The following is a 72,089-nucleotide window of genomic DNA, read 5'->3' on the forward strand; positions in this document are numbered from 1 at the left end:
CCTGATACCAAAACTAGATGAAGACACTACAAAAAAGAGAACTACAGGCCAACCTCTCTGATGAACGTAGATGCTAAAATCCTCAAGAGAATATTAACCAATTGAATTCAAAAACTAAAACTTTTTTAGTTTAAAAAGTTTAATTTTTAGTTTAAAACTAAAAGTTTAATTTTTAGTTTTAAAACTAAAAATTTTTTAGTTTTAAAACTAAAAAGAAAATCATTCACCATGATCAAGTGGAATTTATTCCTGAGGTGCAAGTGTGGTTCAAGATTTGCAAATCAATCAAATCCTACATCACATCAATTAGAGAAAGGATAAAAGCCATATGATCATTTCAACAGATGCATAAAAAGCATTGGACAAACTGCAACATCCATTCATGGTAAGAATGAAGTCAGTTTAGAGGGAACATACTTCAACATAATAAAGGCCATATATGAAAAACCCACAGGTAATATCATCATCCATTTTGAAAAACTGAGAGGTTTTTTTTTTTTTTTAAGATTTATTTATTTTAGAGAAAGGGGGGGGTGGGGAGAGAGAGAGAGATGGGGAGGGGCAGAGGGAGAAGGAGAGAAATCTTAAGCAGAATACACTAAGCATGAAGTCTGACACAAGGCTCAATCTCACGACCCTTAGATTATGACCTGAGCTGAAACCAAGAATTGGATGCTTAACCAACTGTACCACTCAGGTGCCCCCAAGAGCTTTTCTCCTAAGATCAAGAATAAGACAAGGATATCCACTCTTACTATTTTTATTCAACATAGTACTGGAAGTCCTAGCCATAGCAATCAGACAAGAAAAAGAAATAAAAGACATCTAGATTAGTAAGGAAGAAGTAAAGCTTTTACTATGGGCAGATGACAGGATACTATATATAGAAAATCCTAAAGATTCCACCGAAACACTATTAGAACTTATAAATTCACTAAGGTTATGGGATACAAAATCAATATACAGAAATCCATTGCATTTCTATACATTAATAAAGAAATAGCAGAAAGCAATACTCTGCATAGATCTACATATATTGTGATAAATAAAATTAAGAAAATTCATCCCACTTATTGTACCAAAAAGAATAAAATACCTAAGAATAAACTTAACCACAGAAGTGAAAGGCCTGTAATCTGGAAAATATAAAGCATTGATGAAAGAAATTGAAGATGACATAAACAAATGGAAAGATATTCCATGCTCATGGAATTGGGAGAACAAATACTGTTAAACTGTCTGTACTACCCAAACTACCCTATTTACCCATCTGTAAAATAGATACATAGATCAATGGAACAGAATAGAGAGCCCAGAAATGGACCCATGATTATGTGGTCAATTAATCTATGATGAAGGAGTCAAGAATATGCAATGGGAAAAAGACAATCTCTTCAGGTATTGGGAAAACTAGATGGGTACATGCAAAAGAATGAAACTGGACCACTTTCTTACACCATACACAAAAATAAACTTGAATTGGATAAAATACCTAAATGTGAGACCTAACCATAAAAATCCTAGATGAGAGCACAAGCAATAATGTTTCTGACATTGTCCGTAACAACATTTTTCTAGACGTCTCCTGATGCAAGGGAAATAAAAGCAAAGATAAGCTATTGTGATGACTTCAAAATAAAAACTTTCTGCATAGCACAGGAAGCAATCAACAAAACTAAAAGACAACCTACTGAATGGGATGGGAGAATTTATTTGGATATATCTGATAAAGGGTTAGAATCCAAAATATGTAAAGTACTTATATAACTCAAAGCAAAACAAAAACAAAACCCCAAATAATCCAATATAAAAATGAGCAGATGACATGAACAGACATTTCTCTAAAGAAGACATGAAAGGATGCTCAACATCAGGAAAATGCAAATCAAAACCACAGTGACATATCACCTCACACCTCACACCTGTCAGAAATAAAAAAAAAAAAAACACACACACACAAGAAACAAGTGTGGTGAGGATGTGGGACAAAAGGAACCCTTGTGCACTGTTGGTAGGAATCAAAATGATGCAGCCACTGTGGAAAATGGTGTGGAAGTTCCTCAAAAATTTAAAAACAGAATATCCATATGATCCAGTAATTCTGCTTCTTGCCATTTACCCTAAAAATATAGAAATACTCATTCTAAAAGTTGTATGCACCTTATTGTAGCGTTATTAACAATAGCCAAATTGTGGAAGCAACACAAGTGTTCATTGATAGATAAAGAAGTGATATATATAAAATGGAACATTATTCAGCCATAAAAAGAGCACAATCTTGCCATTTGCAACAATATGGCAAGATGGAGGATGGAGCTAAGGATCTAATAGTAAGTGACATAAGACCATGAGACACACCAAAAAATGGACTCTTAACTATAAAGAACAAGCTGATGGTTACTAGAGAGGAGATGGGTGGAGGGAATGTGTGGCATAGGTGAAGGGGATTAAGAATACACTTATCATGATAAGCACTGAATAATTTATGGAATTGTCAAATCATGATATTTCACACCTGAAAGTCATATAACACTGTTAATTATACTGGAATTGAAAACAGGAAAATACTAGTAAAAAGACTAAACATAAAAAAATCATTTGACCACATATTAGAAAGTTTATTTCTGGGCTCTATTCTATGTTATCCGTGTATATGTCTGTCTTTACATCAGTACCACACTGTTTTGATTCTCTCAGCTTTGGGTTAAGTTTTGAAATTAGGAAGAGTGAGCTTTCCAGCTTTGTTCTTTTTCAATATCCTTTTGGCTACTTGGTGCCACTTGAGATTCTGTATGAATTTTAGGATGGGTTTTCCTATTACTGCAAAAAACATCCCTGGGATTTTGATAGAGATTGTACTGAATCTGTAAATTGTATTGTGTAGTATTGATATCTTATCAATTTTAGATCTTTCAATCTATAAACGTGAGATGTGTTTCCATTTATTTATATTTTAATTTCCTTCAGCAATGCTTTATAGTTTTCACTGCACAAGTTGTTTGGTCAAGTTCAGCTGTCAGCATTTTATGCCTTGTAATGCAATTATAAATTGTTTTTATAATTTTCTTTTCAGATTGTTCATTGATAGTGTAAGGAATTGTCACTGATTTTTGTGTGTGACTCTGTATTCTGCTATTTTTCTAAATTCATTTACTAGTTCTAACAGGTTTTGAGTGAAATCTTTAGGATTTTCTGGATATAAGATCATACCTGTAAAGACAATTTTACTTCTTTTTCAGTATGTGTGCTTTTTATTTCTTCTTCTTGCCTTATTTCTTTGGCTAGAACTTCTAGTACTATGTTGAATAGAATGGCAAAAGCAGGCATCCTTGTAACTTTTTTTCCATCCTTGTCTTATATGATGTTCATTATGGGTTTTTCATTTATGGCTTTTATTATGTTGAGGTATTTTCCTTCTATTCCAGTTTGTTGAGTGTTTTGTCATGTAAGGTTGTTGAATTGTATCAAAGGTGTTTTCATCATCAGTTGAGAATATCCTTTTCCCCCTGTCATTCTGTTAATGTAGTGAATTGCATTGATTTTCATATGTGGAATCATCCTTGGATTCCAGCAATAAATCCCACTTGGCTATAGTGAATAACGCTTTAGATATTTTGCTGAATTTGGTTTGGTAATATGTTGTTAAGGATTTTTGCATCAATATTCATAAGGGATATTGATCCATAGTTTTTTCGTGGTGTCTTTGATTTTGGTGTCAGGGCAATGTTGGTCGCATAGGATGAGTTAGAAAGTATTTCCTCCTCCTCCTCTAAGATTTTGAAAAAGTTTGGTAATAATTGGCATTAGTACTTCCTTAAATGTTGTATAGAGTTCACCAGTGAAACCGTTAGGTCCAGGGTTTTGATTTGTTGGGAGAGTTTACTGAGTCAACCCTCTTACTAGTTGTAAGTCCATTTGGATTTTTTAATTTTTGTGATTTAGTCCTGGCAGTTTTTATATGTCTAGGAATTTCTCCATTTCATCTGGGTTTTCCAATTTTTTTGTATTCAATTATTCATAGTACTCTCTTACAATCTTTTTATTTATACACAGTTCATAACAATGCCCTCACTTTTATTTCTGATTTTTGTAATTTGAATCTTCTTTTCATAGTCTATCTAGTTAAAGGTTGTCAATTTTGTTGATCTCTCTGAAGAACCAACTTCTTGTTTTAATTGATTCTCTCTCTCTCTCTCTCTCTCCTTTTGTACTGTTTTGTTTCCTTCCTTGTGCTATCTTTGGGCTCAGTTTGCTCTTTTTAATTTTTTTCCTAGTTCCTTAAGTTGTAAAGTTAGGTTGTTGTTTTAATACCTTCTTTGTTTTATAACATAGGCATTTACAGCTAGAAATTATACCCTGAGCACTGCTTTCACTATATCCCATAAGTTTTAGTGCATGTGTTTTTGTTTTTATTCATCTCTAAGTATTTCTAATTTCTTCTTTGATTGTTTAAGTATGTGTTCCTTAATTTCCACATTTTTGTGAATTTTTCAGTTTTCCTTCTGTTATTGATTTCTGACTTCATCCCTTTGTGGGCAGAGAAAATACTTTGTATAACATGTATCTTTTAAAATCTATTAAGACTGTTTTCTTGTTGTTGTTTTTGGTTTCGGTTTTTTTTTGGGGGGTCTAAATATAGTTTATTCAGGAGAATATACACATATGTCCTTGAGAAGTATGTGTATTCTGTGGTTGTTGGGCCGGGTGTTCTGTATAGGTATGTTTGGTCTAGTTGGCTTATTGCGGTTTTCTTTTTTCTTTTTTTTTTTAAAGAAAAACACATTAAAAAATTATTTATTTGAGAAAGAGAACGAGACAGAGAGAGCGTGAGCAGGGTGAGGGGCAGAGGGAGAAGCAAATTCCCCACTGAGCAGGGAGCCCGTTGTGGGACCAGATCCCAGACTCCAGGGTCATACCTGAGCGAAAGGCAGGTACTTAAGTAACTGACCCACCCAACTGCCCCCTTATTGTGGTTTTCAAAGCCCCTATTTCCTTACTTATTTTCTGTCTGGTTGATCTATCCACTATTGAAAGTGGAATATTAAAGTCTTTAACTATTATTATACAAGTATTACTCCCTTTAACTCTGTCAATCTTTGCTTTGTGTATTCTGATGTTTATTAAGTAATTGTTATATCTTGTGTTAAAAATTTCATTAATATATAATGTTCTTTTTGTTTTGTAACTTTTTAAAATTTAAAGTCTAATTTGTCTGATATTAGCATAGCCATCTCAACACTCTTTACTATTTGTATTGAATATTTTCCATTCTTTTATATTGTGCCTTTGGATCTAAAACAAGTTTCTTATAGATAGCATTTAAGGTGAATCATATTTTTTAAATCCATTCTGCCAATATGTCTTTTGAATGCAGAGTTTAATCAATTACATTTAAAGTAATTACTAATAAAAGGGACTTACTTCTGCCATTTTGCTAGTTGTTTTCTATATGCCATATAGCTTTTTTGTCCATCATTTCCTCTGTTACTGATTTCTTTTGTGTTTGATTTTTTTGTGCCAAAATATTTTGATTCCCTTTCCTTTGTGTATATTTTAAAAATATTTTCTTTTTAGTTATCATGAAGATTACATTTAATATCCTAAAGTTATAACAATGTCCTTTGAATTCATACCAACTTAACTTCAAGGGCATATAAAAACTCTGTTTCTATATAGTTCCATGTTTTCCCTTTTTAAAAAATTTTTGATGTCACAGAATTCATCCTTATATATTTTGTGCCCCAAAACATTGACTCATAACTTCTTTACTCATGAATTTGTCTTTTAATACATGTCAAAAATTAAAACTAGAGTTACAAAATAGTATCTCAATAACATTAGCTTTTATGATTGCCCATGTATTTATCCTAACTGAAAGTCTTTATTTCTTTACACAGTTTTGAGTTATTGACTACTTTCCTTTCATTTCAATGTGATGTCATTTCTTTAACATTTTCTTTGGGGTTAGGTCTAGTGGTAACAAACTCCCTCAGCTTTTGTTGATCTGAGAATGCCTTAATTTCTCCTGCATTTGCAAGAACAGTTTTGCTTCAGAGTTGATTTTCTTTCAATACATTGAATATATCAACCCACTGCTGGCTAGCCTCTAAGGTTTTTGATGAGAAATATGTTGATAATCTTATTGAGGATTCCTTATATGTGATATATTGCTTCTCTCTAGCCAATTTCAAAATATTCTGTTTTTTTTTTCATTTTTGACAGTTTGATTATAATGTGTCAGTGTGAGTAAAGTATTTCGCTTATAGTTTAGCTTGTTTTCATGACGCTACCAGCTTCATGAAGCTACCAGTTTCATGAAGTTACCAGCTTTCTAAAAATTGCTCATCACCAAAGTCACCATTGTTTTGAGAGTGCCATTAAGCTTGAACTTCTTTACGCAGTTTCGAATAAAGTTAGTTCTTTGGGTAGATCTTTAGAGCTCTCTGTTCTTATGGACTGCCTCCATAATTTTGCCAGGCAAAATTTCTGTACAATACTCGGAGCTAGGGGAGGAGATACTCGCACCAACATGCTTTAAGAGCAGAGTGCTGGGAAAGAGTGGTAGCTTCTGATTTTCTGGTCTTGCCCCTGCTGGCATGGAACCTCGATCTGGATGAAAGCTATTGAAACCTATTATTAGTCTGCCATGTGTGGAGTGGAATCCCCACCCTATGAATTGGAGTTGGGTGGAAAACAGGAGTTCTTGTCTTTTCAGCTGCATCTGCTTGGCAGTTAGTCTCTGCAACATGGAAGTTGGAGATTGAAAAATGTAGGTGGCCTACCTTTCCCAGGGAGATAGTGTAGAATGAAAAGAAAGACAGTGCACTACAAGTTATAACCCACTGGTTCTGAGTATGATATAGTATTATTGGGAAAAAGTAACTATAAATGAAAGGTGTTACCATTTTTTTAAAAAGGATGTTGAAATCCAAGCAGAAATGACATTAATGTTATTGAGATGAAATATGTGTGAGGACATCCTGATAATTCATCTAAAGAGAAAAAAAAAAAGGTCATTCATCAATTATCTTAATGTTTCAGGTAAAATACTTTGTGTTTGAAATTTTAATTTAATTAATTCTTCTCAACATTATGCAAATGAAGATAGATTATGGCTTGGCCCAATAATGACCATCTTAATAGTCATGTGCACTAAAATTGCTTAATAGCTCAATAAAGATTCAGTGGCTATCAACTTGTATTTTTCCTTTGGATAATTATGCAGCTAAGATAACCATCTATTCAATTAGTATCAGATAACACAGATTGTTTATTTTCTTCTGGATGAAACCATAATGCTATGAAGTCATACTCTAGAGAAGTGATTTTTCTGCTGTTTAACTCCAAAGGCTATGTTCAGATCCAAATTCTATGGTTAAAAATTAGGATCTTGGCTGTCTTTTTTGATTCTAAAATTAAAATGTGCTGAATTTGCAAAATCTAAGACTTTTTGAGGTTTTTCCATGGCTACTATTACTAAACACATTAGACACAGGAGTAATTGCTATATTAAAAATATTTTGGAATGCTAACAAATATATTATGAAAAAATTATTCTTACCTACTTCCCAATAAGGGATATTTTTTATATGTAGATGGATTACAGAATGTGGAAAATAAAATGACATATATATAGGCTTTTGTGTGTGTAATTGCTTTTTTTAAAATTTAGTAATAACAACTTGGTAACTGAATTGGGGGTTGCTATTGCACTTCAAAAATATAACCACTATTTGAAAGTTGGCTTCCAAAGTGATAAGGTTTTTTTTTTTTTCTTGTGATAAGGTTTTAATGTGAATGGATTGAGGAACCATAGCAATGGAAAAAGATGCCAGAGCCTTATCACCCTACCTAAGTCACCCACAGACAGCTGATTCTATTTATCCTAGTCCTTACTAGAAAATACTTAAAAACGTTTATATTATCTTTTTTCTAATTTCTAATCATTTTGTAGTCCATATTTATTTTTAATATGTAAAATAACTTTTTTTTTCTTAAAATATACTTTTCTTATTGTGCTATTTTTTCCTGATGGAGATGAAACATACTGGTTATCATCCTTTGTTTACTATATGAAAACAGTCATCCAGGATACTCTAAAGGTTCCTAACAGGTCTTTAGTAATTCTCTTTGCTCCAAAAATAAAAATATTTTAATCTATTACACAATAAACTCACTTCTTCTACAACTATATAATTATCTCCAATTTATGATCTGAAGGAGAGTGCCATAAACTAGCCTAAAAAACATTTTCCAGTACTTTATAGGGTAAAAAAATGGGATGACAGTAATTATATCTGAGGGCCTTTGCTTAATTTATCCTTTTTGTGCTCTCTCCTCCTTCCATCTTGTTCTATCTGTATGATATCTACATTCTTCTATTAGTGCTAAATGTAGATCAACAAAGTTGTTCTTCTACAATGTAACAATGAATAAAGAAAAGTGCATTTAATTTTGAATAGCAAAAACAAAAAGTACTAAGCATACATATTAATCATAAAGATTGTCTCTCGTACTGACAAATTATTTCCCCAAATAACCAGCTAGGATTTTGATGGGGATTATAATGAGGCTTGTGGAAGTTAAGCAAAATGCCCACATTCACAGACTTCATAAGTGAAGTTCCTAGGTTGAAAAATTGGTTTGTCTATCTCCAAACTTTGGGCTTTTAACTACCAAAAGCACAACCAATTAAAAAAAAAAAGAATGAAGGGCACCTGAGTGGCACGGCCAGTTAAACATCTCATTCCTGATTGTAGCTCAGGTCATGATCTCAGGGTTTTGGGATCAAGTCCCGCTTCAGGCTCCATGCTCAGTGAGGAGTCAGCTTGAGATTCTCCCTCTCCCACTTGTGCTCTCTCTCTTTCTCTCTAAAATAAATAAATAAATAAATAAATAAATAAATAAATAAATAAATAAATAAATCTTTAAAAAATAGATGAACTGGACATCATCAAAATAAAAATATTTATGCCTCAAGAGACACCATCAAGAAAGTGAAAGGACAACCTTCAGAATGGGAAAAAAATATTTGCAAATCATATATCTGAAATGGGCTTTTATCAAGAATGTATAAAGAACACCTACAATTTAATAATATAAAGATGAATAGCCCAAGTAAACAGTGGGCAAAGGATCTGAATTGACATTTCTGTAAAGAAGATACAAAAATGACCTAGAAGCTATGAAAAGATGCTCAACATGTTAGCCCCTGGGGAAATGCAAATGAAGAGTAAATGGAATAACACTTTATACCCATTAAGATGACTAAAATAAAAAAGATAATGTCAAGAATTGGGGAGGATGTGAGGAAAGTAATGCTCTCATATATTGTTGATGGGAATGTAAAATGGTACATTTACTTTGAAAAATTACTAGTTTTTGGAAATATTAAAGAGTTGTCATGTGACCATCATTTTGGTCAAGATAAATAGAAGTATATGTTCAAACAATACTTATACATGACTGTTCATAGTGGTATTATTTATAATAGCCAAAATTGGAAACATAAATGTCCATACAACAACTGATGAATTAATAAAATGCAGTATGTCATACTAAAAGAAAATATCCTTATACCATGGAGTATTTTCAGCTAAATAGTTTTATCTTTTCCAGTAAAAGATAAATCTAATAAAAATAAATAAAAATAAAAATATCAGTGTTTGTCAGAGGCTTGTGAGAAGAAAGAATGAACTAGTATAGTGTGGAATTTTTAGGGCAATGAAACTATTCTATATTATAATGGAATGGTGGATATATGTCATTATACATCTGTCAAGACCCATAGAATGTACAATACAAAATGTGAACCCTAGTGTAATTTATGAACTTTAGTTAATAAAAATGTATTAAAATGATTTATCAATTTTAACAAATGTGCCACACTAACACAAGTTGTTAATAATAGGGAAAATTGTGTGCTGGGAATGAGAGACACTATATGAGAACTCACTGTACTTTCCACTCAGTTTTTTTATGAGACTAAAATCCCTATAAAAATGTAAAGTTTTTTTACTTCTAAGAAAAGGAATGAAGTAATGATACATGCTATAACACGAATGAGACTTGAAAACATTATTCTTAGTTAAAGTAGCTGGTCATGAAGGTCCTTGCATATTGAATGGATATCACTTGTATGAAATTTCCAGAATAGGCAAATGTAGAGGGCCAGAAACGAGATTGGTGCTTGCCACGGCTTGGAGGAGGGGTGAGTGGCTGGGAGGAAATAGGAAGTGATTGTTAATGAGCATAGGGTTTCTTTTTGGAGTGATGAAAATGTTCTAAAATTGATTGTGGTGATGATTGTACAATTCTGTATGTACTAAAAAATAAGACACATTGTTACACTTTAAATGGTTAAATTTTATGGTATATGAATTATATCTCAATAAATCCATTAAAAAATGTAACAGAAGGTAAGTAGTTAACTGCCTGCAGTATTTTTTTTTTTTTTGTCTGTATTGTATCCAAAAAAGCTAAAGATTTCTTTCAGACACTTTTAGTTCTTACCACTATCTGGAAATCCAGAATAAATTCCAGCAAAACCTATGTATACTCCACTCTTTCCCACTTTACTTTCTTTTAAAACCAATCCAATTTATCACATCCACTTGCAAGTGAAAAATCCCTCTGTATGATTTGAAAGCATTTTGAATGTAAAAGTTATCAAATAATGTGCCAGGAAGTTTCTCAATCATAAGAGAATGACTGTGATAGTTTAAGTCATTAGTTGACCATTCTTTGAAATAAATGAATCAACTTCACAGTGAAAATTGATTGCGGGGAGATTTGAAGGGGAACATCTCTTGGGATTATCCAGACAAATCAGCTGTAGCATTAGCCTGCTGAGTTCTTGAAATTTGCAACCTGAGAAGAAAACAATGATCTATACACTAGTACTGTGTTTTTGTTTGTTTTGGTAAATGCTTTATTGAGATATAGCTAGTATTAACGAGAGACAGAGAGAGAGAGAGAGAGAGAGAGAGAGAGGAGCCAGGCTTAGTTCATAGGTTCAGTGAGTAGAAAGAGGGAAAACATCCTTATATGAAGCCAGAGTGATGAAGATTGGAGGAATCATGAGAGTAAAAGGTTAGGAGAGGGTGGGTGGCAGATGCTGTTTGAAGTACTTATCTGAGTCAATAGGAACCAAAAGAGGTGCTACATGGGACTGATACAGGATGACTATGCCCTGGGCTTACAGGAGTTATTGGAGTTAATGAATTTGAACAGATTTTGGGAAAATCTGGTGCAAAATATCTTCTCTTTGTTTTTTATTTATGATTTGTATTTAGTTGAACTATAAGAAGTAGGAAAAAAAGGAAAAATAACTGGATCCTGGCCATAGATGAGTTTACAAAATTTGAAATAATAGAGATGATAAATCAGAATTAGTATTGATAGTCATTGATTGAAATTTGTGTTTCACAATCTTATTTCTTTTTAAATACAGTTATAACTTATGATTATGTCCTCCAAGTATGTTGTTGCTATTGATCCTATGGTTAAGTCCAAAGACTTCCAAAGGAATTGATTATACTGAGGCTTTTGGAACAGAATAAAGTTTCTAATAATATTTAAGGTTGATAAGTTCCTGAAAAGCGTTTTTTATGTTCCATTTTAATATCTCATTCACAGTCTAATTAAGGCTAGTTTTTTTGTTTCTTTGTAATCCTTCCTTGACCAGGATTTTGAAGGTTATAAACATTGCATATAGACAAGACTGAGGTCAGTTACTGACAATAAGATTTTGATTAGAAATAAGAGGAATCTATGAGAACAGAACTGGTAAAAATCTAGTTGGAAAAAGATAACCTTTAAAGTTGGAGTCCACTCCAAATCAGCCTCTTAACTCTAACCCATCAGCCCAAGCTCTGGATACATATGATCCAGGGGAAATTATGTAAATGGGTAAGAAAACTTGGAAATGTTTTTGACATGGTCTAATGAATCCCTCTCATGAAAGTTCATAAATGGTACATTAGTCTATAAGTCTCTTAGTCTAAACGTAGAAGCGAAATTATCCCTTTACATAGATGCTGAAACTTACAAATGTTAAAATCTTTTAAAATCAGTATTTCCAGAAGTTTTCACATACAGATACATCCTTATAATAATCATCTGTAGCAAAAGAACTTTTTAATCCCAAATAAACCCTGGATAAATTGATGGCAGTTCCACCACACTCCATAGCTCTAAAAGTAATTATGTCAATTCTTTGGTTAATAGATTACATGGAGATCTGGAGACTCGGATTAAAAACCAACAGCACATGCATGGCAAAGGGTTACAAATACCAAGGCAAGATGACATTCTTTTTATAAGGAAGGTGAGTCAGAATGAAAAGGAACATATTCTTAACATAGGAAACTCTTAGGTATCAGTCCTCCAATATTCAGATTAGAATGGCTAATGGATTTTTATCTCTGCCAAACATTTTTTTCCCTTTCACAGTTAGAAAGCATAAAATTTTTGTGTCTAGAGAAAGAATAAAAGTTTTTGGTAGACAAAATACAAATTTCATGTACCAAAAAGCAATTATTCACTCAATTCAATTTTAATGAGTGCTTCCTACGTTCTAGGCACTGCTCTCAGATGTGGAATAAATATAAAAAACAAAGCTCTTGGGGCACCTGGATGGCTCGGTGGGTTAAGTGTCTGCCCCTGGCTCAGGTCATGATCTCAGTGTCCTAGGATTAATTCCAGCATCTGGCTCCCTGCTTAGGGGGGAATCTGCTTCTCCATCTCCCTCTGCCCATCACCCTGGTGTGCTTTCTCTCTCTCTGTCTCAATTCAATAAGTAAAATCTTGGAAAAAAAAAAACAACAAAACAAAAGAAAAACCAAGGCTCTTGTTATAGAGTTTTAAAGGAAGACAGGTGTTAAAAAATAAATGAATAAAACAAGAAAAATGTCATATAGGGTATTAGTTTTTCTAGTGCCAGTATAAGAAATTACCTTAAACCTAGTGACTTAAAATAGCACAAACTTACTGTCTTGTAGTTGTGTAAGTCAGAAATCTGAAATGGATTTCATTGAAATCTGAAACGGATTTCATTGGGCTGAGATCACGGTATCAGCTGAGTTTTGTTTCCTCTGGGGTAACTAGGAGAGTACCCAGCTCCTACCTATCTTCATTCTTTGACCTGTGACACCTTCTCCATCTTCACAATGTAAACTTCTACTCTTATCATAATGTCTCCTTTCTCTGACCCTAAACCTTCTGCTTCTTTCTGGTAGGATCCTTGTGATTTTATTGGGCCCAACTGTTTAGTCCAGGCTAGTCTCCCCATCTCAAGATTCTTCACTTAATCACATGTAAAGACTCACTTGCCTTGTAAGGTAACATGTTCACAGATATGGGGATGAGGATGTTGACTTCTTTGAAGGGCCATTATTCCACCTACCACAGGTGGTGATAAATGAGATGCAAAGAGCTACATGGTACTATAAAGAGTGGTGACTTGCTTGTTTAGGTGGTCAGGAAAGTCTCTGAACAGGGATATTTCCATTAAGGTCCTCATAATAAGGAGGAACCAAACCTGGGAGGATAAGGTGGGTAGAGCACTCCAGGTAAAATAAATTAGAAACAAGTGTGGCTGCTAAGGAAACTAAAGGTCAGTGTGCTGAGCTGTAGTTACCTACTCGGAAAGTGCTATGAGTAGACATGGGAGAGGTAGGTAAAAGCAGATTATGTAGGGTTCCATAAAGTAGGGTAAGCAAAGAGATATGTGCCTTTACGTCTGGTACTTTCACCACATTTCAAGGGAGAAATGATAGTTACTGAAAATAAGCTTTATATAATTAGAGTTAAAAGGATGTGTTAGGTAAACAATATAGCATTAGCGAATGAAAATAAAAACTGTTGATTGTGGTAGAGTTGCAAAAGCAAGACCAAATCATTTACAAAGATTCATTGAAGAGTCAGTTGAGAAGAAAGAGATTGACGTTAGAAATAGTGACACTGGAAATCTAGTTCCTCATTAGGAAGAAGCATTGAAGGAAGGTTTCACTTCAAGGCCTAACTGGGAAGTATGATTATTTCCACTTGAAGGAAAGAACATCCAGTCAAATAGGTCCTAAAATGGTAAATATGTTTAATTGATGAAAATTCCATTACAGTAGGGACACATCACCATCGCTGAAGCCCAGGTGCATTTTTTTTTTTCCAGTCTTAAACCTTTCTAAAATGGCCGACTGCTCTGTTTCTTAAGAAAATGGGAAATTAGGAATTTATCATTAGCTGCTTCCAAGTATCCAGAGGGCTTCTTGGCAGGGGATTGAATGCAATTAGGATTGAGATAGTAATCATTCTTTATTTATATAATAAACATTTAGTGGATATATGTTTAAAAGAGAATTGGGGAGGGAAGTGGAATCTACTTCCAAATACTGAGAGATTGGGAAGAAAATATGTATTCTTAGCTGCTTGTTGCTCTGTCATCCCATAAAAGTTTATGTTCTTGAAATTTATATAATCTAGCTATACTGCTCTCTACTTTCCACATTGTCATCTATTGATAACATTTACAGATTTCATTAAACCTTTCAGCATAAAGCTTGTAATCTTCCTTTTTATCTCATATCCTGCCATATTTCCTGCCTATCATCATTGTCTATGTGGATGACACTCTCCTTGATCTCAATGCTATCTTTAATTTCTTCACTTTGACCACTCTTACTAATGGCCATATCATGAAAATTGTTGCTCTCTGGAACTATTTCATTGTGAAATATTTTTTTTTCAAGTTCAATTATAATTAATGTACAGTGTTTTATATTAGTTTCTATTTCACCCATATTTCTTTTTAATTTTCCTAATTAAACTAGGCCTTCCTTATACACTTTCCCTTCTATTTGGATCCTTTCCCACAAACTGGCAACCACCAGTTTGCTCTCTGTATTTATGAGTCTGTTTTTTTTATTTATCGCTCCCTTTTCCTCCATTGTTCATTTGTTTTGTTTCTTAAATTACACATATGAGTGATTTCCATTATAGTATGAGTAAAATCCATTATAAAATCTTAAACTCCAATATATCATTCTGATCACACTTTTGTTTTTCTGGTCATTTCATTTACTTATTTGCTCCACATCCATTCCCCATCTTTTTAAAGACCTCCTTTTTCCTTTAAATTTTCCCAATTAAACTAGGCCTTCCTTATACACTTTCCCTTCTATTTCTGTATACTACATAATTTAGATTGAACTTCTACTTGTCTCTGGTCAATTAATTCAACATATTTATTCTTAGTCTTCCTACAATATAATGCCTACTAAAATTTCAGTCTTGGGTAAATCTGTTGGCATCAAAGTTGGCATCACTGTCAGTCAAAGATTGCAGTTGAGTGCATGGCACAGAAACTCAAGTACAATGGCTTAACCAAATAAGACAATTATTCTTTTAATAAGAGTAATAAATCCAGAGGTTGACAGTCCAGGGCTGATACAATAGTTCTGCTATGCCATTAGTATTCTGAACTCCTTTCTGTCCTGCTCTCCTTATCATTTGGTTTTAATTCCCATAGTAATCTCATGATTTCTTCAAGGCCAAAAGCAGTGTGTCATCTTCAGCCTCACATCCAAAGAACAGGCAGGAGAAAAGAAAGGAAGTACCAGAAAAAGTGTCTGTACCTATGTATGTATGAATCCAACAATATGTATCCAGCATATGCTTTAACCAGCACACTGCTGCTCTGAATGAAATCACATTTCCTAGTGAGGAAGAGGAGAATACATATTGAGGTCACTTCATTATCTGCCATAGTATTATTGAAAATTATGTTTTCTAATGTTAACTCCACAGGTAATCATTCTATTTTCACCTAATTATATACCTCTTTGTATTAGTCTTCTGGGGCTACTGTACCAAAATACCAAACTGGGCGGCTTAAACAATAGAAATTTGTTTTCTCACAGTCTGAAGACTAGAAATCCAAGATCAAGGTGTTGGCAAATTTGGTTTCTCTTGAGATCTCTCTCCTTGGTTTGCTGATGGCCACCTCCTCACTGTGTCCTTATATGCTCTTTTCTCTGTGCACACATGTCCTTGGTTGTTTCTCCATCTTCTTGTAAGGACACTAGTCCTAATGGGTTAGGGCCCCACCCATATAACCTCATTTATCCTTATTTACCTCTCCAAAGACCCCATCTCCAAATACAGTCACACTAGGGGTTAGGGCTTCAACATATGAATTTTAGGAAGCGTATTACATGTAACATAGTCCATAATCCTCTTCTATTACCTACAGAAGATACATCAAACCTTCACCTCTCTTTGTTAATCAGTTATACACCATTTCTTCCTTCACTTTTAAAAAATGTACCCTGTCTTCACTGTAACTCATAGAGACTATGAGATAAGAACCTCTTTATCTTTCTCCCTTTTCTTCTTCACTTGAATTTACCTTCAACTTTCACACATCCATTTTTCCTTCCATTTAAAGTCAGGAAAGTAATAGCAGTAGCAGCTGAAAATTTCAGAATTAAAACATACATGTAGAATGAACAGCATCTCCTGAAGTAATAAAACAAGAATGATGTCAAATAAACCATTAATTGTTTTCCCAAGGTTTGGAGAATTCTTTTCAGCAGATAATAGGACCTTTAGCTTTTCCCTGATGGTTTTGTCACTATTTTCAAGATAATGACAACATTTCATGTTTTCTTCAGAAAAAAATATGAATCTTTCTTTTTAAGTTTATCAGAGTATGTTGTCTATCAATATTTGAATGACATCACAATGACATCTAGTGGCTATAGAAATTTCTTTCATCTCTAAGTACATTTTTAAGTATATAAAGATCTTTCTAGGCTGGAAATTCTAAGCTGAAAATAATGGAAAATGAGTCATTGTAATGTAGTTGTTGTCTTAACAATCTTTTTTGTTTTTGAAACTGATTCTCCCACCCTTCTACTTTTATTCCATTCTCTACAGAAATGGAAAGTATATGGAAAAAATTGATTCCTGATCAAAAGCGCCATGCTGGTGCCCATGGTGACACTTCATAGAATCCTTCTTGAGTGCAGAAATGAGCAGCTAGACACAAAAGTGTTGTTAAATGTCCTGTAGAACGACGTTCAGGTAAGACACTAAGATCCACGTCCATGTGTTCTAGATAATTTTAATAAGAAAACCATATCAAAGTCATCTTTGTTTTACATAGTTTTTGCTTGAAATAAAAGGTAAACAATAGGAAAATGTCTATAATGGTGGAGGATGGATGAGTGGTGGGTGGTGGTGTTGTGTAACGTGAAATATTATCTTTTAGGAAATAGCAATTTCCAAGTAATGAAACATGGCGAATACTGATAAAATGTTGGTATCAGTAAAAGACAAATGTATTTTTTATGGCCTTGAAGAAATATTATTAAAATGTATTTAAAAGTTGTTAACCTTGAATAACTAATAAATTAGGTTCTATAAAAGATTACATCAAAGTTTTTGTTTAACTTTTGGAAGAAATTACATAGTGAGAAAATTCCTTTGGACTTTATGTTTTTTTAAACTTTTTATAGCATGGTGAATAATATGCAGAACCTAGATTGTTAGTCTACCAACATCTATTCAGTCTCAAAAACTTTCAGTGAAAGGCTATGAAAAATATTCTCCAACGTCTGATGTCCTTTCAAAATACTCTATTTTGTGAGATTCATCTTGAGGACCTCACAGAGATAAATTGAGTTTCATTTAATTAATAATTTTTGAAGAGCAAGGGGCTGAGTCAATCATGACATGTTTGAATATGTGGCTCTAAAAGTCTATATAATGTTTTGGACGACTTAGACTTTTTATTTAGCTAGTATAGTATACCAGATTACCTCTCATTTTTTCCCTCTTGACCTAGGTACTTAGAGCTTCATAGAACAAGTATTAGATCCTTTCCTACAATCCCAAAACATGTTTGAAGGATTTACTAGGACACGTGAGTGTCTGTACCTATGAGAACATAAATAATTTGTGGGATGGGAACTAAGACCACACAGGTAGACTCAATTCTTAGTTCTTCACTTTGTGGTAATTTTTCAACTTGAGCTGGAAGATATAGACCACTGCCATCTGGAGACATGGCTGATCCAGATCTGTAATACTGTTTGAGGTGTTGGCTTATGTATTGCATTTTGGAGGAGTCATTTTCCTATTATTTTGTTGAATCACTTGACTGGATGGTGGCTATACAGCAATATTTATGACTCTAAAGTTTATTTGAACTCTGTAACAAAAGCAAATACTTAGAGAAAGATCATTAGGGTTGTAGGCCTCTTTTAAGCCAGGATCCTAGAACTCTGATTACATGAAGAGAACACATCTCATTCCCAATCCCTATGGACCACACAGCACTTGATATAGGGGAATGGAAAAAAATGCTTAATTTAATATTTTCTTTATTTATTTCCTGGGTCTGTTTAGTTATATTAAAGATCCCAGAGAGATTTGTAGGGATATGACAATATATGTTGACCCTTGAGTCATCAGTATTACATTTAACAGGGCTGTATTTTGAATTACTGCTTGTTCGACTTCATGAACAACTTGGGCAAAAGGTTTTATGACTTATAAATATTGTATAGGTGTCCTGCAATTCTAATCGCATGTGGGATTCTCCTCATTCTTGGAGTCTTCCATAGTGAATAAAAATGAGAGGTTTGGGACAGAAGAGAACAGTCCAAATTCCTCTTCAGGGGTGACATTTTTTGGATTCCAATCCAGACATAATTTTTTTCCCTTCTACAGTTAAATTTTCCAAAGTTCTCTTTCTCCGTTTTCTCTTTTCCTTTCTTTTGTCTGTCTTTCTCTTTCCTGAGAAGACCCAAGAGCTGAAATGAGCTTAATCCTGAAGTCATCAGTTTATTGATACAACAAATCCTTATCTTACTGAAGAGCAGTAGCCGATAGGCTTTTGGCTGGATATTTTATATCACTGGTCATTAAAGACCATGATCCCTTTTTAACCAAAATACCCTTGTGAAATTTTCAAAGAGTAGTGTAATGTTTTATTACCACATAATAAAAATAGTACTGTACCAGACAATCCCTTTTTTAGTATAGAGATTATCAAGTAGATGTAAAGCAAAAGAGCTTGATGTTGAGTCTAAGTAGTGATCCTTATTTGTAAGGTCTGTGAAAGTGAGATAGCCACCACATATGCACCCAATATTCCTTAGTTATTTCCTAGTCTTATTTCTGTGAGACTTTGGTTACCAAAGTAAAAAAAAAATCCTCAAATTTAATTGGTGAAGAAGCTCCTTCATATCAAGGTATAACATGAAAGAGAGTTTTAGATTTCTACTTCTTCCTCTTCTTCTTCCCCCTATTCTCCTTCTCCTTTTACTGTTGTGGTATTTTTCCTCTACAATGTCACTTAGTACAAATTCCCAGGAGATTTTCTGATGTATTACAAGGAATTAGTACTAAAGGAGTGCCATCCAGCTTCCTTTAATACCAGTTTCTTATAATACATGAATAAATCTATATCTTTAGTCAGTCCTTAGTATGAGTTCATTACCTGGCTACAATTTGTTGATGATTTTGGTAAAATATGCCACCAAGGAGTGGCTAAGGATGCAAAAATCAGCATTAGATAAAGAGGCTCTATAAATATCATAGTTACATGTTAATCTCTTACAGATATCATAGTTACATGTTAGTTCTGTTAACAACTCAGAAATTTAAGCTAGCAAAAAGGGAAGAATAAGTGACAAAGTAGGAAAATGGTGGTGGGAAAAAGCAAGCAAATTTGATGATCTGTGTTTGTGGTCACTTGAGTATTATTTAGTGAGTCTCGGATGGAAGCTCTTCTTTCCTGAGGTTGTCAATTTGGTCCCAGGACTTTGGTGGGTACTACAACCTCCTGAAAATTATTTTGTTTTTGGAGGACTCCTAAAAATTCTCACTTTTAAATCTCCCAATAGGAGAATACTTTATATAATTCCTTATGTTTTCTTTTTTAGCAGGGAGACATAAATAAAAATTGATACACTAGAACTTGCAAGAGGTAAAAAAATATATGACAAGATCCTTTTGAACATAATTTTAAAGCATTTTTCTTTTCCAAAAAATGAAGTCTCCAGGTCTTGGGTCATTTAGAGGTTTCTTGGGAGATTGTCAAAGAAAGGCAGCTTAAACCTGTTGGGAGTGACTGAATATATTAATGAGTTCTTTGTAGTACTTTGACATGTTGAACTGAAGTTAGATAATGTCTAAAATTAGGAGAGAAACACTCAAAATCATAAGGTGAGCTGTAATAACTTTATATGAACATAATCTATAATTTCTGCCTTTCTGGCAATACTGGATATCCTGAACATCAAGATCATGAGAATCAGAGCTTGAATTGTTGGCCAAAGAGTCTCAAAAATATTAACTAGTTTGGCTAGTTTGATATTTTTAAAAATCAACTTTAATGAGGTATCATTTTCTTGCAATTAATAGCACACATTTTAGATGTATAGTTTGGTGAGTTTTTAAAAAGATGCAATCATGTAACCTCTATCAAATAAAAATATAGAACATTTCCATTAACTAAAAAAGTTCTCCTTTGCCCCTTTTAAGCCCATATTCACTTTTTTCCCAGGCCCCAGGCAGGTACTGATCTAGTTTATCTCTCCAGAGGAGACTGTGTTTCCTAGAATTTCATATAAATGGACTAATGTAATATGAAATATTTTGTATCTGATTTCTTTCACTCAGAATCATGCTCCCAAGATTTATCTGAGGTATTCCAAAAATCATATTCCTTTCCTTTTAATTGAATAGGAATATTCAATTAAAAGGATATTAATTAAATTGAATAGTGAATAGTCCTCTGTTGTTTGGGTAAACCATAATTTGTTTACCTACTCACCTGTTGATGGACATTTGGATTGTTTCCACATTTGACTTATGGATAAAGCTTCTGTGAGTATTCATATACAAATCACATCATTTGCAACCAGATTTATTTTAATGCATATTTTCTGACTATAGAGCTAATCATCAGCATTCTGTACTGTCATCTGTGGGCAGTACCAGTGATTTGGCCTACTGGGATATCGTAGGAGAGGAGGATTTTAGTAAGAGCTGCTGTCTGACATAATCATCAAATGGGGCATTATGCTCATTTATACTAAGGATTAATTTATGCCCAAGTGTTTATGCCTCATTGATCAGACTGTCTTACTGCTTGATGTAATTAACAAGAACTGTGTCACATGGCATCTTATAGCTTCAATTGCATTTTAATTTTTTTCACCCTCTATACTATAGGTAAGCAAAAATAAGGTTGGAATTTTACAGTAGTTGAATCAACCCAGTGTCTGTCACACAAGGTTACTAACCATGAGCAAATGTCTTTGTTTTGAGAGTGTGAATTTGGTCTGAACCGATACCAAAAGATTGGGATTGTCCCCTGCATATTCTCAGACCGTAATGCCTTGAAATTAGAACTAAATCACAACAAGAAGTTTGGAAGACCTCAAACACATGGAGGTTAAGGACCATCCTGCTAAAAGATGAAAGGGTCAACCAGGAAATTAAGGAAGAATTAAAAAGATTCATGGAAACTAATGAGAATGAAGATACAACCATTCAAAATCTTTGGGATGCAGCAAAAGCAGTCCTAAGGGGGAAATACATCGCAATACAAGCATCCATTCAAAAACTGGAAAGAACTCAAATACAAAAGCTAAACTTACACATAAAGGAGCTAGAGAAAAAACAGCAGATAGATCCTATACCCAGGAGAAGATGAGAATTAATAAAGATTCAAGCAGAACTCAACGAAATCAAGACCAGAAAAACTGTGGAACAGATCAACAGAACCAGGAGTTGGTTCTTTGAAAGAATTAATAAAATAGATAAACCATTAGCCAGCCTTATTAAAAAGAAGAGAGAGAAGACTCAAATTAATAAAATCATGAATGAGAAAGGAGAGATCACTACCAACACCAAGGAAATACAAATGATTTTAAAAACATATTATGAACAGCTATACGCCAATAAATTAGGCAATCTAGAAGAAATGGACGCATTCCTGGAAAGCCACAAACTACCAAAACTGGAACAGGAAGAAATAGAAAACCTGAACAGGCCAATAACCAGGGAGGAAATTGAAGCAGTCATCAAAAACCTCCCAAGACACAAGAGTCCAGGGCCAGATGGCTTCCCAGGGGAATTTTATCAAACGTTTAAAGAAGAAACCATACCTATTCTCCTAAAGCTGTTTGGAAAGATAGAAAGAGATGGAGTACTTCCAAATTCATTCTATGAGGCCAGCATCACCTCAATTCCAAAACCAGACAAAGACCCAACCAAAAAGGAGAATTACAGACCAATATCCCTGATGAACATGGATGCAAAAATTCTCAACAAGATACTGGCCAATAGGATCCAACAGTACATTAAGAAAATTATTCACCATGACCAAGTAGGATTTACCCCTGGGACACAAGGCTGGTTCAACACTCATAAAACAATCAGTGTGATTCATCATATCAGTAAGAGAAAAACCAAGAACCATATGATCCTCTCATTAGATGCAGAGAAAGCATTTGAGAGTGTGAATTTGTTCTAAAATGCTTGATGTATTAGGGAACAATTTGAGCATAATGTGAATGTGCATTTACTAATGTACACTTCTGTCTGCAAAAAACACTATTTGGATGCAAAAAATCACATGGTATCAACAAAACCATATAGGAATACACAAAGTGCACACATGTGGACACTTCAAACACCTACCAGCTATCTCAGTTTACTGTGTGTGTTATGAGTCACATTCATCTACATCTAGTGTTATAACTTAAAGTTGTCCAATTCAGGATAATTTTAATACCATTACCACACAGTATCTCACAAGCTACAACCGTTCAGATGCCCGCATCTACAAGAAAGCTTCAGGACTTTTTTTTCAGAGTAAAATACCATATTTGTTGTAATATTATATATTTTTGATCATTTAAGAAATGCTACATTTTTATTAGGATTCTATTTTTTCAATGACTTAATTTTTTTAGAGTAATTTAATTCCAAGAAAATTGAGGATAGTATGGAAATTTCCCATATACCCACTGCCTCTGCACTTAGTGTCTTCCCCCATTAGTAACATTACTCACCAAAATGGTACATTTTTGACCAACTATGAACCTACACTGACACATTATAATCAGCAAATGTCCGTGGTTTACCTAAGGGTTTACTCTTGGTGTTGCACATTCAATGTGCAATACTCTTGGTGTTGCACATTCAATGGGTTTGGACAAATGTAGAGAACATATACCCATCATTATAATATTCTACTATTTTTACTGCCATAAAATCCTCCGTGCTCAATCTATTCATCTTTCCCTGCAACCAAAACTGATCTTTTTTGTTGTATCTAGTTTTTTCTTTTCCAGAATGTCATATAGTTGGAATCATACAGTATTGATCCTTCTTGGATTAGCTTCTTTCAATTAGTAATATGCATTTAAGTTTCCTCCTTGTCTTTTCATGACTTGATAGCTCATTTCTTTTTTTTTTTTTTAAGATTTTACTTATTTATTCATGAGACACACACACACACACACACACACACACACACACACACACAGACAGGCAGAGGGAGAAGCAGGCTCCACACAAGGAGCCCGACGTGGGTCTCGATCCTGTGTCTCCAAGATCATGCCCTGGGCTGAAGGTGGCGCTAAACCACTGAGCCACCCGGGCTGCCCAATAGCTCATTTCTTTTTAGCGTTAAATAATATTACATTGTCTGGAGGTACCACATTTTATTTATCCTCTCACCTCTTGAAAGATATCCTAGTTACTCTCAAGATTTGGCAATTATTAATAAAGCTCCTCTAAACATCTGTGTGCATGTTTTTGTATGGACATAAGTTTTCAACTCCTTTGGGTAAATACCAAGGAGTGTGATTGCCAGATCGTATGGTAAGAGTATGTTTAGTTTTGCAAGAAACAACCAAACTGTCTCCCAAAGAGACTGTGCCATTTTGTGTTCCCACTAGCAATGAATGAGAGTTCCTGTTATTGTACTCCTTGATGGCATCTGATATTGTCAGTGTTCCAGATTTGGGCCATTTTAATAGGTTTATAATGATATCTCATTGTTTCAATTTTCATTTCACTGATAACATACCATGTGGAGCTTCCTTTTAAATGCTCATTTTTTGTCTGTATATCTTCTTTGATGAGATGTCTATTGAAGTCTTTAGCCCATTTTAAAATCCAGTTGTTTTATTACTGCTGAATTTAAAAAATTCTTTGTATATTTTGGCCAAGTCCTTTATCAGATTTATCTTTTGCAAATATTTTCTTCCAGTCTGTGGCTCGCCTTCTAATTCTTGATATTGTCTTTCACAGAGCAGAAGTTTTTAATTTTTTTAAAGAGATTTTTATTTATCTGATACAGAGAGAGAGAGAGCACACAAACAGAGGGAGAGGCAGAGGGAGAGGCAGGCTCTCTACTGAGCAGGGAGACTGATGCAGGGCTCGATCCCAGGAACCCAAGGTTATGACTTAAGCTAAAGGTAGATGCTTAGCCCCCTGAGCCACCCAGGCGCCCCCAGAAGTTTTTAATTTTAATGAGGCCCAGCTTATCAATGATTTCTTTTTTGGATTGTGTTTTTGATTTCGTATTTAAAAAGGTATCATCAAACCCAAGGTCATCTAGGTTTTCTGTTATCATCTAGGAATTATATAGTTTTGTATTTTACATTTAGGTCTATGATCCATTTTCAGTTAATTTTTGTGGAGGGGCTAAACTCTGTGTCTAGTTTCATTTTCTTGCATGTGTACACCCAGTTGTTCCAGTATCATTTGTTGAAGAGACTATTTTTTAAAAAGATTTTAATTTAAATAAATGAAATCATGAAAGACACACAGAGAGAGGCAGAGACATAGGCAGAGAGAGAAGCAGACTCCCTACGGGGAGCCCGATGTGGGACTTGATCCTAGGACCCCAGGATCACACTCTGAGCCAAAGGCAGATACTCAACCACACAGGTGGCCCTTGAAGAGACTATTTTTGCTGCATTGCATTGCTTCTACTCATTTAAAAAAATCACTTGAGGGTGCCTTTCTGCCTTTGGCTCAGGTCATGATCCTGGGGTCCTTGGATCAAGCTCCATTTTGTGCTCCCTGCTCAGTGGGGAGCCTGCTTCTCCCTCTCCTCCTTGCTCATGCTGTCTCTCACTATCTCTGTTACTATCTCTGTGTGTGTCTCTCTCTCAAATAAATAAATAAAATCCTTAAAAAAATCAGTTGACTATACATATGGAGGTTTATATCTGGTTTTTCAATTCTGTTCCAGTGATCTAATTGTCTATTCTTTCACCAATACCACAGTCTTGATTACTGTAGCTTTATAGTAAGTTTAGAAAGCAGGTGGTATCTGTCCTCCAATTTTGTTGTTCTCCCTCTCCATATAAACTTTAGAACCAGTTTACAGATACCCAGAAAAATCTTTCTGGGATTTTGATTGGGATTGCATGCATGGAAGTCATATAAGTGATTTCAATATTTTTAAAAATGTGTAACTAACAAGGTTTTTGAGTAATGTGTCACTAATATGCTCATTTCCCCCATGAGCCCTGTTTTTGTTCAACAATTTTGCATTGTGAGGATTTTTAGGAATATGAATCTAGGTTAGAGCAGTACTGACTGTACATATGATGTATGGCCTTTTTTTTGGTGAAATCTACAAGCTTTATTTTTCATGAAACTATCTTTATATTTTCACTATCGAAAGTCAAAAAGAAAACTATGCTTTTTGTTTATAATCCCCTATCATGTTAAGGAAAGGAAGGACACAGAACTTTTTAAGTAAACTATATTGGCAGTATCTCACTTTTTTCCTAACAAATTTACCAAGTACTCCGAACTAGTAAAATGAATGTTTTTAATTTCAAGAGAACTGCTAAGATTCTTCAGGAAAATCAACTCTAAAACCAAGCAATATTTCTATACTATTTGCCACAAGGCCTTGATTAAAGAAGTTAAATTCACTTCCTCACATACCTACATAATGACACATGTGTGTCTTGACATTTACTTCCTAACTAAGTCCAAAGCCCACTGAAAGAGACCGTACCTCCTCTGTAATCAATAAACTACAGGGTTTGTTAAATGCTGAGGAAAAATGCAGAGAGTTTGAATATATTTTAAAATAATGTCGTGGAATCGAATATTTTCCCTAATTTGGTTGAACACGACTCTGTGTATTTTGCCATGGTATAAATACAGACATATCTAGCAACTTCAAAGAGTTAGGATGTTTCCTTAGATCCCTAACAGAATGGCCTAGTGGGAGGCAGTACTGGAGAGGAGTACTACACCTTCCAGTACTGGAAGTTGTCTCTTCAATTCTGTGTCGGGGGGCAGATTCTGTGTGTGTGGCTGAGCGAAGCAATTGGAAAATGAGAGAGAGCAATAACTTCACACTATGATAAATGATTATTATTCATTAAAAGAGAGTGTAACCCCCTCCCCCTCCTTCTTCTAGTGTTTCCTTACACTGGCAGAAGGAAAATTGTGCTCACTACCATAAGGTACCTTGCTCTTTTTCTAATACAGGAACTGACAACTGTATTTCTGCTTTTTTTGCACAGATGGGTAAATAATTTTTCTTGATATAAAATCATTGCTTATTCATTTTAGAAATTTTAGAAAATGTGGACGAGCAGAAAAAGAAAACAAAAATCACTATCATATCTACCACTGATGTAAGACGCCACTATTTTTGTATGCATTCACATAGTTTTCTGTCTCTGTATGTGTAGACATAATTTTTTCGTTAACATAAATCATGCACGTAAGTCCTTCTCATCAAATATTCTTCAGTATATTTAATGACTGTGTCATATTTTATATTTTATTTGTATACTAATTTATTTAACCTCTTTCTTATTGTTGGACATTTGATTTTTTCCCAATCTTTTCATTACTACTAAATGATATCCTGGTGAATCTCTTTGTTAATATATTTCCCTGTAGGCTATTGATGATTTCTTTAGGATATATCCGAAGAAATACAAAAAAATTGTCCATTTCCTGCACATTCTTGCCAAATCAGAGTATTGTTAATATTTATATTATTGATAAGTGAGACATAAATATTGCGTTTCTTTGCTATCCAGTTAGGTTGAATTTAAAATATATTTATTAGTCACTTATATTTCTTCCTTTGTGGCTTTATTGCATGTCAGACAACTTCTACTGGGATCTAAGAATTCCCCAGAGTATGTGGAGAAAAAACAATCCTGAAAATATCCCTTCACTGATCCCCCAAGCTTGTCTGGCCAAGGAGAACAAGAAACATTTTAATTTTGATACATTTTCTTCATGTCTCCATGATTTGGTCTATGCTTACCTTTCTGCCTGCAATATCCTTCCATCCAAAGGGAAAACTTATCCTTGAATTCTAAGGTCAGCTCAATTGTCTATTCTCTTACCATATTCTGTGGCTACTGTCATCTCACTTATCACTGAATGCCTGGTTTTAGGGTTAATGACTTTGTATCTGTATCTGGAATAGATTGTGAGCTATTTCATGCAGAGGCCACATCTTATTCCTCCCTGTACCTCTCCCATCCTTGATTTATTAGCACAGTATCTTGACCATATCAGGTGTGCAGTGCATATTAAATTTATATTTACAAGGGCACCTGGCTGGCTCAGTCAGTAAAGCATGTGACTCGGGGTTGTGAGTTCAAGCCCCACACTGGGTAGAGAGATTACTAAAAATAATAATAATAATAATAATAATAATAATAATAAGTAAAACCTAATTTGGCATTTTTTAACTCTCTTAAGTGAGATGAGCCAGTGCTCAGTATAGAAAAGGATGTTATACCTATAATTTATTTATTTAAAGATTTTATTTATTTATTCATGAGAGACACACAGAGAGAGAGAGAGAGAGAGAGAGAGAGGCAGAGACACAGGCAGAGGGAGAAGCAGGCTCCATGCAGGGAGCCTGATGGGGGACTTGATCTTAGAACTCTTGGATCATGCCCTGAGCCAAAGGCAGATGCTCAACTGCTGAGCCACCCAGGCTTCCCTACCTAGAGTGTATTTAAACTTTAATTCGGTACTAGACTGCTTAAAAATGGCCCATTCAAATAAAATATAGAAGACACACATCATAGCAACTGGATGGCTCAGTCTGTTAAGCATCTGCCTTCAGCTGGGGTCATGATCCGGAGATCCTGGGATCAGACTCCACGTTGGGCTCCCCATTGAGTGCATCTCCCTCTCCTTCTGCCCTCCACTCTCTTCTTCATTCATACTCACTCTCTCGTGCTGTCTTTCTCTCTCAAATAAATAAATAAAATCTTAAAAAAATATATATGTATTGAACACATTGGAGTAGGCAGTGTTTTGTTTTGCACACGGATCTAACTATGATTTCCTCACTGTGGCTCCTTGTGGGGTGGTGATACTCTTTGCTTTAGAAAGGGTTTGAACTCTCTTCAGAACAGAGGGTGCTGGGAGGGGCCAGATGTTGACATCTGTATAGTTGATGTCTTCATCTAGTAAATGTTTCACAAAGCAAGAAAGGCCATCACTTTATCTTCCTCATCACTATTCTACTTAAAAAACCTGCACACAGACGTGGTCAAGCCAGCTGAAATCATTGCCCCAGGGACAGGAGAGTTTTTCCTCCTATTTTATCCTAAGTATCCTTAGGGCTGCCAAGGAGGTTGTTAAAATAGTATAATATTTGGGTTTTATGAGATAAACACCTGTTGATTTAAAAGTATATAACCTTCAAGCCCATCGGATGATTAGAAGGAAGACCCTCCTCTGAGGCCTGAGTTTGGCATATTGAACACTAACTTTCTCTTTTACTTCCCAAATGTTCTGACCCCAGTTTTTTTTTTTTTTTTTTCTGAATCTGGTAATGTTGGATCACATTTTTAAAAAGATGTGTAATTGAAGTGGTGAAATAAAACAGAGCAATGGCTAAGATTCCCTCATCCTTCAAGGATTTTTCCTAGCTAAACAAAATGTATGAGATTTGGGGGTTGTTTCTCCAAACATACCCTGGGCTAGATGATATCAGTGAAAGGGCTACAAATGCTTCTACTGGGTTAAGATTGTTAACACTTTCAAGTAAAGTATCTCCTAAGTAGCCCAGTTATCGGAAAAGTATTGTAGATGATATGTTATAAACACACTTTTTCCCCCGACCTAAATTTTCTTTTATTTTTACTTCTACTCACCAGTTCCCTGATCCTCACCTTTTCTCTGAGATTTGAAAACTTTTAATGATTTGTTTCTTTTTTTAAAAAAATATGTATTTATTTATTTTAGAGAGAGTGTGCATGAGGATGAAATGGAGGGAGGAGAGGGAAAGAGAGCATCTGGAAGCAGACTCCCCGCTGAGCATGGAGCCCAATGAGGGCCTGGAGCCCAATGAGGGGCTTGATCCCTAAAACTCATACATCAGGTTGAGTGAGGAGACAAATTTGATCAGTAGTAGACTCCTTATTGTACTATCACACTTACTACCAAACCCATTGACCAACTAAGTTGTTTTTATTTGGTCAAGTCTATGCAGTTGGCTCTTACCCATTAGGATGGACTCTGTTCAAGGAGTTCCCTTGCCTCTACTCAAATAAACATCTGGCGAGCTGGCCTGATATCTCCCAGACCTGTACATAGGACTGTCTGACTCTGAGCTGTGCATTCCACATAGGCTCTACCCGAGACAGTCTCTCTCCCCATTACACAACCTAAGCATGCTTCAAACCTCTTATCTAAAATAACAGTTTTCCCTACAACTTCAGACCAAGAGGCATTTTATCAGCTGGTCATCTTGTGAGTAAAACACATTAAAAAGCCCCCCAGAACTTTGGGACTAGGTGTGGTGACAGAAAATAGTCACTTTATATCAGCTGACCTGGATTCATGTAAATGTGTCTAGCTTGCTCAACAGAGGCCTGTCAATTCTGATTTTTGCTCTGAGACTCATCCCCATCAACATCAGTCCTAGATACCAGTCTATTGTCCTTAAAAGTTTGTTTATATTTTTTAGATTATGCATGATGAATTTCATTTAGGAAAATATATGACCCTATTTTGAAAATAATTTTTATTCTAGGGAGAGGTATGATTTCTACTGTATTTATCAGATTTTAGAGAAGGTATTTCCATATTTAATTCCCTTTGTCCTCCCTTCTTCCACGTAGGTATTAGGCCCTGTGCTAGAATCAATTTGTCATAATTTAAGAAGCCCAGGGTTGCCTGAGGAACTGAGCAAACCCAGATCAGAAAACACTCTGCACCAATCAGAAACCCAGTGATTAATTACAGAGAACAGACTAAGCATTTTGCGAGTTAATCTAACTTTCTCAATTATTGGTATGACACATCAGAAAGAAGCTGAATTGTTTCCTCAACTTTGTCATTTCTTTTCAAGTACCTGAAATCTGAAGAGTGGAGACCATGTTTGGGATAGGGAATAAGGAATTGCTTTGGATATGAGAGGTAGAAGGTGGTAGAAAATGGATAAGTGAAAAGAATATTTAAAATATATGGAAATTCATGTTTCAATCAGTTTAAGAAAATGCAATGTACAACAGCCTTTACCAAAACCTTTTATTGAGCAAAAGCACAAAACAGCAAATTTAGGTATTAAGACTCCACTTTGTCCTGAGTATGAAGGATAAAAAGGCTGAATTTAAGAAAATTTGCATGGAAGATAATGATGATGATTGCAGTTCTGTCAATGTCCCTCTGATCCTTTGCTATTTCTGATAGTGCCCTCTCACATATACAGAGTAAACATTTTATATTCATCCAGGTTCGTATGGAAGTTAGGATAGAAAACTTTGATGCTGACTAGCGAAGTGGCCGTTTTAGTTTCAATATTTTCTCTCTGAACCCATTGGAAAAGATTTTAATAGATTTTCTTCCAAGATAGGCAAGCACTTGTAGAGGCAAAGCAAAGTGCTGGTATGCAGTTTCAAAAATCTGTTGACTGCATGTTCCCATATGTGTTCCAGGAAATTCACATTTGGATTTCAGTATAACTCAGAGTTATGGTGGTGCTATCCAACACTTTTTTGGAAGGGAGTTTGCTTGATACCAACACAACGCTTGCCAGAACTCAGCAGGCCAAATTCTAGTTCTGGAATATGTGGGAACCAAGAGATCAGCAGTTAAATGATGAGGGCCGTATCACTTTCAGTGCTCCAAGGAAACAAATTCTACCTAATGGTCTAGAAGGTCAGTTTGAATATAACCAATAATCTTTTAAAAATGAAAAGTCTCTTTTGTGGCATTTTATAAGGCATGTAACATTTAATAATGAAATGTACTATTACATTTTTTTCTTCTGAATACTGGCTAAAATGTTTCAGCTTTTCAGACTTAATTATATCTGGCCAGACATGTGCAATTATGCTTACCTTTAGAAATGAAAAGCCAATAGTATTCATTGTGTGTATTAAACTAGGTTAGAAAAGTGATCGTTTCATAGCTAATCTGTATCAAAACTGCCCTGGTTGAAGTGATTGGATTGGCATTGAACTCATTATTGAATGCAGAGCTTCTCATCTTCTTCTAAAATATTCTTATTAATTTGGCAAAAAGTGATGTGTTAAAATTACAATTAGGGTAATAAAATAAGAAATTATAAGCCATAGTTGGTCTAAGAATGTCCTTCTCTTTTCTGCAAAAAACTATAAAATCCAAGTGCCTGAAGTGATCTCAAAGGTCAATTGTCAAGTACTCCGGTTTTAGAAAGGTGAGGCCAAGCCATTTAGGATAAATTATCTTTTCTATTCTTAAAGATCCTCAGTATATATGCCCTCTCTCTGACTGTTTCAGTACCTATCCACATAATGAAACGTTCTCAATAATCCCAAGTGTGGCCTATCCTGCTAAGTTTTACAAGTATTTCTGGTAATGTTTAAAAATTCTTTCATCTTGTTATAGTGTAGAATGACTGGTTAACACCTTCTCCATAATGACTTTTCATGTTAAGAGTAGTAGATAGAGCATGCTTCCTTTTCATCTTAAGCCATCCCAATTTCTTTAGCTCTGTGTAGTAAGAATTAGTTTGAATGGTTTTCTTCCAATAGTTTTCTCTTGGCCTCAGGAAATTTTGCTTTTGATGCCTCCTTCAGTAGAAGAAAAAGTTTGATAAAACTTTTTAATGAAAGCATAAAAAGTGGTGAGTATATTATTTTTTATCTTCTTTTAAAATTGATTTTTAAAAAGATTTTACTTATTTACTCTACAGGGAGAGGAAGCAAGCACGAGCAGGGAGAGTGGAAGAGGGAGAGGGGGAAGCAGGCTCCTCACTGAGCAGAGAGCCCTATGTGGGGCTCTATCCCAGGACCATGGGATCATGACCTGAGCCAAAGGCAGACACTTAACTGACTGAGCCACCCAGGTGCCCCCCAATTTTACTGTTTAAAAATAGTAAGTGAGAGGCCAAGTCACTTGCCTGAAATATTGTGGCTTATTAGTCACAGTCATCTGGAAACCTTTGGACCAGTGCTCTTACAAGGCCACATTGCTCATATTTCACTTTATTTGTGTCGATAAATCTTTATACTTCTTAAGTGCTTCATTTTCTGTCTTGAAAAAATGTAACTAACAAATGCAGTGGAAATTTTGGGGAAATAAATACTACATTTTTTTCTGCCATAAAAATAATGTTTTAGTGTTATTGTGCTACTATTAAAAGCTTGGCCTGTAGATGATTGTGTACAAAATGATTCATCTTAGAACCAACCTTATTGTCCAGACTTTAGTGTTCTGGGGTTAGTATGGGTCAGAAAGCTTATAATGATATATACAAAGTGTTTCCCGACAATAAAATCTTTGGAACTAGAGGTGATCATAACTGATGTGTTGTATTTTATGTATCCCCCCCCCCACCGCCCTGACCAATGTACTAAATAATCTAGGTATAATCCTGCCTGGAATCAGGTAGGTGTACTAATCACTTTTGAAAGACTTTTTAGTTTATGGCTTTATAAAACTAAGTAATCAAGGAAATAATGATCTTACCAAGATGTTTTTCAATCCATCAAAGTTAATTTTTGCTTCCGTATTGTTAGTGCTACATAAAATAGCAAGCGATCACGATTCTGTTAATTGAAACATAATTGAAGTCTATATTATAGTATCTTTTAGGGCCCTATCTTCAGTGAGGACCATGAACATAAGCTTTATTTACTAGCATCCCCCAGATATGCTATTTCCTCCTAAATTTTAGACATTGTTTGGCATTGTAAGGAAATCTAATATTTCAAATAGTTCCATGATGTTGGGGTGCAGATTGGCATCCAAGCTCCCGAAATGTGAAGCACAATACCAAAGATGACAACTTTGGAAAATATTTTGAAAGATCTATGACCTCATAAAAATTTCACTTTCCTTTAAAGTTTTTAAAGGTCCTCTCATGGTTAGTAAAATCTAATCATAATTTCTCTTTTTCCATATGCCTTTAGGCTAAATGAAAAAAAAGAGACCTTAGATATATACTCCCACTGATTTTTTTAAAAGATTTTATTTATTTATTTAGCACAAAGCAAGAGAGCACAAGCAGGGTGAGCAGCAGAGGAGAAGTAGGTTCCCAGCTGAACAGGGAGCTCACAGGACTTAATCCCAGGACCCTGATCATTACCTGAGCTCGAGATGGATGCCTACCCTCCTGAGCCACCCAGGTACCCCTACTCTCATTGATTTTTATTCCTGCTAAAGATACCAGTTTACCCATAGGAAAAAAAGAGAAATAGAACTTGTAGATATGTCATCTGTTTTTTTTTTTTTTTAGGCACATGGCCTGCTTTCTTTCTGTCCCAGATTAACACATTAATCTCATAATTGTTATTCATTAAAAATGTACAAAATGATAGTTTACAGTTAGAAATTTAGTCTTATACTATATGGTGCAAAGGTCTATAATGGGTATTGAACTTTTTTTGTTCATAGCATTTGGCTTGTTAATTAGTAAACCACATTCAGTTAACCTGTGTTTGAGTTATTGAAAGGTTTTCACTAATTGGAGACATCACAGGTAAGTCTGCAGATAGTGACTTTTCTTTCTTTAATGCCAAAAGTTCTCTCTGAGTCACTGAATGGCTCATTTCCTTTAATCAAAGTTTTGTGTACAAATATGTTGAAAATTGCCTGTCATGGAAAAATCAAGATGATTTGTTAGAGAATTAAAATATAATGTAAAGCTAGTTTACTTTTAGATATCTTATCTCTCCAAATAAATCTCTCCATAAATAAGTTCTTACACAAAACAATCAGATATATCCGTATCATGCTCAAATTTTGAATATGACCCAGTTGAAGTTGGTTTCCCACCAACTCTCATGAAGGCCAATGCCATGAGTCCCACCACTTGAGCCAAATCAGACAATGAACAGCCTCTTTGGCTCCTTAGTTGGTGGGAAGACTTTGTAATGTTATAACCTCAGTTTGAGCAAAAATACAGTTTGAAATTATAGTATCTCTTGGATTTCTTCACCCAGTCTTATCTACAAAAAAAATTTGTGTATTTACCAAGTAGCTGAAATATACTTTAAAAATGTGCTTTTCAGTATTTCCAAGAATCAAAAAAGGAATTGTATGGTAGTACCATAACAATTTAAACTTACTGACATTTTAAAAAAATTGTCAATTTTGGTTTTGTTCTAATCTTATTTTATTCCCATATGAGAGTTACAGGCTGAAATGTAGTTTTTCCAGTTTTGAGTGTTTGGTTTGTAATACTAATATTTCTAGAGGATTCAGAAATAACCCTGTGCAGTTACTTTATAATAGGAACTTAGTATTAGAAAACATTGTAGAAATTTTCTCTACTTAAACAGCTATATTGCTTTGAGTATAGACTCAGTAATGCACTTCAAATTAAAATACACAAATTTATTAATATAATGAGTATATATTGATCCATTGGCAAGCTATGAGAGATTGTTTTTTTCTTCTTCCAGCCCAGAGAAACCTCCAAAATTCTCACAATTAACTTGGGGCTTTACATTGTTCTTCTATTATTAATAATCATTTCTCTGGAAGAAAACATGTGATGTTAACATCTAGCAAAATGTAGTGTTTATTTTTTCCTCTCCAGATAGTCTCTTTGTGTTTAGTTTCAACATTTTATTTTATAAATTGCAAATAAAAATGTCATTCTTAAGAGGTTTTCTTCTTATGGAAATCTAAGTCAGATTGTGCTTAACAAAATAAGAAACATAAAGTTAATTCATTTGGATATAAATTTCACAAGAGACTGTAGGTAAATGATATGTAACTATTGGAAGACTAAATAAAGTAAGGGCTTCAAATGACTAAGGTAAAGTATAGGAAAATTCTTATCTGAGCTCAACATGATTCAAAAAGGAATGTATTTGCTGATAGAAAAAATGATCACACATTAACATCTGGACTTCATGTGGATATTTGCTCAATAATTAGCAGCAGCCCCTGTTCAGCTGCATTCTGACATCTGGGAACAAAACATCATAGGGACTAAAAATAAAGACAAGGAGAAAAGTAAAAAATTGCCTGCTATAAAATAGCATGGTTGCTCTGCATTGTAAATTGAAGAGATCTTGTCATCCTTTTTGGGTGCCCAAATACACTTTCTCCAACAGGTATACCCCAGATACTACCTAGACACACTTTATAAACTGATGACTTATTATATTCAGAGGAAAAGAATGTAATTTTAAATCCTACTTAAGTGATTTAGGACTTGAAGAATGAGATATTATTATTAAAGGATTTTCATACTATGATATACTTCTAAAAATCAGAATTGTGTCAACACAAATTGGTCAAATTGTTATTTTTTTTCAGGGCATAATGGCCAAAAGTTTTAGACTTCAGTGCATGCTATTGAGAATATGGCTTACGTAGGTATAAAAGAGTGTACATCAGTTAGTATATTATGGGTAGCAAAATTACATTTTTGCTAGTCTTAAAAGGACAAAAATTGCAGAATTACAACTATATTGGATTGGTCTGCAATTTTTCTCCTATTAAGAATGGCAAAATAAATATATAACTTATGCTTAATTACAGTCTGACTCTAGCAAGTTTTGTGTGACTGTAAGGAAGATTTTAATTCTCTGTTAAATTGTAGATTCTATGGAAGATACATCGTATGGTTTCTCTAAAGTATCGTGGAATATGTACCATATGTTTTCTGAGACTGCTTATCTTTTAATTGACTTAAGAATAAACCCATATGGTAAACACAAGCAAGGCCTGTAGTTCATTGTAAGGATGGAAATATCCTCCAGAGATTTGAACTTTGCTTGCCAGATCCCTCTGGGCCTACTTGAAAGAGATTGGTCATTGTCTCTGACATTGGTCCAATAATCTTGGCGCAAGAAGGAAGCCTGAAAACTGCCAATCTCTCTCTGGCCTATCAAACTTGGTTACCATCTGTGAAGGTGACTCTGAGAGTTCTTTGGGGCAAAGACTACCTTTACAGTTTTGTAGTTTTTTTTCCCTCTGGTTTTAATTATTATTCCTTTATTATGTTAGTTAAAAAGTTTCAGTCCATCAACCAATTACCATTGTTTGGAACATTTGACCACTACTATTTGTACGTGAATATTTGTACTAGATCGAAAACAGCCTGTAGTTTATCAAAAACAAGAACCTTGAAATATACCTGTCTTAAGCCAATTAACCAAAGATTTATTTTTTTTTTGTTTTTTAAGACTTATTTATTTGAGAGAGAATGAGAGAGTGCATGTGAGCGGGGTGAGGGACAGAGGGAACGAGAGAATCTCAATGCAAAGCGAGGCTCCATCTCACCACCCTGAGATCAGGACCTGAGCCCAAATCAAGAGACAGTGGTTCAACCAACTGAGCCACCCAGTGCCCCATAAACCAAAGATTTCTAACCACTCTCTTTCTACCCTTTTATTCAGTGGCTAAGATCAGGGTATTCCTCTGACATCATTAAACCATTTGCTCTTCATTACCTTCTGTATCAGATTCTAATGATTTATCCTTGCCTTTGAGCAATTCCTTTACCCCTACCTTCATCTCTTTCCACACTTCTCTATTCAAAGACCTCAACCAATTATATTTATTCATTTTTTTCCTTTTCCATTTTGATTGCAAACAGAATTATGAAATGTTTGAGTCAAATCACATCTGGTAGGCAAACTTAGATGAGCTGATGCATTTATTAAGCCACTTCCCTAGAAGACAAAAGTCCTTCACCCTTCACTGAGTTTACTTAGACTTAAATGATTTCATGTGTATATATGGCTATTGGAAAAAAGGAAAAAGTCCTTTAGTAAAGGGATGCCATCCCAAGGTGAGAACATGAGTAAATATAGTTTGTATAATTCATCAAGTTCCAAAGGTAGGCACAAATCATGAATGTTGAGAAGAGGAAAGATGATGTCCCTTCCTTTTCAAAGACTATGAATTTTGGAACTTGGCCTTGTTTTATAGAAGAAGCATCATTTGGGGGTTATTATTTTTTTAAAATAATTTATTAATATATATGCTGTTTTACACTTTTTAAAAAAATGTAAGTAGACTCCATGCCTAATGTGGAGCCCAACACAGGGCTTGAACTTACAACCCTGAGATCAAGATCTGAGCTGGGGGGCATTCCAGATGCCTCAGAGGTTTAGCACCGCCTTCAGCCCAGGGTGTTGATCCTTGAGACCTGGGATCAAGTCCCACGTCGGGCTCCCTGCATGGAGCCTGCTTCTCCCTCTGCCTGTGTCTCTGCCTCTCTCTCTCTCTCTCTGTGTCTCTCATGAATAAATAAATAAAATCTTAAAAAAAAAGAAAGACCTGAGCTGGATGCTTAACTCAGCAGCTACCCCTGCTTTATACTTTATACTTTTTCAAAGTAGCTTCTAACATATTCGAAATACTTTTCAAAAGATAATTATCTTTCTTAATGACTTTAAAAGATAATCTAAAAACAAACTATAGGGGATGCCTGGGTGACTCAGTGGTAGAGCATCTGCCTTTGGCTCAGGACATGAACCTGGAGTTGCAGGATCAAGTCCCATATTAGGCTCCCTGCATGTAACCTGCTTCCCTCTCTGCCTCTCTCTGTGTGTCTCTCATGAGTAAATAAATAAAATGTTTTTTTAAAAATAAAAAAAATAAAAAATAAAACAAACTATAGGTTTAAGTAAAGAATTAATGCTAGTACTTATGCAATATATTATGGATGGCTATATAAGAAAAATGGATCATATAAAGCAAGTCAAATATGTATCTGCAAAATAAAGTCAGAATAGAGTGAGATATTTTAGCCAATGCCAAATGTATACCTTTAAAAAAAACTCATCCTGTCCTCTACTTGGCATTAATTAGACACATTAGAATGAAAGGACAAGCTAAGTCACATTTTAAGAGGGGTTGTGAAAAGACCGGAAAAACTCAGAAAAGATAAAGGTATTCAGTAAAAAACTGGAGGAAGATTAGAGGAGTAGAGGAGTCACAGATTAAATTTAAGTATTTTAGAACATGATGGAAGACACTTATTTTAATTCACCTAGTAAGCATCTGACTCTATTCCAGCATAGTTTTTGTGCCATAGAGTCTAGGCTAAATCTGTATTTCTCAGAACCCTTTGTAGCAAGAATTCTACTTGTGACCTAGGTTCCACCAAGCAGATATAGTCATTGAGACCTGGAGGCAGAAATGAGTGGTAGTGGTTATGCTGAGGAGATCAGGTCAGTTGGCAGTCCTGATGGTGGAGGCACTTGGTTCTTTTAAGGCAAACTGGAGTCTAAGTTACTGGAGTTTCTGGCAATGTGTCCCTGGTGTTTTAGGTGTTATACAGCAAGATGATATTTGTCTCTTGGTCATGAGTACATTATAATAGAGGTTTGGGCATTTCTCTTTGATGCTCTATTCCTGGCTCTGTAGTGTTTAAACTCAATTTTTGGTTCTCTCAGTGATTCTGTAAACTCCCTAACTTTATTTTTTCAATAATACCCTTCTAAACCTAGCGATAGTGGATTACTTTTTACGTGAACAAGGGTCCTGCGTGATAACAACTATCAATAAAAATTTTTATGCAATAATAATAACTAGTGAATGCTTTTCACATGCCAGCATTTTAGATACTATCTCATTTAATCTTCATATTTATTCCCTGAGGCTTTTTCTCAAAACCACCAAGTGGTTACTGAAAAAAAAGATAGCAGATTCAAGTCTGTCTTGATATGCCCATTCCTAAGAAGGTCAAATAAAGGAAATACATTCAAATGTAAGCCAAAGAGAGCTCATTTTAGACATAAAAATAGTTTAATAGAAAACTAATTATGTCTATGAAATAGATTTGTTAGTGAACTTAAAGTTTCATGATTGCAAATCCTTGAAATGGCAGATTTTGGGCCAAGCAATCATTTATTAGACTAGATCGCATTTGATACCACTTTATAGAATTTAAGTTCTTTATTTTCATCCCTAGAACTTCTAGATTTCCATTTGATCAATGTAATATAATGATATAATGTAATGGTATCATTATATTACAGTAATTGCAGTACTATAATTTCATGCTAGCATATTCATAAGGTAAATAATGTGCTATATAATAGTGAAGACAAGATTTTTCAGTCAGTTGTTTATTCTTTCCTGAGAGATAGAATTATATTTTATTTAAAATCCCCCATTATATCCTTAATATCATCATGTATCCAAAAAAAGTATTCTCATTTCCTCAATTGCTTCATAGTTATTTTTAAAAATTGTTTGTTCAAATCAGGAGTCAAATAAAATGTAAACAATGCAATTGTTTAACATGTATCCTACGTCTCTTTTGAGCTATAAGCCCATTTCACTCCTTTCCCCCTGGAAATCAGTTTATAGAAAAGGCTGAGTAATTAGTTCTGGAGAATTTCCCACAGTCTGAGATGTATCCCTGTGGCCTTATTTAACACGTTCTTTCCTCTGTGTTTTCTGTAAACTACTGGAATTCAGAGATTTTCAAATTCAGGTTTGTTTTTTTTTTTTTTAAGATTTTATCTATTTATTCATGAGAGACACAGAGAGAGGCAGAGGGAGAAGCAGGCTCCCTGAGGGGAGCCCGATGCAGGACTCGATCCCAGGACCCTGATTTTTTTTTTTTTTAATATAACAAAAATACTTCATCGATGGTGATGTGTACTTTTATCAGGATGCAGATGTCTGGTTGTTTTTCTTTCTATGGTGCTAACTACCATTAAAAATTATTGTCTAGATGCATTATTTCATTAAGAGTTAGTCTAACTCCATGCTACCTTCATTTATTATCTAGCAAGGTTTTCAGGGTAATTAACAAGTTTATTTTATTTTCTATATTCTCTCTTCCTCCTTCCTGTACTTCTCAGTAATTGTGCTGTGTCATCAGCATGTATAGTCATTATGTACTATCATGTTTTCTTTGTATCTATTACTTAATCTTAATGCTACAAATAAAGATGTGTTAAATTCTCACCACTGGTCCTTATGCCTCTGACTCTAGTCATTTTGGTTGTTCAAAATTTGTCCTCTGGGAGATTCTTCAGGAAGGGCTCCATGGAGCAATGGTTCCTGAATTCTCCTATGTTCATAAAAAGTTCAGCATTTTTACTTAAAGGTCACTTTTCATATAAAAGCCTTGGCTTATGCTTTCTTTCCTTGAGTATCTCAAATGTGTTAAGATATTTCATTGTCCTCTCTCATAAAGTATTCCTGTTAAAAAGCATGATGGCAATCAGGTTTTCTTTCCTTACAAGTCACTTCGTCTTTTTGTCTAGATACTCAAAGGACTTGTTACCCCCCTTACAAGTTAGTTTTACTATGACAACATGTGGTCTCTTTTTTGTTAAAAAAATTTTTAGGTCTATGTTTTGCTCCTCCAGTATATTTGCTCTTTATTTAATTCAGAAAAGTTTTCCTGGATTATACATTTATTAGTATTAGTAATAGTATGGAGTCTATTCTATTGCTTTAGGTGTCTTCAATGGTGACTTCTATGACTTCTACAAGGTGGTGGATTTTCTTTCACTTTCTTTCTTTTAAATTGTTTCATTTCTTTCTTAAAAAAAACTTTCATATATATATTTTAAATTTCCTCTTTACCATATTCTGGTTTTTATAAGGCAGTATCCATGTACCCAAAGGCATTATCCATTATCCAAATCCATTTATTTGTTCTTGTGTTCCTTCTAGTTTAGTCATCATTTCTGAAACAATTTGTACTTTTATTTCTAAGCCCTTCGTGAGTTCTGTCCTCTTTCTTTTCAAATATTCCTTATTTTCCCCATCAGCTCATTTCTGAATGTTCCTAATTCTTTTGGCATTCTTTCATAGTTTCTATTATTTTCTTAAATTCTTTTAGCTATTTTTCTAATATTTTAGATATTTTTAATCTATTTTTGGGGATGTTTTCTGGCATGCCTCTATTATCTACATGGATATTATTTTGCTCACTATTCTTTTTTCTTATAAAAACTTTACACAGGGGACACCTGGGTGGTTCGGTGGTTGAGCATCTGCCTTTGGCTCAGGTCATGATCACGGGGTCCTGGGATCGAGTCCCTCGTCAGGCTCCCCAAGGGAGCCTGCTTCTCCCTCTGCCTGTGTCTCTGCCCCTCTATCTGTCTCTCATGAATAAATAAATACAATCTTAAAAAAAAAAAACAGCTTTACATGGATCTGTCTACACTGCATTCCTTTTGCTGATTTTAAGTGAGAAGAGTTTTCCTCTATTCAAAGAAAGGAAAGGTCAAGCAAGCTTTCTGAGCTTCCTGCCTCTGGCCTTCTCCCCTATAGTTTTATTCTGGAGCTTCTCTTCACTTCGTTCTAGTGTTTCCACTCTGCCCTGTTTAGCTTCTCCTCTCAGCTGTTCCCCTTAGGCTGAGCATGTGTTTTGAAAGGGGCCTTAATATGGTCAATTTGTAGAGTTCTTGGTGCGGAGACTCCTCCGCACAATCTGTCTGTTCTGTGGTCCCTTGAACTCACTCGAATTAGAGCCTCTGAAGGCCCCTCCCACATGTGCTTGCTGTTTTCAGATAGAGTCACTGAGCTTTTCGCACTATAGGGACGTCTCATTTTGAGAGAAATACCTGTCATGAATTCGTTTTCTATATCTCACCCTCATTCGAAGTGCTTTTGATTTCTCTCCACATTTGCCCATACAGTTGGTGATTCCATGTAGGCCTGATGCAAGTCCAAATTTAGGGGGTGTAGGAATATCCTTTATTTGAATTTTGTTGTAGGTATCTGTCATGAAATTTTGTTTTGTTTGTTATTCTAGGATCTCTGTCTTTTTTTATTAGAGGTTTGGAAAGATCAAAAAACTAGGCTAGTGTTTCCTATACTTCTCTGGAAACCAGTGATCTCATGACTGCAGAAGAATTTGAACTCTATTTCCTTGAGGAGTTTAAAAGTAGGTTAATTAACAATCATTTTGTACATTTGGGGCACTGACCTTCTTCCTAGAAGAAGCCCTTAGTCTCTGAATTCAACCATATGCTTTTTTTGAGATCTTCTGCCATTATTATATCCTATATAGTAAAATTTAGTCACTTTAGAAAAGCAGTAGCTAAATAAATTCTTAACTAGCAGAAACTTTATAAATGCATTTGTAATTATATATATGCACATATACATGTAGCTTTACATATTTATGCCTTATAAATGTATATATTTATATATAAATTTACTATATGTAATATGTATGCAGTATATACAATAAAAAAATCAGAAATAAATTCGGCATATACATCTTTTTAGAATTTTTTTTTTTAAGAAAAAGACTGTGTGGTTTTATTTTTGTTTATAAAAGACAAAAGCAATGCATTCCCACTTTAATCATTTTTGTTTTTACCCTAAATGTTTTCTTTTCACCTAATAAAGAAAGGAAGGAATGTTTTGCCAAGCTCAAGACCCATTTGGATCTGTGGTTTCTAAATGTCAAGCCCAAACCGAACACTCTGGAGTTTAACCTTGTTTGCTTTTGGCTAAAGTGACTTCCTGTTTCTAAGAAAGGAAAAAAAAAAAAAAGGTTATAAAAATCTATTAAAAAGATCACAAGCCTTCTACAAGACCCAGTGGCTTGCATGACAAAACACTTTGATGAATTAAGTACAAATGAATCTTAAAATGTAAATTAAATTTACCTGTAAAATACAGTTGGCTCTATAATTCAGAAACGGAATAGTAGACTGAGACAGAATGTCCTTGGGAAAAAGACTAGGGTTTAGCCAAACCCAAGTGTTTGAAAAAAACTGTTGCTGGAGATGTATAATGAACCAAAATTTTTTTGCAGTTTTTGTTTTTCATTCTTATAATTTTGTTGTACTTATTCTCACAGCCAACTTCAAATGACCCTCTATCCCCTCACCAGTAAAAAAACAGGTCAGCTGAAAAGTTTGCTTAAACTTCTTAATACTTTTAATCCTTACTTGTTATAATTTGATTACTGAGACAGATTTTCTCTGTGGGCCTCCTATTAAATCACTTTCAAGTTGAAACAAACCAGAAATCGTTTTAAATAGCAGAGCTAGTCTTCACTTTAAGCTGCCCAGAATCTACAGAGAAACTGTAGAATGTCTCTTCTAAAATTCTGGAAATGTGTCCAGAGGCTACTGTGATGGTTTATCCTCCAACTTAACCAAAAACAAACAAACAAACAAACAAACAAACATACAAACAAAGATGTTCTGGTATAAAGTAGAGGACAATGTTACTCAGCCTGTATTTGATTTCATTTATTTTCCATGTTCTTAGATATCAGTGTTGATAGGGTTACATAAAATTAACATCATAGGTTGTTTTTCACTTCATGCTTCCCAGAGTATAATTCTATTTGGTTTGATATTATGAGAATCTGGTCTAAACCCATATTTACAGTGTATATTTTAACGTGGAAAACCCCTCTTAATTGTATTTAAATGTTTTCTTTCTCTCTCTCTTTTTGCTATTTTTGAGTAATTTTAGGATATCCAAGAATGATATAGATCTTGTGTCTTTAAAAAGCTATTTTGAATCATTCACCTAGAAAGGGTAAGGCAAGTTACTAAACTTATAATAGCTGAGGCCTACCCAGAGTAGAGAGAACGGAAAAAGCAGTAATTACAATAATTCTCATCTCATAAAAAATTCTAGGGAAACTGCTTAAAAATGCATGTTCAAGGAGTTCAGCTCCAGAGAGTCAGATTGAGTAGATGATGCCCAAGAATCTGCATTTTAATCATGATGCTGCAGGTTATCTTCATACCATAGTTTGGGAAATAATTTTGTCAGGTAAAAAATCTGAGAACAATTTGGGAACTTTAGTTTCCAGAATAGAATTGTTTTTTGATCGGGGCACCTGGGTGGCTCAGTGGGTTAAGTGTCTGCCTTCAGCTCAGGTCATGATCCCTGGGGTCCAGGGATCCAGCCCCACATTGGACTCCCTGCTCAGCAGGGAGTCTGCTTCTCCCTCTCCCTCTGCTACTCCCCATGCTTGTGCTTGCTCTCTCTCTGTCAAATAAATAAATAAAATCTTTTTTAAAAATTGTGTTTTTGAAAAAGATATTAAGCAATTGTGCTCTAAATAGCAACAGAGAAAAAACTGGGAAAAATAGGAATAAAAATTATCAAAATGACAGGTAACTTGGTGGGTGAAGAAAAAAGACTCATTAAATGGAAAATGTTTGTAAACCATAAGAAGCTATTGTCAAGTGAAGGTGGGGGGGGTGCAGAAGTCAAGTGAAGGTGGGGGGGGTGCAGGTATTAGTGTCTAAATAAATAGATACGATGTTTTGAATGTCCATGTCAAATTATCTCAGCTCTTCCAGGTAAGGTGTCAGGCCAGCCAGTACAACTTAAAATTGAGCCTCTGTCCTGAGCAGCTTGCTCTGAACCAGTTTATGCTTATATGTCCTGACGTGTTCCTGATTTTCTAGCTTGCCACTCCACAACTCATTTTTCTGCTTATATGTCTTCAGAACTGGCTTTGACCTTTGACTTCCCTTCTTTAACCCCAATATATTTAGAATGCTCTGGCTACATTACCACCCATTGCCTTGGTCAGATCCTGCTTCCTCTACCCACTACTACTGAGCCAGGTCATGCCTTGAAGTGCAAGGACTCTGGAGCTGGGGTCAAGGTTGGCTTGGCTCCTTTATGATCACACCCACCTGTTATCTCCATTCATTATTCCACTTCTTGTATTGTTCCTTCTGGTTTTGACTGAAGTAACACTTGGCTCTTGGGGTTCTGTACCCTTTGCTGCCCATTCAAGGGTCAACCTCCTATATAGCCAGTCAGTCTGTGTTGACTTGATGGTTCTCAAATTTTTATGTTCACTATAAATATCAGGAATTATGTTAAAAATCAAAATGCTCAGACCCCAGTAACTCTGAAGAGCAGTCCAGATTAGTGTTACCCAAACAGTGATACTCAGTCAGGCAGGATCAGCAGTCACCTGGGAGCTTGTTGGGAATGTAAATTCTTTGGTTCCACCCTTGGACGTTCTGAATCAAGCTATCTGTGGGTGAAGCCCAACAATCTGTGTTTTAACAAGGAAGGTTCCACCTTGCTTTACTGATTTTGAGTGATGTTAGTACTTAATTTGATACTTAAAGTATGATCCGATTCCAGAGCCACTGACACAGAATGTATATTAAAAAAAATACTCAGGTTTTAGAAGTACTGCTGTGATAACTGTCCTTTCAACAAATTGCCTCGGTGATTTTTGGGTCTAATGAAGTTAGAGATCATCTGCATTAACACATGCTTTGTACTCAAGAGAGGGACAGTACTATTCAGTCTCAGTTTGATGTTTCTCCAAGGATTTTCTGTTTAAATATCTTTCTCCTAGTGCCTGTATGGTTTGTAATACCAACGCTGCATGTCTGTGCTTCAGAGCTGATTTGAGGCTTTACTACTTAATGCCTATAAAACTTGTCGAGATTCTCTGGTAAATCCCAAGGTCAAAGAAACACTTTGGGCTTTGCTGTCACTGGTACTATAATAGATCTTAACATGACATTCATATAACTCCTTGTAAATGGTGGCTGTACCCTCGAACCAGGTGCTATGACAAAAAGAAATAAACTGAATAAAATAATAAAGCAACGCAAGTTTACACTTACCCTTCTGCCCCCAAAGTAGGATAGTTAAGAGACAATGAGTATCTACATATATTCTTTCATTGCTCATTTAAATTAACTATTGAAGCAATATTCAGCCAAAACTATCGTGCTGGTAAACAGAAGCTATGCTGAGAAAGTTTGTAAGTCTTCTTTTGCTATACGTTCCCAAGCATGAACTACGATTTCTGAATAATGAGTCAAACTGATGCAATACTATTTTTAGAGGTAAGCTGCAAATATTTACTTCACAATATGTGTAATCAACAAACCTGTTTTGATCTCTTTTAAAGATATCATGACTATTAAGTTTTCTTAAAAAAAGAAATGAGAACAAACATACACCAACTCCACTGGATGCCATTCAAATGAGTAGACATACTTATTTCATTAGAGATGCTACTAAAATTATAACCCTTTGTCCCACAATCTACCTTGTAATGTAATTACTTGTACATATGTCTGTTTTCCCACTAAATTGTCTCTAGAGAAAAAAGAATGGATCTTATTTATACTTGAATTCCCCCACAGTGTCTAGTGGTGCCTTGCTAAACCTCAGCAAATATTTATAGAATGAAAAAAATGGATAATCTTTTTGTTCCTTCCAAATTTTAGAACTTTGTTCATTCTTTTTAGAGTGCTGTTAACCAAACTCCTGGCTAACCAGTAAGATAACTTAAAGCTCAAACCCTTAAGAAGCTGCTTGACTAATATGGTATGGAGCAATTGATCCCAGCAGATTTATCCATTTTCTCTACTCTGTCAGAAGGGACTATAGATTAGGTAAAACTAGTAAATAACTTCACAAAGAAAATAACTAAAGTTAATCTTACTCTCAGTACAAACATACCCTTCTCAACTTTTAAAAAGTAATGACCTAAAATCCTCAGAATAATATCGTATCCATCAAGCTGTTCCATAAATAGTTTTGCTCAGCAATGTAGGGAAAAATGCTGAAGGAAACTGTACCTACTAAATTATGGGAAATGACAAATTAAAAGAAAATGACCTAAGTTGAATTATAGGATATTGCTCATTTCATAGGTGAAAATAATTGGATATTGTTTCCTATGGTCCCAACTAATATCTTTTTGTAATTCCCAAGCTATTGTATTTGAAATATTCACATTGCCCAATGTTTTCTCTCAAGTAAAAGACTTTAAACCATACAATAATTTCTATCAACTCCAAAAGCTGGATTTAGGAGATTCATAAATTTTATAAAGCAAGGTTCTAGGAACACTTAAAGTTAGAAGCTCTGTGGAATTTTTTAAAAATATGAACTCTGCTTTTATTTGTTTCCGAATAAAATGTCTCAAGACAAAACCAGAAGGAAATTGGAATATTTGATTATATTTTCTAAATTGTAGTTGCTAAGCAATATGCATGAGATCACTTTAAGTATTTATTAAAATGCAAGTTTGTAGGCCTGACTTACTGAATTAGAATATTGGGGTGAAGCCTCTGAGGTCAGCATATTTACTGAGAATTCAAGATGAATCTTATACCAGATCTGGTGAAACCCTCCTTTGTATGGATTAGATAACTGAAATCTTTTTTTTTAATCTTTTTTTTTTTTTTTTTTTTTTTAAATTTTTTTTATTGTTTATGATAGTCACAGAGAGAGAGAGAGGCAGAGACACAGGCAGAGGGAGAAGCAGGCTCCAAGCACCGGGAGCCCGACGTGGGATTCGATCCCGGGTCTCCAGGATCACGCCCTGGGCCAAAGGCAGGCGCCAAACCTCTGCGCCACCCAGGGATCCCTTTAATCTTTTTTAAAATTTATTTATGATAGTCACAGAGAGAGAGAGGGAGGCAGAGGGAGAAGCCGGCTCCATGTAGGGAGCCCGACGTGGGATTTGATCCCGGGTCTCCAGGATCGTGCCCTGGGCCAAAGGCAGGCGCCAAACCGCTGCGCCACCCAGGGATCCCAGATAACTGAAATCTAAAGACACTAAGTGACGTGTCTTAATGTCATACAACTAGTAAGTATGGTTGCTTATCTAATCCAAGAAAATGGGATAAACTCCCTCTCTACTCCCCTCATTCCAATTGTTTTTCCTCCTGTCTTTTTGCTACTTGGGTCTAGTCATAGAAGTGTGTTGAGGTGGAGTAACTAAAATCCCAGCTTTCTGGTGGTAAGTATAAAAAAAGGAGTCCAAAGAATTGGTAAATATTGGAGGGGGAACCATGGAGGGGAAAGTCATCTGGAAAATGATTTCATAAATTGATTATTAATTACCTCTGGGCTTACCTTGGAGCTGTGCATACATAAATCTGAGCCTAATCACTAAACTAAAGACTTTGAGAAGGGAAGTAGCCAATAGACTATAATCCAGGTCACAGAGGGACCACTGGCTGTTGCACATTTGGGACAGATACAAATAGAACAAATAGGCTTTGAAGACTGAATTGACATTGGAACTACACAGTACAGAAGGTAGGTTAGAATTGATAACCTGAACTTAACCAGCTTGATTGCCTGCTAAAACAGGAATATCAAGATTTCGTAAGATTTAAACAGAACCTACTATCTCATAATATATATACAAAACATCCAAGAATCAATCCAAAATTATTTGACATATAAAGAACTAAAAATATTTCAACTTTCATGAAAAGGATAACATGTAAAAACCAAGATGACACAGGTGTTGGAATTATCTAAGACTTTAAATATCTTATTATAGAAATGCTACAGCAAGCAATTGTAAACACTTTTGCAATGGAAAGAAAAATAGAAAGCTTCAGCAAAGAAATAGATATATAGAAGAAATAATTGGAATCTTAGAACTGAGAAATAGAGTAACTAAAACAAACCACCCTAAACCCCAGATTCTCATTGAATGGGCTCAGAAGCAGAATAGGGATGGAGATGACAGATGGAAGAGTCAGTGAACTTGAAGACAGATCAATAGATATTATCTATCAGAAGAAAAGAGAGAAAAAAAGATTTTTAAAGAATGAAAAGAATACTATGATAAAATGTAACCCTTTACATTTTAGACTCATCCTCTTGGGTACAAAAACAAACACATGGGAGGATGAGGGAAAATGACTTTACATGATAAAGTCAGAGTCCCAAAGAGAAAAAGAGTGAAATGCAGGGGAAAAAAAGTTTGAAAAAAAATGACTTGAAGGATTCTCAAATTTGTCAAATCACATAAACCTATATATTTAAGAAGTTCATCAGGCATCATAAACCAAAAACAATTCATGCATAGACACATTACAATCAAGCTGATAAAAACTAAAGACAAAAAAAAAATTACTGAAAGCAGCCAGAGAAAAATGATACATTATTTGTTGAAGAACTATGATTTGAACACTTGTGAATTTTTCATCAGAAGTCTGGGAGGCCAGAAGGAAGTGTATAATGTTTAAAAAGTACTAAGAGAAAGTGTCAACCCAGACTCCTCTATTCAGCAAAAACTTTCCTTAGAAATGAAGGTAAAATAAAGACATTATTAAGTGGATGATATACCCAAGAAAGTAATAGCCAGCAGACCTGCTTTAAAAGGACAATGAAAGTAGTCTTCAGACGCAGGGTAAATCATACAGAATGGAACTTTGGAAGAGAAGGAATGAAGAAAAAGCAACAGACATGAAAGTCAGTCTTCTATAACTTCATCTCCTAAGTGACATCCTAACTGTGTTGTCATATTCTATTCCTTAATCGAAATTGCTATGTCTCACCCACACACAAATGGAGAGAATTACCCAGGGCATGCATATCATGTCAGGGTCATTGGGTTCCACTTTAGAAGTGGACTTTCACACCATGCACACACTCATAAATTAAAGCTGGAGTGTTGTTGTTGTTTAAATTACAAAAGCAGAATTCAGAGAAAAGAAAACTACCAGGGATAAAAAGGGATATTACATAATGATAACAAGGTCGATAGACAAAGAAGACTTAATGATTCTAAATGCATATGTATCCCAAAACAGAGCAAAAATGGACTGAACTGAAAGAGGAAATAGACAAATCTACAATAATAGTTGGAGCCTTCGGTGTTCCTCTCTCTATAATTAATGGAAATAGAAAATCAGAAAATAGAACTAAACAATACCACCAAATAATTGGATCGAATTAATATTTAGGACACTCCATCCAAAACCAGCAGAATGGAAATTCTTTTCATGCCCACACAGGACATTCATGAAGATCATACCCTCATAAAATCATAACAAATTAAAAAAAAAAAAGAAAAAAGCCACGAGGCTTAGAGTATGATCTCAGATGGTAGTGGGATTAAAGTAGAAATCAGCAACAGGACTATTATAAGAAATTCTCCAAACATTTGTAAATTAAACAACACACTTTAAAGTCATAATGGGTTGAAAGAGGAAATCTAAAGATGTATTAAAAATATTCTGAATGGAGAGGTGCCTGGTGACTCAGCTGGTTGAGTTTGCCTTTGGCTCAGGTCATGATCCCAGCGTCCTGGAATTCTCCCTCTGTCTCTCCCCCCTACTTGTGCACTATCTCTAATAGATTAATAGATAAATAAATAAATAAATAAATAAATAAAGTCTTAATTTTCTAATAAATAAATAAAATCTTAAAAGTATATATATATTCTGAATGGAATAAAAGTGAAAATGCAACATCTGAAGAAGTTTGGAATGAAACTAATTAATGCTTAGGGGAAAGTTTATATATAGCACTGAATGCTTTCACTAGAAAAGAGGTTAAAGTCTCAAGTCAGTAATTCAAACTTCTTTATTGGGAAACTAGAATAAGAAGAGCAAAATAAGCCCTGAACAAGCAGAAATAAGAAAAAAAGATAAAGAGTGGAAGTCAAAGAAATTTTTAAAAAGCCATAAAAATAGAGAAAAAAAAAACAGAAAACCATGTTTTGAAAAGATAAAAAAATTAACAAACTTCCAGCAAGACTGACAAAGAATAAAAATGGGAAGATATGTCACCAACAAACACATAAAAATAATTTTTACCTCATTTGCATTCTGGAAAATATAAACTCAAATGAGGTACAATTTTGCTTTTTCCTCAGATTGTAATCTTTTTTTAATGTGATGTTTAGTACTGAGGAGGCTGTTGGTAAAAGCATCCTCTACACTGTTGAGACTATAAATTATTATGGCTTTTTTTTGGGAAAATAGTTTGCTAATATTAAATTTTTTGAATATGCAGTTTTGACTCCAGTATCACATTTGTGTAATAAAAATAAGAGTATAAATACACATGTAAAAAATGTTTACCGTATCAGTGTTTGCAAATATCAAAAAACAGAAATCAACTTAAATGCTTGGGGGAATAACTGAATAAATTACTCTGTATACTATAGAATATTCTACTACTGAGGCACATCTCCATGTGTCAAGATCTAGATATACTTGGAAAGATAATAAAGTAATAAAGCAAATGTGGCAGTTTTAAACAATGGCTCCCAAATTCTTTGACACTCTTCTCACCAAGGAGTGGAATCTATATTCTCCCCTTGAATCTGGGTTCTGCAACTATTTGGCCAATAGAATATGAACCAAGTGAAAGTGTGTCACTTTTTGTGACCAGTCTTCAACAATCTAACAACTTCCATTTCTTGTTCCTTAAAATGCTAACCTTTGCAACTCAACCACTATACTATGAAAAAGTACAAGCAACTTGGGAAGAGACCAGCTTGGGGAATCCAGTTGAAGAGGAATGGAGGCTTTAGAGCCACATCTTGGGTTGAATTCCCAGTGTCCAGTCAGCACCAAGTTGCCAGCCAGGAGCATGGATGACCAAAAGTGGATCCTCCAGTCCCCTGTTGAGCCACTTTGATGTTATGTGGATCAGAGACTGTGCTGCTGAATCTCATCTGAGTTGCTGATTTATGAGATTTGTGAGGAAACTAAACGATTGTTTTGGTTTTAAGCTACTATGATTTGGGATGGATTGTTACATAGTAGCAAGAACAGTAAGGTACAGAATATATATTTATATCTTTTTTTTTGGAAAAAAATCAAAATTAAAAAATTCTCCATATTCGTTTACTATACATTCATGGGAAAATTAGGATTAATTTGGGGTAGAAAATACCATTGATTTTACCTTAGATTTTTGGAAATCAATGATATAAAAATATACCAGGAATATAAAACTAGAAAAAAATTTAAATTAAAACTTGATAGAATTTGAAAGAGGATTTAAAATGCTTTTGTCAAGGGGTTATTTTTCTTATTATTCCCAGAGGCATGTCAGGCTAAACGGAATTAATTATTTATCCTTTTTAACTAGCCTTTGAAGGTATTACTGTGAATTTACAAAATAGAAAAGGTATGTCTTCAGCTAAGATCGGTGTTACTTTTTTCTTTTACTTATACTGTTTCTTTTTTTTCTCATCTCATTTTCATTCATCTAATGTATATTATACTTTAACCTTAACCTCATCCATTGTCATTTCACAGAAGATCTAGATAACTGTGCTGAATTAATACTATTGAATAAGCCCTGCAAAAAACACATCAGACTCTATGCCTCCAGGAGATAAATAGTTGAAGATATGGATACCGTTCTCAGATTTGTGTACATTAGACTAAGGCTGATCGAGCTGTAATTGGCCTTTCTGAGGTTGCCTCTGTAGCTGAGTAGCTAACATCAGAATGTGAATAATGTAATCCAGGAGTTCTCAAACCTAGTTGGGTATCAGTTTTGCTTGAAGAAGTTTTAAAAATATATACATTTGAGATTTCACACCTGGATATCCAGATTCAGAAAATTTGAGTTTGGTGCTCAGGATGCTATATGCTGAAAACGATTTCCAAGTGATACTGATACATAGTCAAGTTTGAGAGCTACTGATTTAGTCACCAAATAACCATGATTGGTGGGACAAGACAACTGATAATCAAAATCTGGGTGAGAAACTGAGGGAAAGGGTATGTGTACTGCTGTAGATGTGCAGGGTGGTGGGTAATACCTCTCTTGTTCTCTAGTTCGGACAAATATGCTTATTTCTTGCTGAGTACATGCAACTTATGTAGAGTTCAATCCTTCATTAGTCAACAAACAATCGAGAATCCAACATTAGGCACCCGCTGATCTAGGGCATTGAGAAATCAGCAATGAATAAAGCAAATATGGCCATTTTAAATGATGGCCCCCAAATTCTTTGACATACCCCCAGTCTTCACTTTACTTCCAAATCCCCTGAGAAAATTGAAGCAATCAGATGAGAACTTTTCCGTGTTCCTCTCACCACATCTGCTATTTATGAGCATCTGTACATACTCTGTCTACCAGCCTATATTTCTTTTAGATTTTATTTGTTTATTCATGAGAGACACAGAGAGAGAGGCAGAGACTCAGGCAGAGGGAGAAGCAGGCTCCCTGTGGGGAGCCCGATGTGGGACTCGATCCCAGGACCCCAGATCACGCCCTGAGCTGAAGGCAGATGCTCAACCACTGAGTCACCCAGGTGTCCCTACCAGCCTATTAATATTGATGAGCTTTCCATACTTCTATCTAAGGGTCATCTCTCTATTTGTGTGCTGGATCTATTTCCCTGAAGTAATGAATTTTCATGAGGATGATGAAAATTCTTGTTGAATTAACCTTTATGAGCAAGGGTAAGTGTGAATGAGAGCATAAAGTTTCATATCATGAATAGTTCATTAATGTTATTTCCTGAATCTCGATAGAAAGAAAGTCTACCTATAAAGAGTAGCAATCAGCTTGGAAATATAACTAAAGATAACTACATCTAGTAATGTAGTGTTTGAAGATTTTTAACAAATAGAACCTGCCGTCTAGAAGATCATATTCTCAAAAGTGGTAGGAACAAAATTCATGAACTCTTCCTATGTCTACTGACCACATGATTTCACACTTAAATAAGATATAAATTACTAGGAGTTTATCCCAGGAATTGAAATAATTAAATATGCATTATGTAATGTACTTAATTTTACATTTCTTAATCCCCTTTTGATCTAGGTAGAAAGTCATGAATAACCTACTTTCCATATTTGATGAAGACCTATGTAGGATTCCTTCACTGACTAGTGAAACCACCTTCTCTAGGATCTTTTCTCTGTATATAGTGATCTCTATTGTGTCTAAATTTTTATAACATTTATTATTTGTACTATGATTTTCATCATTTATTCCTCAACCACCTTTGATTGTTATTTAATTATTTCGTATCTTAACCCCAGATTCTGGTATCTCTTCTGATTTACACTCATCCATACCAATGGGTTTCTTAGCTTCTCTGTGACCTGCTATTCTACACTCATTTCTAACCCTTACATGAAGAGACTTTGCTATAGAGTCTACATTTTTGGTGATTAATAGCAATGTAAAGTGAAGTGATAAAGAACAAATAGAATTCAGGAGGGTCAGAAGTAAAGGTTAAAAGGTTGATAACAATTTGTAAAAGCAGGTATGATTCTCTTTATAAGCCACTCTACAAAATAAGAATGCGAAAATACTCATAGTTAATATAGTTGATGTATTAGGTTAATGTACTTAATCACTAAATTAATCACTCTATTTAAGTAAGGTAGGCTGAGCAATCATTTACTTTTTACAAAAGAATTTTGAATATAGAATTCGCATTGCAATTTGTGATTTGAATCATCAAGGAGAAAACTAAGCAAAGATGAAAATTATTTCTGAGGAGCACACCAATTGGGTAAAATAAGATATGGCATCCAAATACCTTGCAACATTCTATGTTAGAGGTATCAAATGTAGATACATTTGCAGATGGGAACTTCAAGAGCAAGTCAGTGAAATAGCTGCATTATAAGTGAACTCAAGGCATATAAAAACTATAGTATTAGATGAGATTGCTCAATAAGTCATGAAACAGTTTCCATTTCTTCCCTGATTTTATGCTCCTCACTAATTCCTTTAAAATATTGGGATTTAGGTTGATTACCCCTTCAGACTGAAAAACTAATTATAAGCAGTAACAACTATGAGATGCCTCAAAATAATATCCTGTCAATGTCAACATGTCCTTTTTTCCAGCCATTTTTTTTTCTTTTTCAAGGAAAACTTCATTCTTTTGTGGTTGAATTTTAATTATTTGTTTTTGAACAAATAAATATTACTCTTTTGGATAATTGTGTTTTCAATAAACAAATGCAGAATTGCTATTCATATTTAAACTGCATAAAAATTATATTCAAGTCATGACAATTCTAGGTTTGAAACTTAAACCAAAGTTTTGGTAACTTAGTTTATTATTTGTACTTATCATGAGAGTCTCTAAACTGGCAACCATATGTGTTAATGGGGAGACAATTCAGATCAGGGGTGGGTGGGGATTTGTTTTAAATTTACTTAAGGAAAAAATTCTGAATTATACTTGAGACCCTTAATTTAAGATTTTAAAGTCTCTCCTAGTTAGTACCAGTGTAGACAATATTGTTTTCCAAGGCTTTTTGATACTCACAATGATTTGGTTTGAAATTATGGGAAGTTGACTTTATTATCCACGTTTGCTCAGTTGCTTTCCTGTGTAATGCAAGCATTTTAAAGAAGGGGACATTTCCAGCTTGGAGTGTCAATTCTCTACCCTAACATCTTGCCCTCTCACTATTACAGTATGCTTAAAAATGCCATCCTTTCCCTTTGGCACTTAAATTATTATATTATTATGACTTATTTCTATGTTTATCTCCTTACTAGTGTTAAAGAAAATCAGAAGTGGATAGTAGTTAAAGCAGTAAAAACAGATCTTATTCCAGAACTATTGCATTAAGGGAAAAAGAGGCTTCATGTAGAACTGGTCTCAATTCCTAATTGAGCATAGGCAGGTGGGGTTTTATGGCCAAGGAGCAGGATGGGGTCAGTAGATGGAAAATTGCTAAGAGGAAACATCAGAGGTAAGAAGGAGTCTGGACAAACCAACTTGACAAGATTCATGATGAAAGCAGGCCAGGGTGATCACATACCAACGGTGGGGGATGAGGAATTTGATCAGAGCGGAGGATGCTCAGATTTCAAGGGTAGGGGATTCTCTCTGGACTGATTTAGCAAGTTTCTTGCTATTTAGGCAATGTAGGCAATATAGTCCTGATAAGGGCAACAAGGACAGACTCCAAGGTCAAGGCCTAGAGAGAGGCCTTACTTACTTTGACTGAAATTTTGTCAAAGAGAGTCTTTGTCATTAGGGGATCCCTTAAAAGCTCTGAATATGTCAGTTGTTTGTATTTCTAGTTCTTAACATACTGCACACAGTGGATGTTCAATGAATGTTTTTGAAGGAATAAATTAGGGACAGGAAATTGACATTTACTGACTGCTAAGTGTATTACAGATACTAAGTTTCCAAAGAAACAGTGCTGGCTTTCCAGTCAGACAGACTTGGATTTAAATCCTGAATTTAACACTAGCTATGCGACCATGTGCAATTTAGGTACTTCCCGAGGATTTGTTTCCTTATCTTTAAATGGGATAATACACTTAGCTAAATTTTTCGTGTGGGAATTAGATGTAAATAATATTATCAAGCAGTCATATTGTAGCCACTTTGCTACATTATCTCTTTTAGGACACGTTCCCCTAAGTCAGGCTTCTTCCCATATAGAAGGATGGGAGTTACATAATTTTAAATCGTATTTTAAATAATAATGGCGAATTGCAAGGGAATAAAAATTTTCACTAGGTGACTTTAAGCCAGTCTCTTCAATATATCTTTTTCTCAGTTGTAAAATTAGGACCTGACTAGATGACCCCTAAGATTTCTAATGGTAACATATTTTGAGTTATACACCTTAGGAGCCAGAAGCAGACTCATTTGTAACAATGCTATAAGGTGGATAAATTGACCAGTAGAGTCTTTCTTACTAAAATATTAGGAACTTACTATACTATCTCTTCTAGGAGAATTTTCCATTTAAAAAAGAAGAGAAATGAGATGCTGAAAGCTTACCAAAGAGTGGATTATTGGGGTACCTGGGTGGTGCAATCAGTTAAGTGTCAATGAGCCTTGATTTTGGCTCAGGTCATGATCTCAGGTCATGATCACAGAGTCCTGAAATCAAGCCCCTGGACCTGTTTGGTGCTCAGTGGGGAGTCTGCTTGAGATTTTGCTTGAGATTCTCTCCCTCTTGCATGCGTGCTCTCTCTCTCTCAGATAGATAATAAATAAATAAATAAATAAATAAATAAATAAATAAATAAATAAATAAATAAAATCTTTTTTTTAAAGAGTGGATTATTAATAGTTAATCAGATATCAGTAAGGGAATCAATTTTGAGCAGTTGGAACATCTTTCTGTCATGCCATTTTACCTATGTAATTTATTAGAAGTTCAAGCTGATAAAAATGTACCACCCAAGGGTTTTTAGGTTCTCTAAAGAAGCATTTTATTGATTTGATATAGATTCTTTAGAACGTTTCAGAACATTGTTCAATACATTCATATTCATGTTGAAAGTTGAAGAAACAAGAAAACTAGTTCTTAGTCTTTCCCTCTTTCTTTCTCCTCTCCTCTCTCTCCCACCCCTGACCTCACTTTCACTCTTGCTCTTTATCTTTCCATTCCTTAATTTAAATAACTAAGAGGTATCTTTGAACATTACCAGCCATAAAATAAAACTGTATCAGAATGAGACTGGCATATCAAATATTTTGCTCCTCTAAAATTACTAAAATAAATAAATAAATAAATAAATAAATAAATAAATAAATAAAAATAAAATTACTAAAAAAAAAAGTATCTACTCTTCCATTGTAAAATATAAAGGTGGCTCTGACAGTAGCAGATGTAATGAGTTCAGCTATATGGCAGACTGGGAAGGACAGGTGCTTATAAAAGGATGTAAAGGATGATGGATTTAGTTAGAAATAATGTATCAATATTGATTCATAAATCTTAACACATATTACATACTAATGTAAGATATTAATAATAGGGGAAATTATGCAGAGTACTTGGGAACTCTCTGAATAATTTTCAGTTTTTCTGTAAATTTAACACTGTTCTAAAAAATAACATTTACTTAAAAAAATATGGTGAGATACCATTAAGTACCTATCAAAATAATGTAAAGACAGAATGTATAAACTTGGTGAAAATGTAGAGCAAGTAAAACACTCACACTGTTGGATGAAGTGCAAAGTCATCCACATACTTTGGAAAATAGTTTTGGGAGGTTAAAAAGGAGTTAATCTACAATGAATAGGATTTCTCTATCTTATGATCTATGAATTCCACTCCTGCATATGCTCAAATACATACATGTATTCATAAAAAGACATGTACCAGAATTCACCTAGCAATACTGCTTGAAATAGCCAAAAATAGAAAACAACTGACATGTTCAGCAACACTGAAATGGGTATAGATTTTCACAGCAAAATATTACACAGAAATGAGACTAAACAGCCCACAACTACTCACAAAATATGATGAACCTCACAAAGTCGATAGAAAATGCTAGACACACACAACATTTACACAACTATGTGATTTATTTATATATTCTACAACAGGCTAGACTAATGTATGGTGATAGGGCCCACAAGTGTTCACTCACCCTGGGGAAAGCAAGAGGATACTTAGGAATGGTTGGTAATGTTCTACTGCTTGATCTGGGTGCTCACCACATGGATGTGTTCAGTTTGAGAAAATTATTTTTGTCTATTATGTATTGGAATATAAACAAAATGTTCATGTTAATCCATTATCGATTATGTGGATTACAAATCTCTGCTAGATTTGTAGCCTGTGTTTTCAGTTTCTTCGTGTTTTTTTTTTTTTTTTTTAAGATTTATTTATTTATTCATGAGAGACACAGAGAGAGAGAGAGGCAGAGACACAGGTAGAGGGAGAAGCAGGCTCCATGCAGGGAAACGGATTCTGGGATCAAGCCCTGAGCTGAAGGCAGAGGCTCAACTGCTGAGCCACCCAGGTGTCCTTCTTCATGTTATTTTTAACAGAAGTTCATTTTAAAATAATTCTAGTAACAGAAGAATTTCAAACATACACAAAGGAAAAGAGAATATTATCATGAAATCTGTGAGACTATCATCCAGTTTCAATATGATTCTTTTTTTTTAAATTTTTTATTTATTTATTTATGATAGTCTCACACACACACACACACACACACACACACAGAGGCAGAGGGAGAAGCAGGCTCCATGCACTGGGAGCCCGACGTGGGATTCGATCCCAGGTGCGCCCTGGGCCAAAGGCAGGCGCCAAACCGCTGCACCACCGAGGGATCCCTCCAGTTTCAATAACCACAAACTTTGGCAATCTTACTTAACCTGTTTTATCCCTTACCCTATCTTTATTTTTCTGGTATAATTTTATTTTTTTTCTGGTATAATTTTAATAGCTTTATTGTGTTACAACTGACATACAAAACACTGTACATTTTTATAGTATAAAACTTGATAAATTTTGATACATGTTTATGCCCATGGAAACCATTACCCATATTCAAGAAATATATAAATATTCCCTTCCCTCAAATTTTCCTCATGCTCCTTTGGAATTCCTCTTTCTGCTTCTGCCCACACATCCCAGCTGCTACTAAACTGCTTTTTATCTCTATAAGAGAACTTGGCGTTTTCTAGAGTTTTATAAAATGGAATCATAGAGTATGTATTTTCTTTTTTTAAACTAGATATAATCAATTTGAGGTTTATTCATGTTGGTGCATATATCAGTAGTTCACTAATTTTAACTGATTGATAGTATCTCATCATATAGACGTACTGTTACTTGTTTACCTATTCATCTGTTGGTGGACATTTGGATTATTTCCAGTTTGGAGCTATTAGAAACAGAGCTGCTATGAACACTTCATGTGCATGTCTTTGTATGGACATGGATTTCTTTTTTTTTGGATAAATACCTACGATTAATATGACTAGATCATATGGCAGGTATATATTTAATTTTTAGGAAGCTAACAAACTATTTTCCAATGTGACTGCACCAATTTACAGTTCTCCAGTATCATCTAAGACTTAGAGCTCTTCACATTCTTGCCAACACTTGGTAAGGACAGTCTTTTTAAAATTTTAACCATTTTGATAGACATACAAATGTTTTAATTTCCATTTCCCTAATTTAAAGAAAAAAGGTCAAAAGATTTGAACAGACATTTCACCTAAGAATGTACTGACGGCAAATAAACACAAGAAAAGATGCTCACCATCATTAGCTATCTAATTGAAATCACTCAATTTGTGTTCTTTTTTTCAGACTGGCTTTTTTTTACCTAGCAATACACACTTAATATATTTCACTGTACGGTTATACTGTAGTTTATTTATTAAATTACCTATTGAAGGACATCTTGGTTGCTTCGAGCTTTGGGCAATTATAAATAAACCTATTATAAACATCCACATATAGGTTTTTATATGGATATAAGTATTTTAATCATTTGGGTAAATATCTAGGAGTGTGATTGCTGGGTCATATAGCAAGATTATGTTTAGTTCTATTAAAAAATGGCCATCTTTCTTCCATATATATAGTTTTTTGTTATAGAGTTTCAAGTATTTTTTATTTTCAATTTTATTTTCTGCACATTGCTATTTAGAAATGTTTTTAATATCACCAAATGTATGGATTGAATGTTTTATTAATTTTTCTTTTATTAATATTTTAAATTGAATTGTTGAGAACATGATGTTTCTTTGAAATTTATTGAGCTCTGTTTAAAATATATATGGCAAATTTTTATAAATGTTAAATATGTGATTGAGAAGGATGTATATATTCTAATTGTTTGGTAAAGACTTTTTATATGTTATTGAATCAAGCTTGGTACTTATGATTTTCCATTTTCATATGTTTACTAATTTTTGAAATTCATGTAATCTACCAATAATTGAGGGATGTGTCTTTAAATCTGATAATATAGGGTTAAATCTTTAGGGTCTCTGATGTCTGGCACTTCTTGTTTTTTATGGTTTCAAACTATTTTAATTGGTGCACACTCCTCTGGAATTGTTAAATTTTCTGCAGAGCTGAACTTTTATCATTATATAGTGAATCTGTTTTTTTTTTCTAATGATTGTTTGTTTTAATATCTGTTTGAATCAGTAATATAGCCAATCCTGCTTTTCTTTTGTTAGTACTTGCTTGCTATATGTTTTTCTATCCATTTACTTTCAAACATTAATTTATGTACGTTTAATGTGATGTATAAATAGCATATTGGTGGATATTTTTTTCACCTTACTGACAATCTTTCTTCTATATGAATTCAGTCAATTTATAATTTTTGAGGCTATTCATATATCTGTATGTTTCTTCCATTATTTGATTTTTATTCCATTTGTGTTGCTCTCTCTATGTTGTGGTATTGTATGTTTTCTTTCCTTTTATTTTGAAATAATTGAATTTTTTTTCAATTTTTACCCTTTATTGATTTAGAATTTACACACTCAGTCTCAATTCTTTTCATAGATGTGCTTGAGAATTTACTATACACATCGAAGGCTCTGGCTCCATCCAGGAGGTCTCAAGGTCAAGGCTCAGTAGACTAATTGCTATGTTACTACATGGAAGTACCTCATGATTACTATCCACTTCCCCTAGGTCAGTCTCCAATTTGTAGTACCAACTTGGACTAGTTATGGGACTCAATTTGCATAAGCTTAATTTTGCAATTGTGTGGAAATGTCTTATGAAGTGAATGTAGGATCTTCCCAATTCTCCTTAAACATTTGACCATTAGGAAGAACATTTGCTTTGAAACAAATGAAGAATCAAGCAATCCTAGCTGAGCAAAACAGACATAGTAGTGCATTCCATAATGTTTATCTGCTACACGTAGTTTTACTAGGGACTGGCTCTTTGGCAAGCCATCACATGCTACTAGAGATGTAAGCAATTGGTATATACTTTTATTGCATGGTGTTTATGGTCTTTCAGTTAATTTACTATAAACATTCTTGAGGGAGGAGAACTTAGCCCTTAGCTACCAAACCTCTTGAATTTTTTTACTGTCAATGTTCATAGTATAAATCCACATTCTCTTGTGTAATTGTATAAGTTAGTATTCCTAAAGCAATATTAAATAATTACACTGATCATGAATATGGATTTTGACTTGTTCATGATTCTAACAAAACGGTTTCTAGGATAAACATGATGTTGGCTTTTGGTTTGAAATTATATACCTGTACAAAATATTTATTTTTTGTAAGCCAAATATCTACTCTTGATATCTATTCCTGTGAACCTTGGGTATTTTTCAAATAATATTCATTCATTCATTTATTATTATAGTAAAAACATTTCATCTGATCTAGCCTTTTAATAAAATGCTAAGGGCACAATACAGTACTATTATAGGCACAATGTTGTACAGAAGATCTTTAGAAGTTACTTATCTTGTGTAAGTGAAAGTTATACATCCATTAAGTAGTAATCATATGCCACCCCACCCCCACTCAGTCCCTGGCAATTCTACATTCTACTCTTTGCTTCCATGAGATTGCCAAGATTTTTTTTTTTAAGATTTTATTTATTTATTAATGGGAGACACACAGAGAGAAGCAGAGACACAGGCAGAGGGAGAAGCAGGCTCCCTGCGGGGAGCCCAACATGGGACTTGATCTCAGGATCCCAGGATCACGTCCTGAGCCAAAGGTAGACACTCAACTGCTGAGCCACCCAGGTGCCCCATTTTTAAAAAATTAAGCATCCAGAAATAAACTCATACATCTATGGTCAAATTTCTAAAAATTTGCTTTTCTTCTTTCTTTCTTTCTTCTTTCTTTCTTTCTTTCTTTCTTTCTTTCTTTCTTTCTTTCTTTCTTTTCTTTCTTCTTTCTTCTTTCTTTCTTCTTTCTTTTCTTCCTTTCTTTCTTTCTTTCTTTCTTTCTTTCTTTCTTTCTTTCTTTCTTTCTTTCTTGTATAATTAGCATACAGTGTTATATTAGTTTCAGGTGTACAATTTAATGATTCAACAATTCTATACATTACCCAGTGCTAATGTCAACAAGTAACTCATAATTCCCTTTATCTATTTCATTCATCCCCTCCTCTTTGGCAACCACCAGTTTGTTCTGTTATATAAGAGTCGTTTTTGTTTGTTTGTTTGCTTGTCTCTTTTTTTCTTTGCTTGTTTTGGTTCTTAAATTACACATTTGAGTGAAATCATATGGTGTTTGTCTTTCTCTGGCTGACTTATCTTACTTAGCATTACTTACTTACTTACTCTAAGTCCATCCATATTGTTGCAAATGGCGATATCTCATTCTTTTTTATGGCTGAATTGGATTCTTTTAAACACCTTTTATGAGAGGAAGAAGACAGCATTTATCCTTCTGTGCCTGACTTATTTCACTTGGTATAAGATCTTCTAGACTTATCCATGTTGTGCCATATTGCAGAATTTCCTTCTTTTTAAAGGCTGAATAATATTCCATTGTAGGTATATCCCACATTTTCTTTTTTTTTTTTTAATTTTTATTATCCCACATTTTCTTTATGCCTCCAGGAACAGATGACTTCACTGGTGAAACCTACTAAACATTTAATGAATAATTAATGTCAATCCTTCGTAAACTCTTCCTAAAAAACTAAAGAGGAAGGAATATTCCAAACTCATTTTATGAGGCCAGCATTATTCTGATAGCAAAGCCAGACAAAGACATTATAAGAAAATGACATGCCTATATCCCTAATGGCCATATACGCAAAAATCCTCTACAAAGTACTGAGTTCACCCTTATGTTAAAAGGCTTATACATCATGCCCACATGGGACTTGTTCCTGAATAGAAGGAGGGTTCCACATGTAAGTCGAGTAGTATGATACAGCCATTGACGGATGAAGGGTAAAAACACATGATCATCTCAGTAGTTGCAGAAATGCATTTGACAACATTTAACACCCTTTTATGACAAAAAACACTTTCAACAAACTAGGGGTAGAAAGAAATTACCTCAGCATAATAAAGGCTAAATATGTAAAGCCCACAGTTAACATTTTAGTGAAAAACTAAAAACTTTATTTCAAAATAGGGAACAAGGCAAGAGTGCCCATTTCAGCCCCTTCTGTTCAACAAAGCAATTAGACTCCTTGCTAAGGATTCAGAATAATATAATTTTCCACATGAAAATCTCATGCATTTAGAAGCTCAAAAATTCTGGAGAGGGCTTACACCAATTACTGAGATCCCACAGTGTGATCTATCTTCATATTTCTCACTATGAGCATAGGGGCTTCTTGTATGTGACCTACAGCAAAAAAAGATTTAGAATATTTTCATGATGGGTGGTTTCCAAAAAACTTACTAGGGCCAACAGAAAGAGTTTTCATCTTTTATCTCCTACGACAATCATCTTTTCAAGATTCTACATTCCCACCTAGTAAATTACTATCATTTTTAAGTTGGCTAGAATATTTTATCACCCTCTGAAGCAAATACTTTATAATTTAAATCACATGCTAAAAGTGTCATTACCTCTCAGCACATCAGACATCTATTTTCTCTGACTCACTTATTTAGTTCTCTACTCACCAGTGATCTCTAACTAGGGTGGTATGTAAGATTTCTAAAAGTAAACGTGGAATCTATTGAAGATTTTATTAGTCTTAGCTAGTAAAAATAAAGCGGTTTTAAATAAAACTGCTACATTATCCGGTTTCATAAATTTTATTTTCCTACATACAAAAGCAAAGTTTAGGTGCATGCTATTAAAGGAGAGGTTGTATTACACCGGACTGTATATCTTACAAGGCTCATAATGACATTAATGTGGCATGTGGAAGGTGAATACTTTACAGCAGCAACCAGTCCTTTGGAACATCTGTTTCTGAAAAAAGAAAAAATAATAACTTTAAGTTTTGAAATTAAAGATTTTTAAGATTCCTTATTTTTAATGTGATCTTATTTTAATAGTATTTTTTCAAAAATTTAAAACTTGAGTGTCAGCTCAGTAATGCAAGGGGCGAGTGGTACCCACCACCTCTATGTTGGTCCTAATTACCAGGAGATTTTACATCAAGAAACAAAAGGCTTCATGAATTATGAGCTGCAGTTCAATTTTACTTTCTTAATACATAAAGGCTGGACTATAAGGAAGTCATTTTTATTCAGTTCTTGTCAATAATTTCCACAACCTGGGCAAAATATTTGGTATGTTGAGAAGAACAATGGCTTTATCTCTTGCAGTTTGAAGTTTAGAGCCTATTTTTGTTGTTTGTTTGCTTACCAGCAATTTCTGGTATGCCACTTAACTTTTTCATGCTTAAGTCCCTCATTTGTACATATCGATGATAACGATGATGTGGCAAGATAGTTTTAAAAATTATGGTAATGTATCTAAGGTCTTTGATATAGGACTTTGTAAGACATTGAAAAAGACTGTTAGTTGTTTCTGTGTATCTATAGTTATCTGAAGTTGCTTATGTATTCTTCACACCTCTCGATAGATTTGACATCCTTATACACGGAATGCCAGGACTAAGAAAGACTTTGGAGATTGTCTGGTTGCCACTAACTATTTTACAGCTGAGAAAACTGTCCCCATCGCGTCAAGAGCTATCCAAAATCACAGAGTGAATTAACACCACAGCTAGTGTTGGAGCTTAATTTCCTGGCTTTAATTTCTACATTTTTTTTCCTACCTTGCTGCCAGTACATTTTTTCTAGTTTACATATAAAGACTAGAACAGCAAATAATGTAATCAACTTCTCCCATCAGATCCTAGACTCTTCCTAGCTAGAAACCTAGCAGGTACAGTGGGTTATTAACTGAAGGATAGCTTTGTGTTTGTTTAATTGTCTCGTGCAGTTGCAGTTGAACAGTTGCATTTTATAATGATTTTTCTAGTGTTACTTTTTCCCAAAATACTTCCAGAGAATTTAAACTGATCAACCTACCCTTCAGTTTTCTACTGAAAGATTCTAAAGGTTTTTTCTATTAACAGTAGTGATGATCCATTTTTTAAAACTTCATTTGGCTCAAAATCATGAAAGTATCAGTGCTTTTGTCCAAAATATTTAGTGTAGCTCATCTGGAGCTAACATTTTTATCACTGTGTGTTTGACTTCATCAAGTTAAGCCTGCAGTGAAAATACAGTTTGAATGCCTTTTTACTAGAAGAATCACATTATATGTTACTTTGAAGATTGCAAAAAGGCTTTCACTAAAATCCCATTTCTGATTCCCAAAGACCTTGAAATTCCTGTTTGTGATTGCTTGTAAGACTTCCCGTCTGTGTTTTTTAACTCTTTGCACCATATCCAGTATCTCAGTTTGAGAAATGATCAGTGCCCATGAACCTCTTCTGAAACAGACATTTCATAAGTTAGACAGTCTTTTCTCATTTAAAAAGACAGATGCTTTGATTGATTGTAGCTCTCTTTATATATCCATTTGTGTGATCATTAGAGCCAAAATTTTAGAAGTGTCTGAAACCAGGTGGATGAAAGAGTATAAACTAAGCCTTCCCAGTTTAAATGGGTGACTCTTCTAACTCAATTCTTTATAGACAGTAAATGAGAAAAGGAACTATACCGAATTAAAAAACCAAACCAGGTTATTAGAGAAATAAAAGCTAAAGAAATAGTATTACCAGATTCAAAACACGAGACTAACTGGGACTTAGAGAAAATTCAAATGTACCTTCAATAATCTGGATCACATTTTCCCCACCAAACCTGCTTTTGCTAACATTATCTATCTCCAAAGTGTTATTGAACAAACACTAGTTGTCCCTCGAGGGCACAGGGTCAATATAACATTTGCTTACTTCCCTAATAGAATCATTGATATAATTTAAAACTAGGCTTCTAATAACTACTAAGAACATGAATAAATGGCAAAACTGCAAATCATTACAACCAAAATAGGAAAGGGAGGTGGGCGGGGGGTGGAGGTGACTGGGTGATGGGCACTGAGGGAGGCACTTGAGGGGATGAGCACTGGGTGTTATTCTATATGTTGGCAAATTGAACACCAATAAAAAATAAATTTATAAAAAACAAAACAAAACAAAATAGGTTTCTGTGAGAGCCAATCCAAAAGGAGCTTGATAAAATGAAAAAATTCATTAATTTTTTAAATTTATGCTCAACTTTTAGTCTCAGAGCTGGTGACATAATCCATTAATTCACATTTGTGATAGATTTTTAAACCATTTAATAGGAACAACCTATATTTTATATTTATACATCCTTCCCTCTTATTCTGATAACAGCAAAGCTATTCCTTTGGGGAAATAGCCTCTCCCTGATTCCACTGATTTGGAGTCTTTAGTATAAGAAGTGGCCAACATGAGTGAATTGGTGATTTGCTTGGGATTATTAAATAATGAAGTAGGAAGAGAAGTACCTCATTCTTCTTCCATGCCACTAAACCGTAAGAGAAGCTTAGGTCTACCAGAAGTCATTGGTCCCTGTCCCCTTTTAGATAGAACACGCAGATACACTCAGAGTATGCACATGGTTTTATGTGCATGTGTGTCTATACATGTGCATGTGTGTGTTGCAACACGCACATGCACATAAACCCATGTGCATACTCTGAGTGTATGGAGGAAGTCACTGGAAGATAAAGAGCAAGAAGCCAACATATAGAGAAAGCCAATACTACAACTGGAAAGAAAGAGGTACTCTGAAGGCAATATTTGAGTCTCTGAATCCTTTTCTGTCCATCTCAGGCCTGTGAGCCCCAAAGCCCACGTTTGCTTAGCTTGCTGCAGTTGGATTTCTGTCATTTCCATTTTTAGAGAAGCTTGACTGATCTATTTAACTGCTGAGACTGGCGTCCTCCTTAGACCCTTGATGTCTGTGTAAAGATGCTATCTGCCAAATGTCCCAGAGCACACTACCGCTGCTAAAAATGATGTCTCCTAGCCATGCTGTGACTTGTGAAGAAGAGGGAGAAACTTCTTGGCTCTTTCTCACTTTGTTATCTGGACATGAAAAGCAACACAGCTGGGACTCCATGTTGCAGAGCTCCTAATTAAAAACAAAACAAAAACAACAACAACAAAAAAAAAACCTTGGCTTCTGCAGCTGCCTCTCCCTTTATGGAGAGCATATGTGAAGAAAGTGTGTGTTGTCTTTAACCAAGAGCCCTGGGGTAAACCTTCTCATGAACCTCCCTACCAGCTCCTCAGAAAACCCTGTAGGCATCTTAGTCGTGAGCTTGCTACCCACGGTTTGCTCTTGCCTCCTCCAGTCGTCCCCTGGTTTATGTGTCACACTTCCTTGGCTTTATCTCTGCTCTTCTGGTTCTCCTTCCCAGTCTTCCCTGAGGCCACTCTTCCTCAGCTTTTCCCATAAAGGCTGTTGTTTCAGGACTCCATGTCTTTAATCGTTTCTAGTTCTACCCGGCCTCCTATCCAAGCAACCGCTATGTCATGAGACATGACCTATATACGAGTAACTCAGTTTTTTATCTATCCCCCAGCTCTCAGTCCTGAATGCGAGCCCCTCGCATTACCTGCCTGCTACATACTCATCACCTTCTAGATATTCCATGACTCTCTTGTCTCTTTGACACCATTAAAAGTAATCTCATCATCTTTATCTTCTTTGCTTCAAATTCCCCTCATATCCATAGTCATGACCATTTAACTGGTTACCCTCTTCCCCAAAACATTAGGGGATACATCCGAGATTTTCTTTTTCTTTCCAGATTCATAGTCTATCAGTTTCTAACACTCATCCTTCTATATCCTAAATATTCTTCAGCATATTAAGAATGGCAGGTCATGTGGAGGCAGAGAACACAGACCTCTTTCCCTTACATTTTCAATTTCCATATTCTGGATTGGTTTTCTTTTTAGCAAGCAAGAGTTTATATTTGGATCTTTAATTCCTCTCAGGTTTTTGCTATAATACATAATCTTCCACTTGTTACATGAGAACACTATAATTTTAAGAAGTGTCTTCCAGATTCCATCATTTTATTTTATTTTTACCCTTTTTTTTTTCTTAACATCCTGGGAAAATTTTCCCAATGCTTTTCCTAACTGCTTACACAACCACTTAATATATGGCTTTCAATGTCTTAAAAATAAGTACTCTTCTGGCCAAACTGACCTCCCACCACGCGGAAGACATGGGTGTGAACCAGAGGCCTCTCCTAGGCATCTTAGGGTTAGTGGTGGTTATACTTCTTTTCTATCCTCTCACCTCCTTCTCCACTTTCATTTTTGTGGCATAAAGAGACAGCAGAGAAGAGGCCCAGGTTATTATTTAACTTTGCTTTATTATTTTAAAAACCTTTTATCCACAGAGACACACAGGAGAACAAAACAAGAATAAGACATTTCATAGTGGCAAGGAAAAGGTTAAGGGAAATAAAAGTATTCTTTTAGTTTATGATACTTAATTTGATCATTTGGGTTATGAGACATAGTCTTGTGGTCTATGAACATGGGTCAGGGAATTGGGAATTCTAATACTAGCTCTGAAAACTAACTTTGTGGGTGGCCATGGACAAATTGCCTGATACCTCCATTTCACTTCTCATGACTTCTAGTCAACCTGGAGATCGTTAACTTGAGTGACAATTCAACTAAATAAATAATGCCCTAAGGTTTAGTCAGGAATCTAAGAAATGCTGATTTCTTTAGAATCATAATATATTCAATTTGTTATTGATAGGTCACCTCAAATACCACAAAATGAATGGGAAGATGAACACCATGCAAGTACTCATTAAAAACATCCCAAAATTCTGGAGGAAACTCCTTAGTGTTAAATGGCTTCTTTTGTGGTAGAAAATTTTTATTTTAGAGAATAGACATTGACTTGCATTTTATTGGATGGCATCGTTCTCTTGGGCTATTTGATCACGCTTGATTTTCTCAGTCCAACATATCTGAGGGCAAAATATGATCTACTCAATAAAATAAATATATCTTCTAAAGCCAGATGAGTCCCTTCCAGCAAGTATATTAACATTCATTGTATTATAATTTACCAGAGGTGAAATATTTATACTCTAAAGTCTTTTACCCCAGGGAACAAGAGAACAATAACAATTTCAACCACCATACATAGCTTGGTAATAAGATCATTGGGTCCAAAGGAAACAGCCTCAGTTTGCACTACAGCTGCATACACATCCAATGGGTGTGTCTCCTTTTATGGTTATCACTAACTTATTTATTTCGTTACTTTAGTACCACATTTGTTTTCTTTCTACCTCTTCCTAGATGTTGCTAATTTTTGGAGAGATGCATTTTATTTAAGTCTCTCAGTTCAGATTATCTGACCCCAAACACAAAATTCTGTACTTTTAATATTTAGGATTTTGTAGTTGATAAAAATAAGCATTTGTTTTTATTGGGTGACTGTATAGAAATGGAATTGCTGGGTCTTATGTTCAGCATATGTTTGCCATAAAACTGCTAAACAGTTTTGCAAGTAGATGAACCAATTTTGAATTCCCACCAGCAGCATCGGAAAGTTCCAATTGCTCCGTATCCTCATACTAATAGGTATAGTCAGTGATGAATACGTGGTGATATTCAATTTTGGTGTAAATCTACATTTCCTAAACGATTAATGATACTGAACACATTTTCATATCCTTATTGGTTATTTGGTACTAGTACTTTGTGAAGTTCCTATTGAAACCCTTGCCTACTTTCCTATTGTCTTATTGGTCTTTTACTTACTGTTTATGGGCATTCAACACATACACCATTATGATTATTTTATCAGACAGATATATATTGCAAACGTTTTCTCCTAGTCTGTGGCTTCTGTTTTTACTGTGTCATTGGTGACTTTTAAAGAATAGAAGATTTTATTGATAAAAATTTAATATCTCAATCTTTTCTTTTATGGTGAGTGCTTGTTTATATCCTATTAAAGAAATTACTGCCCACCCTAAAGTCACAAAAATAGTCTTCTATGTTTTCTCCTAAAAACCTTATTTTTTTATTTTTCACATTTAATTTTGATGGTTCTTGAATAGATTTTTATAAATGGTATTATATGGGGATTAAGGCTATTTTCTTTTCACATAGACCTAGGGTCACTTATTGAGAAGATCATCCTTTATACTTTGAATAGGGTTTTTTCAAAACCAAGTTAGTATTTTAAGTGGGTCTATTTCTGGAGTCTATAATTTGTTCCATTGGTTTTCTTATGTATTATTGTGCTAATTCCTTACTGCCTTAATTATTTTTATAACTTTTGATATTTGGTAGGATAAGTCTTCCAGTTTAGCTTTCCTTCTTCAATATTGTCTTGGCTATGTTAAGCCTTTGAGTTTCCATTTTCATTTTATAATAAAATTGTTAATTTTCACAAAATAGCATGCTGGGATTCTGATAGGGGATGCATTGATTTGGCAGAGAAATGGCATATTCTCAATATTGAGTCTTTTAGTCAATGTACATGGTATACCTCTCTAGTTATTGTTGTCTTCTTTATTTTCTCTCATCAGTATTTTGTAGTTCTCAAAGAAGAGCTTGTTTTTATGTATGTGTTCCTAAATAATGGATGTTTTTGATGATATGGTAGTGATATTTTTTTATTAAATTTCATTTTTCAGTTATTTCCGGTATAGAGAAATGTCACATTGTCATATTTTGGCCTTATTTCTAGTGACTTTATTACATTCTCTTATTTTTAATTGTTTGTTGGTTCTTTTAGATTTTCTACAGAAACAATCAAGTCATCTCTAAGCAATGGCTTCCATACCTATCTTTCTATTTTTTATCTTTCCTGCCTTCCTGAACTCCTTAGGACCTCTGGTAAATGTTGAATAGAAGTACTGGTAATGAATATTGTTTTCTTATTCTTGTTCAGTTGCCTTCAAAATTTACTCCTAACTGTATTTTTTAAAATAGATCACTTTATCAGATTAGGAAACTACTCTTCTATTTCTAATTGCTGAGTTTTTAAAACATAAGTATATATAGAATTTTATCAAATGTTTATTAAATCTATTTAGTAAAATTGAAGTCATTGTATATTCCTTCTTTTATTAATAGGTGTAGAATTTTATCAAAATCTTTTTACCACATCGATAAGATTGTCATAATGTTTTCTATTATATTCTTTATTTGGTAAATATCACTGATTATTTATTAAGACTTTATTTTCTTACAGCAGTTTTAGGT

At 34.5% G+C, this 72,089-nt stretch overlaps 1 long non-coding RNA gene across 2 annotated transcripts; it reads left to right on the top strand.

Moving 5' to 3' along the window:
- Window positions 1–10,532: 10,532 nt before the first annotated feature.
- LOC112644536 (uncharacterized) lies at window positions 10,533–32,817 on the top strand. 2 transcript variants are annotated; one of them, XR_003126461.3, is made up of 4 exons: window positions 10,533–12,328; window positions 16,936–17,082; window positions 30,984–31,206; window positions 32,225–32,817. It is a non-coding gene; the product is annotated as an uncharacterized LOC112644536 (long non-coding RNA). The 2 variants fall into 2 exon arrangements; XR_007413459.1 differs by lacking the exon at window positions 32,225–32,817 and adding an exon at window positions 32,064–32,149.
- The last annotated feature ends 39,272 nt before the right edge of the window (window positions 32,818–72,089 follow it).

The sequence above is a fragment of the Canis lupus genome, chromosome 1, assembly GCF_003254725.2.
Source record: "Canis lupus dingo isolate Sandy chromosome 1, ASM325472v2, whole genome shotgun sequence".
NCBI lineage: Eukaryota > Metazoa > Chordata > Mammalia > Carnivora > Canidae > Canis > Canis lupus.